The sequence below is a fragment of the Coregonus clupeaformis genome, chromosome 19 (genome assembly GCF_020615455.1).
Source record: "Coregonus clupeaformis isolate EN_2021a chromosome 19, ASM2061545v1, whole genome shotgun sequence".
Taxonomy (NCBI): domain Eukaryota; kingdom Metazoa; phylum Chordata; class Actinopteri; order Salmoniformes; family Salmonidae; genus Coregonus; species Coregonus clupeaformis.
This window is the reverse complement of record NC_059210.1, coordinates 57,166,814-57,227,761: the sequence shown is the minus strand read 5'-3', so window position 1 is coordinate 57,227,761 and position 60,948 is coordinate 57,166,814. Positions and strand designations below refer to the sequence as shown.

The window sequence follows — 60,948 nt, the reverse complement described above, 5'->3', positions numbered from 1 at the left end:
CATTGTTGAGAGGTTGGAGTCTGTTTGATTGAGTGTGTGGACAGGTGTATTTTATACAGGTAACGAGTTCAAACAGGTGCAGTTAATACAGGTAATGAGTGGAGAACAGGAGGGCTTCTTAAAGAAAAACTAACAGGTCTGTGAGAGCCGGAATTCTTACTGGTTGGTAGGTGATCAAATACTTATGTCATGCAAAAAAATGCAAATTAATTACTTAAAAATCATACAATGTGATTTTCTGGATTTTTGTTTTAGATTCCGTCTCTCACAGTTGAAGTGTACCTATGATAAAAATTACAGACCTCTACATGCTTTGTAAGTAGGAAAACCTGCAAAATCAGCAGTGTATCAAATACTTGTTCTCCCCACTGTATATACATTAAGAAAGAAAATGTATTAAAATGATGAATGATAAGTGCATTTGCATATTAAAGATGTAGTATAGCTGTGTATCTTTACCTGTAAGGGCTTAACAACAGTAAAGCTGTTCACAACGAACCAGAAGTTTGTAATATTGCAAAAATATGAATTTGATGATGATGTTTCCTATTCAGGTCTGCTGACACAGTCCATACATGAAACAAGTTTGATTTCTTTGTTTTAAACTAAAACACTCATAAAATCAATGATTGTGGATGTTTTTTGGACTAGCCTACTTGTTTCTAAGAGATTTTCAAACACCCTAATGTCAGAAACGTTATTTACTTGGACACATATAATCTTTATTGACATTAAACTGAATCAATGACTCACTACTGCTGCTCCTGTGTGTCTAACAGGCCTATTGTGCCGGAAATGAAGGTTCCACATGCCACTCGGGCAGAGTTCAATGTGACGTATTTAAAAGGGTTTTTACTGTCATTAGTGTGATCTATTGCCTGTTTGTTATACTTGGCTACCTTCATAACAGGGGAGTGGTTACATATACTGTAAGTTTCATTTAGTCAGAAATGGTTTTGTCGCATGCTGGTCACCTGTTTTGTAGGTAATGGAGAGCAACGGTCTACTTCAGCTTTGACCATATGTACAGTTTGTGCGTTTGCGAGGGCCAACAGTCCGGTGTTCTACTACGGTGACTGACATGGATACAACAGCTCTGATCTACAAGGTCCTCTGTGCCCATAATGGATCATTTGAGCTGGGAGAATTGCGTGCCAACATTAGCACGATAGAAGATGACCTGGAAAGTGTTTTAGGGAATCAGGAGATGTTTACCAGTGCTGTCTCTAAGGGAAACAAACTGATAGTTGCCCAGACAAAGATGAGGTTATGCAGAGCTAATGGATGTAGTGGCTGCAGCAATTTACACCTGTGCAAGTTCTACCTGTATGGAACATGTCCATCCAATGAGAGGTAAAACATTTTTACTTTACTGTTTGTTTTTACTCTGGCCTATGAACCGTCTCTGAATCTCTAACGTGCAGTTATTTACCCATCATATTACTTCTATTCATTCTACTATTTTATTTCTTCAATTTTCTAAATTCATGTGGTCTTACAGAATGTGACATAGGTAATGCACTACAGTATAAATGTCAATTGCTACAGGTTCGTGGCAGTTTGTAGATATGACATTTAAGAAATACAAAAACAAAACGTTTTAAAGAGCTAAATATGAAATCTCCTCTCGCTCTTCTTGTGATTTGCAGACAAGGATGCCGTCTCTGCCATGAGCTGACATCAGAGCACAACATTAGAGTCCTGAGAGAGCATGCAGTTTATTAGGCTACAGATGAAATAAGTTATGATGAACTTCACATGGTGGTGAAAGTGCAAGGTGATGCGCTTGATGCTCCTTTCCAATAAAAATCGGGCCTTATTCTGGTGACATAATCATCAATGCTTGGCTGCCGTTTGACAAATAAAAATTATCTTGCTCTTTTGTCCATAATAATCTCATCATGTAGACTATACCCACACTGTATCTGCGAGCTGTTGGCTAGAGCGCACATGCCAATACCAGAGTGGGCACATTCGCTATATAACGCAACATTTTTCATTCGGTACATAATCTTTATATGCACTACGTCATCACGCACAGCCTTTTATCCGCAACCAGTCAATTTGATGGAAACGCATCTCTGGTGGGGAAAATGTGCATATAGTTCAGATGGAAACCTAGCTAGTGAGGAAAATGTGGAATTGATATTTGGTTTACTTTATGAATTGACTGGAATTGAAATGGTATTGACCCCAACCCTGTTGCCAACTTTGATTTCATTTAACTAAATGTTTGTTTGTTTATTTACAGTGAGGAATGAGATCTGCCTGTTCTTTGTCAAGGGGGACTGCAAACAAGGAGGTACATTTAACGAGGGAGATATTGTGTGTGGCAGAGGGTCTGGAGGATAGCTTTCCCATGTTTGCTTTGGCAGAACACCTGCAATGGCTTTGCCACATTTTTACTCAGGCAGAAGCTATGGCAGCCGGCTGAATATGAGTTTATAACTTTCAAGGTTGTCAGTAGATACACAATACAAACCTTGTGAAACCACAATTCAGGGACAAATCAGGCTGGCACCCAGGTGCAACAATGATACTCAACAACATACAGTGGGGAAAAAAAGTATTTAGTCAGCCACCAATTGTGCAAGTTCTCCCACTTAAAAAGATGAGAGAGGCCTGTAATTTTCATCATAGGTACACGTCAACTATGATTTGTAAAATGTGATTTCCTGGAAAAAAAATTCTCATTTTGTCTGTCATAGTTGACGTGTACCTATGATGAAAATTACAGGCCTCTCTCATCTTTTTAAGTGGGAGAACTTGCACAATTGGTGGCTGACTAAATACTTTTTTTCCCCACTGTATCACATCTTACTGCAAACGTATGACTTTCAGAGAAATGCTGGAGAGTCCACTTTAACATGCCCTACAAGTGGGAAGTGAAGGATGGACAGACTTGGTCAGCACTGCCAGAAAACGAAGCGATCGAGAGAGACTTCTGTGACCCTTCTAAGATACACAGGTACAGTATGTTGTTATGTCATATTTAAAGATAGACTCAGCGATATGACGTATATGCACAAAGTGAACAGCATAGTGGGTCAATTTCCGCAATAACTAAGAGCATTGAAGCGCAAGACTCAACTTCCCGCTGTTTTGGTCCCGTGGCTACCACGCTGTAACAGCGTGAAGCGAACCCGTGCACATGCGCAGATATAGTGCTGTGTGTGACTGTCTTGCATCTCAATATCTGTGGTGCTGCTCGTGGCAACGTCATTTGGCTGAGTCTACCTTTAACTAGACAAAGTATGTCAAACTGTGAATAAGGTACAATATACCCATTTTTTTAACCATTGACATTCTCTTATTTCATCACAGTGATGGATCTGAGTGTGTGCATTTCGACTCCATGACCCGTGGATTCAGTGAAGTTCACCGTCTCTCCACAGTTTCCTCTGTGACCCAGCCCACATACATACTCACCACAGAGTGGGCGTGGTTCTGGGAGGACGAGTACGGCCAATGGGTCCAGTACGCATCCATCGTAAGTGGTGTGAAACACTCAAACAGGCTGATGAGTTACAAGGACCAACAAATTTGGTGTTGGAGAGAGTAAACTGTTATTTTTTTTCTATAAATCACAGAAAGAGATGCACAGATTGTCATCCATCACCAGTGAATACATTGAGAAAAGGTACCAGGAGGATCAAAGTGCTGTGGTAAAGTTCACTGCAGGCCAGCAGTCTTATGAGCTGAGTTTCAGAGGTAACACATCTCAAACTGTTGTGAAAAACAGCTCTCATGTGCAACTGTGACAGGTTAAAGGACATATTCATAGCCTGTTATACACTAAAAAGTATTAGTAAGTTCATGGTATGTAAGGATCTTAAAATATCTAAGGTTAAAAAGATAATGCATCCAGTACTAGTTCATAGAGATTGATAAAATGCATAAATGTGTTAAAATCCGTCAAGTGTAAAAGGGTAAATTATTGTAAGAGGAAGGTGTAAACGTTATATTGACAACTTTATTTTGTGGTGCCTAATTTAAGGGTAAAAGTGTTAATCTGTGATCTACTAAATGCTCTTAATCTATGAGCCTGAGATCGATTGCTCTGGTCTCCACCCAACTTTCTGGGGAAATCGCGGTCTTTTTTCTCATTACACTAAATTTGTCAGTGAGGAAACATAACTGCGTCACGTTCGTGATTATTTCTCCCCTTTTTCAGGTACGTTATTGATATAAAACGAGTTAATTTGAATGTAATAACTTGCTAACATGTCAAGAGAGTTTAAGGTATGTGTTAGTAACATCTTGAGTAAATTAGAGTTAAGTTGAAGTGCATGTGTGAGTGAAATCTGCTTGGTTGCAACGAAGATTAGCTTTGTACTGAGAGTAGCTGCCATTTTATGCTAATTGTGAATGAATATGTGCGTTGTTAATAATATATTTGGGGTTATTTGTATAATGTGTTTCGAATACTTTGTTGACATGGTTGGTAAATGTAGTTATGGGTTACTGAGCTAAAGCTACTTTGTGTTTGACAGTTATATTGAAACATTTGTATATGTTTTAGTGAATTACAGTTTATGCTGTTGTGACTTGAATAAGCTTTGTACCCTACAAAACTCTGGTTCCTGTAGATCTGTTGTTCTGTAAAATGTGGTATTTTTGTAAAAAGATTACACTAAATTTGTCAGTGAGGAAACATAACTGCGTCACGTTCGTGATTATTTCTCCCCTTTTTCAGGGGCGTAACATTTTGGAGGCTCCGCTGAGATTGCTGCTCAGATGTCCGGCTTCCACATCCTGGTCGCTGAATTCCGAGCCAGCTAAATCCCTACATAACAACCCAGGCAGGCTGCAGTGAGGAAAGTGTTGCTGTTCGAGGGGAGCTGGAAGTTGGGGGTTAAGTACGTGTCAACTGAGGCCGTTGAGAGACCATCAGAGACAGTAAGGACCATCTAATTCAGAGTCAACTCCTGCACAGTAAAGGTTCCTCCTGTCCTGTCAACATGACAACCGCCTTGGAAGAACTACAGGAAGAGGTAGTAGGAGAATTGCAAACCCTGACTAAAGACAAGTTACTAGACGTATGTGTTTTCCTTGACATATCAGGCGAACAGAGAAGAGTTATTCAAGACAAATCCCGCATATCATTGATGACTCACATTATGATGTTCCTTGAAAGAGAGGAAGTTGCAGAGTTAGAAGATGGCGGCATGTCGGAATTATTGTTACTTAAAGACAAAATGACAGAGATGATCAGTGGCATAGATAGCAAGACAGGGCAAACTGACCATGATATTGAAACAGCCAGAACACATCACAGAATAGAGGGACTGAGAACTGTAACCCCACAACAAGGGGGTGGGAACTGAGCAGAGTACTGCAGACCAAGCCAGTGATTCTCTGCGCCAGCCCCAACCCCTGCCCATCTTCAGAGGAGCATGCAGCTCTCACCCAGTGCACAGCCCGGCTCATACTGGCGCAAAGAGTTAAAAATTTCTGGTCAGATAGGTGAACCGGGCCAGAAAGATAAACTGACTTTTTCCAGCCTTGCCCATCAGATTGAGAATGGACTTAACAGAGGCTATCCTGAGGTAGAAATAGTAGACGCAGTAATCAGGGCTATTTCTCCAGGCTCACAGCTACGCAGCTACTTGGAAGGTAAACCCCAGCTAACTCTTCCCACACTTAGATGCATCCTGCGTTCTCACTTCCAAGAGAAGAGTGCAACAGAGCTTTACAAACAGCTAGCTTCAGAAGCACAGCATAGCAAGGAGACCCCTCAAAGCTTCCTGATGCGCGTCTTAGATTTGAGGCAGAAAGTACTATTTGCGTCCCAGGAGTCAGAATCAGGGCTTAAGTATGACCCTGCCCTAGTCCAGCGCATGTGTTTACACACAGTCCTTACAGGTCTCCAGAGTGACAGTATCAGGATAGACATGCAGCCTCTCCTGCTTGATAGCGAAACATCAGATGAGGTTTTGCTAGAGAAGCTTAACATTGCTTGTGCTAATGAGTTAGAAAGACGAAACAAAAAGCGTTTTAATGCCCCACAGCCTGCTACAACTGTAAGTGTAGTCCAGTTAGAAGATACGCCATCTGCAAAGTGTCCTGTGAAGGAAGCCAAAGCTAAGATACCCGCAGAACTATTAACAGAGTTAGCTGAACTTAAGACAGGTGTAGCTTCCTAAAAGGTCTCAGTGCCGAGATTGCTCAGATTAAGGAGACATTACAGCAGCCTATGTTTCAGTCATCGCCTTATGCCCATGCCCCACTTCCAGTTAGGAGGCCAGATAGGGAACCCCAGCCACCTGTTTCCCAGCAGCAGTATTACAGCAACTACAGTCAGCCCCAAGCACCTGACCCTGCGCAGTATCAATATGCACCTAACCTGTATACCAACCGCTCTGCTCAAGCTCCAAGGAGGTGTTTTGTCTGCCAGCAGGCCAGAACAGATGCACGCTGCACACACTGCTTCCGATGTGGGAGTGGAGAACATTTTCAAGCTGGATGTAAAATCCGGGGAGTCAGACCATCGAAAGAGGCCCCTTTAAACGGGGAAGGGTTACCGCTGAGGGACAAGTGTTAACCGTAGCTACCAAAAAGTCCCAGAAATGTGCAAATTGTGCCAGAGAAGAGTCATTTGAGAACCTGAAACAATGTTCATCATGTAAAGAGACACTGTACTGTTCCAAAGGATGTCAAAACCAACATTGGACTAAACATAAGGAAAAATGCACTCACCTGAAAATTGACTCTACCTGTGAAAAGCTTTCCTGTACAGCAGAAAATGCCCACTCTTTACCATCCCTAGCTCAAGGTTGCCACCCCCATAAGGTCACCTCGCTAGTCGGTAGACAGTGCCTTGTTGAGTGTCACCTGAATCGCCACCACCTCCAAGCTCTATGGGACACAGGCTCTCAGGTATCGGTCATTGATGAACGATGGAAAGCGGAATCTCTCCCAAACGCAAGGCTGAGGGATGTTTCAGAAATTCTGGACTCACCTGATGATCTAAGATTGACGGCAGCAAATGGGACTGAAATGCCGTACCTGGGATGGATTGAAACAACTTTTCGGCTAGCCTCTGAAACTGACCAAACGAAGGAACTGATCATCCCAGTGCTGGTAATGAAAGGCTGTCACCTATCTCATCCCATCATAGGTTTCAATGTTATTGAGCACATCCTGACAAGGACCGAAAAGACTAAACGGTACAGTACAGTGAAAAAAGCTTTCCCAAGCCTCAAAAGAAATAAGGTTAGGGCTTTTATACAGGCTGTTAGCGCAGAACAGACAGATGAATACGCAGTGAAAACCAAGAAAGAGAAGGTTGCTGTACCAAAACACAGTAGCATTCAGATTGAGTGCCGTGTAGCTTCCCAGCCTTTCAAAGACGACATGACAATGCTTTTCCAGCCAGACCTGAACCCGCAGTGGCCAGATGAACTTGAGTTCTTTGACACACTAGTCAGAGTTAAGAAAGGTGTCTTTCCAGTTGTCATGCTGGATGTCTCTAACCCCACTGACCACGACATTGCCCTGCTAGGACGCACCATAATCGGTACAGTACAAACCATTATGACTGTGTTACCTGCCCAAGTCTTTGAAAAAGCAGCCACAGTGAATCACACCAGTGTTCAAACCCCATGTACTGCTACTGAACAGTGGGATCCACCAGTAGGTTTAAGTCACCTAACCGAAGAACAGAGAGAGGTTGTTAGGAAAATGCTTAGAGAAGAGTGTCACTCCTTCTCCAGATCAGACAATGACATTGGCTGCATTGAACGATTGAAAATGACTATTTCTCTAAAGGACTCTGAACCAGTCAAGCGCACATACATGTCAGTGCCCAGGCCACTGTATCAGGAGATGAAGGGTTACCTTCATGACCTCATAGCCCAGGGTTGGGTTAGGAAGTCAAACTCTTCATATTCTTCACCTGTCGTGTGTGTTAGGAAGAAGGACGGGACCCTCCGGTTGTGTATAGATTACAGAGACCTGAACAGAAAGACACATCCCGACCGCCAGCCCATCCCTCGGGTCCAGGACATCATGGACAGTTTAGGTGGTAATTCCTGGTTCTCCCTTTTAGATCAGGGAAAAGCATATCACCAAGGGTTCATCTCTGAAGAAAGCAGATCACTGACAGCATTTGTGACCCCATGGGGACTCTATGAGTGGATACGTATGCCATTCGGCCTCATGAACGCTCCTGCAGCTTTTCAGCGTTGTATGGAGGAATGTTTGGAAGGGCTCCGGGACAACATCTGCATTCCTTATCTGGACGACACGCTAGTTTTCAGTAAAACTTTCGACAGCCATGTGAATGATGTGCAAAAGGTTTTGCAGCGTCTCAGAGAGTATGGCATCAAACTCAAGCCAAGTAAGTGTGATCTCTTTAAACCCCAGGTCCGTTATTTGGGCAGAATAGTGTCTGCAGACGGCAGCAAAGTTGACCCAGCCGATTTTGAAGCAGTAAGAGCATTGAAAGAGATCAGACCACAGACTGTGGGCCAGCTCAGAAAAAATGCTTGGTTTACTCACTTACTACAGACAGTACATCAAAGACTTTTCTAGGAGGGCCAGCTGTCTGTATGACCTCCTGAAAGCAGATTCAGAGAAATTACCTGACCACCCACGGAAAGCAAAAACAAAGAAAGTAAGTCATGTGGTGCCCTCAAACAAGCCAATCCTGTGGACTGACCAGCATCAACAGGCACTTGAACAGCTGATTGAGTGTCTGCTTCACCCACCAGTCTTAGGTTTCCCTGACTTCACTCAGCCATTTGTTGTACACACTGATGCGTCACACCAAGGCTTGGGAGCAGTTCTTTATCAAGAGCAAGATGGGAAGCTTAGGGTCATTGCTTATGGCTCTCGAACCTTAACAGCAGCTGAGAAGAACTATCACTACCACTCTGGCAAGCTAGAATTTCTAGCTCTAAAATGGGCAATCACTGATAAGTTCCATGATTATTTGTACTATGCTCCGACCTTCACTGTATACAGTGATAACAACCCGCTCAGCTACATTCTGTCTACTGCAAAACTGAACGCAACCACTTCCAGGTGGGTTGCAGAATTGGCTGATTTCCACTTTACAATAAAGTACAGGCCAGGCAGAGAGAACGGTGATGCAGATGCTTTGTCGAGGATGCCACTGGATGTAGAGTCACTGATGAGAGAGTGTTCTGAGGAGCTTCCACCAGACACCATTGCCGCCACGATACAAGCAGTAGAGGTACAGAAAGAGCCTTTTGTGCCTTGGTCAATTTCAGCTGCATCTATGTCAGTATCAGCTGAAGGTGAGACAACTACAGCAACAATCAGCTCGATCCCAAAAGAGGGGATAAGAGAGGCACAAGAGTCTGATCCGGTCATCCGTCCTGTGCTCGATTTCAAGCTGTCTGGTTCCAAACCGCCAGTTAAAGAGCAAAAGGAATTCAGTCCAAAGACAAAATGCCTATTCAGAGAATGGGACAAATTGACAATCGACAGTGATGGTATTCTTTACAGAATCACTACAGCCCGCAAGCAGTTAGTTCTACCAGAGCAGTACAAAGGTAAAGTGATGGAAGAGTTGCACAATAACATGGGACACCAAGGTACTGACCGCACTGTATCACTAGTACGTGACCGCTTCTTCTGGCCTTATATGCAATCTGACATCGAGCACTATGTGACTAAAACTTGTAGCTGTGTCAAGCAGAAAAAGCCAGGCCATGAAACAAGAGCTCCTCTGACAAACATTGTGACAACACAGCCATTTGAACTGGTATGTATAGATTTCCTCCATCTCGACAGATGCAAAGGGGGGATATGAGTACATCCTCGTGATTGTTGACCATTTTACACGTTTCACTCAAGCCTACGCCACCACATCAAAGTCAGGAAAAACTGCTGCAAATCTCATCTTCAATGACTTTGCCCTGAAGTTTGGGTTCCCCTCCCGCATCCACCATGACCAAGGGGGAGAATTCGAAAATCAGTTGTTCCATCAGTTAAAGAAACTCAGTGGCATGGCCGGGTCCAGAACAACACCCTACCACCCGATGGGGAACGGTCAAGTGGAACGAATGAACAGAACATTGTTGCAAATGCTAAAGACACTAACTGAGACACAAAAAGTCAAACTGGAAGGAGTCTCTAAACAAACTGGTTTATGCCTATAACTGCACCCGTTGCGAAGTGACTGGCTATTCACCATTTTATCTTCTGTTTGGGAGATCACCCAGGCTTCCAGTTGATATGTTCTTTGGATTGTGCACAGAGGCAGGTTCCAGTAACCAGCGAGACTACGTGGAGAACTGGAAACGAGGAATGGAAGAAGCATACGCCATTGCAAAAGAAAATGCTCAGAAAGCTGCTGAAAGAAGTAAGAAGTACTATGACACTAAAGTTAGGAGTTCAGTGCTACAGCCTGGCGAGCGAAGTTCTGATTAAAAACCTGACACCAAGAGGAGGACCAGGCAAACTCCGTAACTATTGGGAAGATCAAATTCACACAGTAGTGAGACAAATGGGTTCAGACCTGCCGATTTATGAGTTGAGACCAGAAAAGGGTAGGGGACGCTCCAGGGTCCTGCACAGAAACCTGCTCATGTCCTGTGACTACTTACCTTTTGAGAGACAACCAGAAATGACTAAAGATGACAAAAGTAAGAAGAAGAGACATCAGCCTGGATCACAGCCTCTAGATTCTGATGAAGACAGCGGGGATGAATATGACCTTCATCATGAGCCGCTACAGGTCCCCACATTTCCTACAGTACCTGAGAGGTATGCTGAACCAGCGAGAGAGTCGGAAAACAGGCCCCCACCAGTGAAACAAACAGTTGCGGTGCCAGTTCCTGATATGCTACCAGCACAGCCGCTTGTTGAAAATCAGCTGGAGGAGAAAACAACAGTTAAAGAACTACCTGCTGAGGAGATGAACTTGCCTGCTGAAAATGTGCCTGATGGTCGTCCACTAAGTGCCTTTCCTTCATTAACTGCTGCTGCTGAACCTGAGGAACCAGCTTACCAGCTGCCACAAAGAGAGAGACACCCTCCAAGACGTATCACCTATGATCAGCTTGGTATCCCTTCCTGCTACAGTATACAGCCACAGCCACAGTTGTTCCCTGTCTACCCTGCACCAGGACTGGTTCCATGGCTGCCATCACTACAGCGATATTACCTTCAGCCACCCTACATGTATGGACTTCAGCAAACTTGAGGCCACAGACAGAGTTGACATGTTTGACCATGGACTACTGACTGATTTCACAGACTTTCACGAGACAATTAGCAGACTATGCATAGAGATCATTAAAACTGATGGACTGTTGACAATAGTATGAGAAAAGACTGCTTATGGACTGTTTATACAGCTGGTCAACAGATATGGACTGTGAATATAACTTCTTGGTTCTATTTGAACTGTGAACTTTGACCTCTGCTCAAGGACTATCTTACAGAAGAGGATTTTCTACGTCCAGTGCTTATAGACTGTTTAAGAAGACAATGTTGGTAATGTTGGGACAACATTTATTTTGTCGGGGAGAGTGTGACAGGTTAAAGGACATATTCATAGCCTGTTATACACTAAAAAGTATTAGTAAGTTCATGGTATGTAAGGATCTTAAAATATCTAAGGTTAAAAAGATAATGCATCCAGTACTAGTTCATAGAGATTGATAAAATGCATAAATGTGTTAAAATCCGTCAAGTGTAAAAGGGTAAATTATTGTAAGAGGAAGGTGTAAACGTTATATTGACAACTTTATTTTGTGGTGCCTAATTTAAGGGTAAAAGTGTTAATCTGTGATCTACTAAATGCTCTTAATCTATGAGCCTGAGATCGATTGCTCTGGTCTCCACCCAACTTTCTGGGGAAATCGCGGTCTTTTTCTCATTACACTAAATTTGTCAGTGAGGAAACATAACTGCGTCACGTTCGTGATTATTTCTCCCCTTTTTCAGGTACGTTATTGATATAAAACGAGTTAATTTGAATGTAATAACTTGCTAACATGTCAAGAGAGTTTAAGGTATGTGTTAGTAACATCTTGAGTAAATTAGAGTTAAGTTGAAGTGCATGTGTGAGTGAAATCTGCTTGGTTGCAACGAAGATTAGCTTTGTACTGAGAGTAGCTGCCATTTTATGCTAATTGTGAATGAATATGTGCGTTGTTAATAATATATTTGGGGTTATTTGTATAATGTGTTTCGAATACTTTGTTGACATGGTAAATGTAGTTATGGGTTACTGAGCTAAAGCTACTTTGTGTTTGACAGTTATATTGAAACATTTGTATATGTTTTAGTGAATTACAGTTTATGCTGTTGTGACTTGAATAAGCTTTGTACCCTACAAAACTCTGGTTCCTGTAGATCTGTTGTTCTGTAAAATGTGGTATTTTTGTAAAAAGATTACACTAAATTTGTCAGTGAGGAAACATAACTGCGTCACGTTCGTGATTATTTCTCCCCTTTTTCAGGGGCGTAACACAACCTACGGTAATAATAATATATTTTAGTTACAAGCGCTCAGCACAAGTTACAGTTAGGGTAAAAAAGGCTACTCTTATACACCCCTCAAATTCTAGTATCAAAATCAGCGGCAGGTAGCCTAGATATTAGCGATGTGGAACAGTAGCTGTAAGGATGCTGGTTAAAATAGTTATTCTTGTAATTACAGACATGACGCAAAAAAACGAAACATATGGCACTATAAGGATGGTCAGACGACGTCCTGTCTTTGTTTCAACTGCAGACACACAAGCTGCAAGAAGCAGGTAATATATGAAAGGGAATGGACTGAGGATGGGTACTATGTTCTGTATCTAACCATTTATTTTATTACATTTCTATATTTACCTAATAGATTACTTATAATCATAACTATTTAGGATAGACCATAAAATGTGGTTTTGTATCTCAAACAATAGAGGGATTTATTTAGTTGAGTATGACTTGCATATTTAAGTTGAGAACTAATAGAGCTTTTCAATTGAGCTGCTTTTTTTTTGGTGTTGTATATGAAGCTTATTTTTCATATGTCATTTCAGGAGAAATGGACCACGCAACCGCTCTCAGAATTTCAGAGCTGTTCCTGGATTTTGGGACAAGTCTGCCATACCTGACATTGGATACAAGGTGACGTGTTTACATGGGATTCTACTGCTCTGGCTTGCAGGGAAGTCTACTGTTTAACATTGCCTTTCATTTGGTTTCAGCTGTGAGAACCATTTAATTTTCCCCTCCTGCAGACAGTCACTCTTCTGAGTTTTGACAGGGACTATCAGAAGGTCCAGGAACTTTTCAACAAGACCATGAGGGGCTTCCAAATCACCAGCATCGAGAGGGTCCAAAACAGGGACCTCTGGGAAGTCTTCCAGTGGTATGTTTACATCAACTCTCACTCACAATCCTAGCATGTTACTTCCAAAAATGCTTAGTAAACCCTGGCTTGAATGCGATTATAGGTAGGCAGTGTTAGGAATTGAAAACCTGGTCAAGGTGTGTAGAAATGCTAGATACAAAATATAAGGTGAACAGCTCCTATATTTAAAGATTTATTAGACAAAGAGAGACATAGACATGCATATGGAAAGACAGACACGTTCCTGTAAGAGGTCCGCAGGCAAATCTCTCCCCCTCCAGAGGGGAGGGCTGACCTAATTACTCTTGCTTTATCTGTTCGCTGTTTCACCCTTCCGTGCCAGGTGCCAAAGCATTAAATCAATGCGGAGACCTTGGGGTTGAATAGACTATACATTTGAAACGTCTTAATCGCTTAAAGACCCCCTTGGCTGATTTTATGGCTCAGGGGCCCAGATACCAGTTACTGAGAGCTGTTTAAGTTGACCTCTGGCCTTACATATGGTACCTAGAGGCAAATTCCAATAGGGAATAACCATCCGAAAATAGCATTCTTAACAGCAGCTAATGGTCATTTCTCAGGAAAAGAGATTTAATGAAGAAAAACAATGGAGGTAAAAACAGCAAGGAGCTACATCTCTTCCACGGAACGGATCCAAAACACATAGAAGCCATTTGCAGAGATAACTTCGACTGGAGGCTGTGTGGAACCAACGGAACTGTGTATGGCGAAGGTACCTCATGTTAACCATCTGTCAGAAGTGTAGTCAGATTTTAGAAGCAGTCATGATCTCATTATAGTCTGTCATTTTGTTTTACTGATGATCTTCTCTGTTTGTTTTAGGGAGTTACTTTGCCAGGGATGCCAAGTACTCACACAGCTACACCAGCCACTCAGGAGTGAGGTCAATGTTTGCTTGTCGGGTGCTTGTTGGAGACTACACACGGGGGAACTCGGACCTCCGTCGTCCCCCTCCAAAAGGCGAGGGAAGTCCGACTCTCTATGACAGCTGTGTGGACAATGTCCTGAACCCATCCCAATATGTAGTGTTTGAAAGGCACCAGGTGTACCCTGAGTTCCTAATCAAATACGATGATGGCGTCATGCACTGGTCCTCTTCGGCTCCAGCTCCACCCAAGACTGTCTCTATCCAATCCTCTTCCATTGTCCAATACCTAACATCCAAACGGATTCAAGCAGCAGCTGCTGCTACGCTGTCAAACTCTCGAGTTCCATCGACTTCCACTTTGAGTCCATCTCAAGCTGCCACCACTTCTTCTAATCCAACCGATTCTCTTCCCCGTTCAAGTCTCCCAAAACCTGCCAAAACCCCATTGGGATTGAGTCAATCTGCAGTCCTCATGAAGCCAGCCCCAAGTTCTCAATTGGTGGATACCACCCTAGGCCAAGCTAATTGGTCTTACACTCCCTCATTCAGCAACCTCTCTCATAAACTCATTACCCTAGCCAGTACCCCCTCTCGTACACCCACTACCCCAGTCAGTACCCCGTCTCGTACACCCTCTACCGCAGCCAGTACCCCCTCTCGTACACCCTCTACCCCAGCCAGTACCCCCTCTCGTACACCCACTACCCCAGCCAGCACCCCCTCTTATACACTCACTACCCCAGCCAGCACCCCCTCTTATACAATCACTACCCCAGCCAGTACCCCCTCTCATACACCCACTACCCCAGCCAGTACCCCCTCTCGTACACCCACTACCCCAGCCAGTACCCCCTCTCGTACACCCACTACCCCAGCCAGTACCCCCTCTTGTACACCCACTACCCCAGTCAGTACCCTGTCTCGTACACCCTCTACCCCAGCAAGTACCCCCTCTCATACACCCAGTACCCCAGCAAGTACCCCCTCTCGTACATTCACTACCCCAGCCAGTACCCCCTCTCGTACACCCACTACCCCAGCCAGTACTCCCTCTCCTACACCCACTACCCCAGCCAGTACCCCCTCTCGTACACCCACTACCCCAGCCAGTACTCCCTCTCGTACACCCACTACCCCAGCCAGTACCCCCTCTCCTACACCCACTACCCCAGCCAGTACCGCCTCTCGTACACCCACTAGGCCACCCAGCATCCCCTTTCGCACACTCACTAGGCCACCCAGCATCCCCTCTCGCACACTCACTAGGCCACCCAGCATCCCCTCTCGCACACTCACTAGGCCACCCAGCATCCCCTCTCGCACACTCACTAGGCCACCCAGCATCCCCTTTCGCACACTCACTAGGCCACCCAGCATCCCCTCTCGCACACTCACTAGGCTACCAAGCAACCCCTTTCTCACACTCACTAGGCTACCAAGCAACCCCTTTCTCACACTCACTACCACTGCCAGCACCACTTCTTGCACACTTTCCTGTTCAACTGACACACCCTCTCAGGGTCACGCCCTCTCAGGAAGAGCTACTACCACTCTCTCTGCCAGCAGTACCTCTCACCCACTATCCCGTTCTTCCTCATTGAGCACACCTTATCACACACTTTCTCACTCATCATACACCCCCACTTACACAGACTCTTCCACACTCTCGGGGTCTCCCCACTCCACATCTAACACTACTTCTGACACATCTTCTACTACTATCACATCATCTAGACTGCAGGAGTTAATTGAACGATTTGGTGGTCAAAGATCAACCTGGTGACAATTTGAAGTGTTTAGAAAGAAAGTGTTCAAATTCTGAATGACTAATATGCATTCTTGGTGTGTAAAATCCTTGCAACTCTTACAGCACACAATAATTATGTTCAACTAGAAAAAAGGAATATGATGAGCATGTTTCCTTTACTCTGGGACTTCTGGTCTGCTGACACCTTTTGTAAAGGAGTTAGATTTCCGTGTTTTATGTGTTTTCAACTAAATAAACTCAATGACCAATAGAAAGTCATTGACTGGTGACATTTGTTTGACTGCTGGTGAGGAGTAATGTAGCGGAATTGGGGTGCAATTCAGCAACATAACCCCTAGAGGGAAGCAAACCCCTTAAAATAAGTAGCACTAACTTACAATTTTATTTTAGGCAGTGGTGCATTCAGAAACTACTATGAATGTTTACACAGGCAGCCCAATTCTGATTATTTTGCCACTTATTGCTCTTTTGACCAATCAGATCAGAATTGGGATGCCTGTGTAAACACTGCCAAAGGGTACAGTAAGCAACCTTGGTCCTGTGGTGCATAAGGTATATATGAAGGTTATAGTTTTGTTCAATCACTGCACCACACTCATCACCTGTCACTGAGCTTGGTGTAGAAACTATCAGCCCAATCCACTGATTAGGTGATCCAAGTGGCACCACATTGGCTGGCTTGATTGAAAGCGTTATCTGGCTCCAGAGGTAGTTACAGTGAGGGAAAAAATTATTTGATCCCACTGAAAAAGAAATGATCAGTCTATAATTTTAATGGTAGGTTTATTTGAACAGTGAGAGACAGAATAACAACAACAAAAAATCAAGAAAAACGCATGTCAAAAATGTTATAAATGGATTTCATTTTAATGAGGGAAATAAGTATTTGACCCCCTCTCAATCAGAAAGATTTCTGGCTCCCAGGTTTCTTTTATACAGGTAACGAGCTGAGATTAGGAGCACACTCTTAAAGGGAGTGCTCCTAATATCAGTTTGTTACCTGTATAAAAGACACCTGTCCACAGAAGCAATCAATCAATCAGATTCCAAACTCTCCACCATGGCCAAGACCAAAGAGCTCTCCAAGGATGTCAAGGAGAAGATTGTAGACCTACACACGGCTGGAATGGGCTACAAGACCATCGGCAAGCAGCTTGGTGAGAAGGTGACAACAGTTGGTGCGATTATTCGCAAATGGAAGAAACACAAAAGAACTGTCAATCTCCCTCGGCCTGGGGCTCCATGCAAGATCTCACCTCGTGGAGTTGCAATGATCATGAGAACGGTGAGGAATCAGCCCAGAACTACACGGGAGGATCTTGTCAATGATCTCAAGGCAGCTGGGACCATAGTCTCCAAGGAAACAATTGGTAACACACTACGCCGTGAAGGACTGAAATCCTGCAGTGCCCACAAGGTCCCCCTGCTCAAGAAAGCACATATAAATCAAATCAAATCAAATCAAATTTTATTGGTCACATGCGCCGAATACAACAGGTGCAGACATTGCAGTGAAATGCTTACTTACAGCCCTTAACCAACAGTGCATTTATTTTAAACAAAAAAAGTAAGAATAAAACAACAACAAAAAAAGTGTTGAGAAAAAAAGAGCAGAAGTAAAATAAAGTGACAGTAGGGAGGCTATATATACAGTAAAATAAAGTGACAGTAGGGAGGCTATATATACAGGGGGGTACCGTTGCAGAGTCAATGTGCGGGGGCACCGGCTAGTTGAGGTAGTTGAGGTAATATGTACATGTGGGTAGAGTTAAAGTGACTATGCATAAATACTTAACAGAGTAGCAGCAGCGTAAAAGGATGGGGTGGGGGGGCAGTGCAAATAGTCTGGGTAGCCATGATTAGCTGTTCAGGAGTCTTATGGCTTGGGGGTAGAAGCTGTTGAGAAGTCTTTTGGACCTAGACTTGGCACTCCGGTACCGCTTGCCGTGCGGTAGCAGAGAGAACAGTCTATGACTAGGGTGGCTGGAGTCTTTGACAATTTTGAGGGCCTTCCTCTGACACCGCCTGGTATAGAGGTCCTGGATGGCAGGGAGCTTTGCCCCAGTGATGTACTGGGCCGTACGCACTACCCTCTGTAGTGCCTTGCGGTCAGAGTCCAAGCAGTTGCCATACCAGGCGGTGATGCAACCAGTCAGGATGCTCTCGATGGTGCAGCTGTAGAATTTTTTGAGGATCTGAGGACCCATGCCAAATCTTTTTAGTCTCCTGAGGGGGAATAGGCTTTGTCGTGCCCTCTTCACGACTGTCTTGGTGTGTTTGGACCATGATAGTTCGTTGGTGATGTGGACACCAAGGAACTTGAAGCTCTCAACCTGTTCCACTACAGCCCCGTCGATGAGAATGGGGGCGTGCTCAGTCCTCTTTTTTTTCCTGTAGTCCACAATCATCTCCTTTGTCTTGGTCACGTTGAGGGAGAGGTTGTTGTCCAAACACACCAAGACAGTCGTGAAGAGGGCACGACAAAGCCTATTCCCCCTCAGGAGACTAAAAAGATTTGGCATGGGTCCTCAGATCCTCAAAAAATTCTACAGCTGCACCATCGAGAGCATCCTGACTGGCGGCAGGTAGCTTAGTGGTTAAGAGCGTTGTGCCAGTAACCGAAAGGTCGCTGGTTCTAATCCCCGAGCCGACTAGGTGAAAAATCTGTCGTTGTGCCCTTGAGCAAGGCACTTAACCCTAATTGCTCCTGTAAGTCGCTCTGGATAAGAGCGTCTGCTAAATGACTAAAAATGTAAAAAAATGTAAAATGTAAAAATGTCCTGGCACCACACGGCCAGATCTCTGACCTCCTCCCTATAGGCTGTCTCATCGTTGTCGGTGATCATGCCTACCACTGTTGTGTCGTCGGCAAACTTAATGATGGTGTTGGAGTCGTGCCTGGCCATGCAGTCATGGGTGAACAGAGAGTACAGGAGGGGACTGAGCACGCACCCCTGAGGGGCCCCCGTGTTGAGGATCAGTGTGGCAGATGTGTTGTTACCTACCCTTACCACCTGGGGCGGCCCGTCAGGAAGTCCAGGATCCAGTTGCAGAGGGAGGTGTTTAGTCCCAGGATCCTTAGCTTAGTGATGAGCTTAGAGGGCACTATGGTGTTGAATGCTGAGCTGTAGTCAATGAATAGCATTCTCACGTAGGTGTTCCTCTTGTCCAGGTGGGAAAGGGCAGTGTGGAGTGCGATAGAGATTGCATCATCTGTGGATCTGTTGGGGCGGTATGCAAATTGGAGTGGGTCTAGGGTTTCTGGGATTATGCTGTTGATGTGAGCCATGACCAGTCTTTCAAAGCACTTCATGGCTACAGACGTCAGTGCTACGGGTCGGTAGTCATTTAGGCAGGTTATCTTAGAGTTCTTGGGCACGGGGACTATGGTGGTCTGCTTGAAACATGTTGGTATGACAGACTCAGTCAGGGACATGTTGAAAATGTCAGTGAAGACACTTGCCAGTTGGTCAGCACATGCTCGGAGTACACGTCCTGGTAATCCGTCTGGCCTGCGGCCTTGTGAATGTTGACCTGCTTAAAAGTCTTACTCACATCGGCTACGGAGAGCGTGATCACATAGTCATCCGGAACAGCTGGTGCTCTCATGCATGCTTCAGTGTTGCTTGCCTCAAAGCGAGCATAGAAGTGGTTTAGCTCGTCTGGTAGGCTTGTGTCACTGGGCAGCTCGCGGCTGTGCTTCCCTTTGTAGTCTGTAATAGTTTTCAAGCCATGCCACATCCGACGAGCGTCAGAGCCAGTGTAGTATGATTCAATCTTAGACCTGTATTGACTCTTTGCCTGTTTGATGGTTCGTCGGAGGTCATAGCGGGATTTCTTATAAGCGTCCGGGTTAGAGTCCCGTTCCTTGAAAGCGGCAGCTCTACCCTTTAGCTCAGTGCGGATGTTTCCTGTAATCCATGGCTTCTGGTTGGGGTATGTACGTACGGTCACTGTGGGGACGACATCATCGATGCACTTATTGATGAAGCCAGTGACTGATGTGGTGTACTCCTCAATGCTGTCTGAAGAATCCCGGAACATGTTCCAGTCTGTGCTAGCAAAACAGTCCTGTAGCTTAGCATCTGCGTCATCTGACCACTTTTTTATTAACCGAATCACTGGTGCTTCCTGCTTCAGTTTTTGTTTATAAGCAGGAATCAGGAGGATAGAGTTATGGTCAGATTTGCCAAATGGAGGGCGAGGGAGAGCTTTGTATGCGTCTCTGTGTGTGGAGTAAAGGTGGTCTAGAGTTTTTTTCCCTCTGGTTGCACATTTAACATGCTGGTAGAAATTAGGTAGAACGGATTTAAGTTTCCCTGCATTAAAGTCCCCGGCCACTAGGAGCGCTGCATCTGGATGAGCGTTTTCCTGTTGATTAATGGCCTTGTACAACTCATTCAGTGCAATCTTAATGCCAGCATTGGTTTGTGGTGGTAAATAGACAGCTATGAAAAATATAGATGAAAACTCTCTTGGTAAATAGTGTGGTCTACAGCCCGTCTGAAGTCATATACAGGCCCGTCTGAAGTTTGCCAATGAAGATCTGAATGATTCAGAGGAGAACTGGGTGAAAGTGTTGTGGTCAGATGAGACCAAAATCGAGCTATTTGGCATCAACTCAACTCGCCGTGTTTGGAGGAGGAGGAGGAATGCTGCCTATGACCCCAAGAACACCATCCCCACGTCAAACATCGAGGTGGAAACATTATGCTTTGTGGGTGTTTTACTGCTAAGGGTCAGGACAACTTCACCGCATCAAAGGGACGATGGAGGGGGCCATGTACTGTCAAATCTTGGGTGAGAACCTCCTTCCCTCAGCCAGGGCATTGAAAATGGGTCGTGGATGGGTATTCCAGCATGACAATGACCCAAAACACACGGCCAAGGCAACAAAGGAGTGGCTCAAGAAGAAGCACATTAAGGTCCTGGAGTGGCCTAGCCAGTCTCCAGACCTTAATCCCATAGAAAATCTGTGGAGGGAGCTGAATGTTCGAGTTGCCAAACGTCAGCCTCGAAACCTTAATGACTTGGAGAAGATCTGCAAAGAGGAGCGGGACAAAATCCCTCCTGAGATGTGTGCAAACCTGGTGGCCAACTACAAGAAACGTCTGACCTCTGTGATTGCCAACAAGGGTTTTGCCACCAAGTATTAAATCATGTTTTGCAGAGGGGTCAAATACTTATTTCCCTCATTAAAATGCAAATCAATTTATAACATTTTTGACATGCGTTTTTCTGGATTTTTTTGTTTGTTATTCTGTCTCTCACTGTTCAAATAAACCTACCATTAAAATTATAGACTGATCATGTCTTTGTCAGTGGGCAAACGTACAAAATCAGCAGGGGATCAAATACTTTTTTCCCTCACTGTATACTCTACGTGTATCTACAATTAGGTTGAGGGATTCTTCCATGTAATGATTTTAATATGTTCCAAATGTGTACATGTCCAGAGTAGACACAAGGTGCCATGCAAAGGCTGTGTTACAATAATATCAAATGCATTTTTTAAGTATGTAGATGTTCATTTATTTAATCACACTTACGCAGAACAAAACAATCCGTAATGATGCAGTTTTGATTCTTATGTGGTCAAACTATAAAATTAATACAATTAATTGAGCTACAAAGGACACATTTCAAAATAAAACCATGAATTAGCTTACAAAGGGGAAACGTTCCATTCTCCAATCATTCACAGTAAGGTTATTATATTGTCTCACAATTGTGTGGATATTTAATCTGAAAACCAAAATTATAAATACAATTTATTTATACATATAAAGGTAATTTCACCCTAAATTTCAAAACAAAAAATAGACTACCAATGCTTATAGATTATTAGATATCACATGAAATGCAGAATTTACCTTGCCCATACAGCGTTCCTTGTGTTCCACCAATCCTCCAGTCTATGTTCTGCAGGCATATAGCGTCCACGTGTTTAGAGTCTGTTCCATGGAAGAGCTGCTTCTTATTCTCCTTTCCTGTGTTTGTCTTTCTCATTACATCTCCTTGCCTTGGGAAAGGAACAGATTCAATTGTCAGTATCTTCATTGGCATGTCACCTCATAGCGTTTGCAAGTGTCTGCTCTTTTGCTACTAGAATCTAAGGACCATTTACCAGTTATCTGTTTGCAGATTAACGCGGACAATATGAACATATTTCTTGGGTAGATTACATTTCTTTTGGCATGAGGAGTTTGGATTCTTACCACGAAAAGACCTCCCACAGGATCCGATTCTGCACCCTCTCAATACTCTTCACACTGAAGCCAGTCATAGTTTGATGGAAAAGATCCAGAATATTATTGTGCTCATCTGAGGAACTCTGCAGAGCAACCCTCTAGAGAGAATGCATTTGGAAAGAACACCTAATTTTACCGATGCGAATGTAATAGATTTATAATGCACTGCCTTTACATTTCTGACCAGATGGAAGATCTTATGAGTTAAAAAAGTAAACAATTATAGTTTCAGGTACTGAAGAGTTATCCCTGTGACTGGGTAAAGCTTTGGAGATCAGCAGGCGGTTACCAGAGTCAATTTTGCTGCGGATGAGTAGAGAAATGAGTAGAGAAAGTTAGACAGCATTATAAGAAAGTAAAATCAGTACAGTATAATCTCAACCTCTCTCTACAAATTTATAGCAGTTGAGCACGGGGACAGAGGTTAGTGTAGGCTACTCCTTAACCCCAACATCCAACCGGATTCAAGCCACAGCTGCTGCTACCCCATCGAAGAGAGTTCCATCCACTTTGAATCCATCTAAAACTGCAGCCACCACTTCCTCAAATCCAACCAATTCTCATCCCACTTTGCGTTTAGTCCATCCGTCTCTCCCAAAACCTGCCCAGGCCCCATTGATATCCAGTCAATCTCCAGTCCTCATAATGCCAGACCCAAGTTCTCAATTGGTGGATACCAGCCTAGGCCCAGATTTCACTCCCTCATTTGCAAACCTCTCTCACACACTCACTACCCCAGCCAGTACCCCCTCTCGTACGCTCAATACCCCAGCCAGTACACCCTCTTATAGACTCCCTACCCCAGCCAGCACAGGCTCTCGTAGACTCGCTCCCCGAGCCAGCACCCCCTCTTATACACTCATTACCCCAGCCTGTACCCCCTCTCCCTCACTCACTACCCCAGCCATTACACCCTCTCCTACGCTCACTACCCCAGCCAGTACCCCCTCTTATACATTTCCTACCCCAGCCAGTACCCCCTCTTATAAACTCACTACCCTAGCCAGTACCCCCTCTCCTACACTCACTACCCCAGCCAGTACCCCCTCTTATACATTCACTACCACAGCCAGCACAGCCTCTCATAGACTCGCTCCCCCAGCCAGCACAGACTCTTGTAGACTCGCTTGCCGAGCCAGCACCCCCTCTTATACACTCATTACCCCAGCCAGTACACCCTCTCCTACACTCACTACCCCAGCCAGCACCCCCTCTCCTACACTCACTACCCCAGCCAGTACCCCCTCTCGTACGCTCACTACCCCAGCCAGTACCCCCTCTTATACATTCACTACCCCAGCCAGTACCCCCTCTTATACATTCACTACCCCAGCCAGCACAGTCTCTCGTAGACTCGCTCCCCCAGCCAGCACCGCCTCTCATAGACTGGCTCCCCAACCCCCCACCCCCTCTCCTATACACACTCCCTCAGCCAGCACCCCCTCTCGCACACTTTTCCTTCCAACTGGCACCCTATCTCGGCCTCACACCCTCTCAACGACCACTACTCCCACTCCCTCAGCCAGCAGTACCTCTCACCCTCTATCTCGTTCATCCTCATTGAGCACACCTTATCACACATCCTCATACTCGACTTTGTGTGTGTGAGTGCCATTGACGGTATTAACTGTAAAATACCATATTTGGAGGAGGATTTGTTTTTTGGGGGGAAGTATTACATTTGACAGATGTTGGAATCTGTCTCTTGGGTCACGCGCTTCCCCCTCCACGTCAAGCAATTCTTCTAGCACACTCTCCCCCTCAGCAAGCAACCGATCTCGGGTGTTCTCTCCCTCGACAGGTGCCTTCTCTCGTCCACTAACTACCACAACAAGCATCACTAGATCTCCTCCTGAGTCACTGTACAGTGTTCCAACAGCTCAAAGGAGGGACACCAAATAAAAAAACAAGTGCCTTCTCCAATGACTTGCCTTTGTCAGGATTGAGCAGTAAGTTGATGGAAAGTTTTGATCGCGAACTTCATTAATATATATATATATATATATATATATATATATATATATATATAAGAAAGAAAATGTATTAAAATGATGAATGATAAGTGCATTTGCATATTAAAGATGTAGTATAGCTGTGTATCTTTACCTGTAAGGGCTTAACAACAGTAAAGCTGTTCACAACGTACCCGAAGTTTGTAATATTGCAAAAAAATTAATTTGATGATGATGTTTCCTATTCAGGTCTGCTGACACAGTCCATACATGAAACAAGTTTGATTTCTTTGTTTTAAACTAAAACACTCATAAAATCATTGATTGTGGATGTTTTTTGGACTAGCCTACTTGTTTCTAAAAGATTTTCAAACACCCTAATGTCAGAAACGTTATTTACTTGGACAAATATAATCTTTATTGACATTAAACTGAATCAATGACTCATTACTGCTGCTCCTGTGTGTCTAACAGGCCTATTGTGCTGGAAATGAAGGTTCCACATGCCACTCGGGCAGAGTTCAATGTGACGTATTTAAAAGGGTGTTTACTGGCATTAGTGTGATCTACTGCCTGTTTGTTATACTTGGCTACCTTCATAACAGGGGAGTGGTTACATATACTGTAAGTTTCATTTAGTCAGAAATGGTTTTGTCGCATGCTGGTCACCTGTTTTGTAGGTAATGGAGAGCAAAGGTCTACTTCAGCTTTGACCATATGTACAGTTCGTGCGTTTGCGAGGGCCAACAGTCCGGTGTTCTACTACGGTGACTGACATGGATACAACAGCTCTGATCTACAAGGTCCTCTGTGCCCATAATGGATCATTTGAGCTGGGAGAATTGCGTGCCAACATTAGCACGATAGAAGATGACCTGGAAAGTGTTTTAGGGAATCAGGAGATGTTTACCAGTGCTGTCTCTAAGGGAAACAAACTGATAGTTGCCCAGACAAAGATGAGGTTATGCAGAGCTAATGGATGTAGTGGCTGCAGCAATTTACACCTGTGCAAGTTCTACCTGTATGGAACATGTCCATCCAATGAGAGGTAAAACATTTTTACTTTACTGTTTGTTTTTACTCTGGCCTATGAACCGTCTCTGAATCTCTAACTTGCAGTTATTTACCCATCATATTACTTCTATTCATTCTACTATTTTATTTCTTAAATTTTCTAAATTCATGTGGTCTTACAGAATGTGACATAGGTAATGCACTACAGTATAAATGTCAATTGCTACAGGTTCGTGGCAGTTTGTAGATATGACATTTAAGAAATACAAAAACAAAACGTTTTAAAGAGTGTCAAAGTCGCGTTAATTCAAATCTGGTATCAGGAACAAAAGAGGTCAACACGACTTCTAAGGTATACTAGTTATTTTAATTAATGCAAAAACCTTCAATGGTAAATATGATGTTTCGTATATACGGGCTCTCTGAGATGTCTCGCAGAACACCCCAGACAACTGACACATTGTTTCAGAAACAATACCCAAATACTCTGACAGAAAGTTTCCCACTTCTCTGCTGGCCAATTAGAGTAAAGACTTGAGCGTGGTTCAAACTCTCCCAGCCAATCCGTTAGCTCAGGGGCTGGTCTCATCTCCTCGGCGCCATTTGTTGCACACTTCAGCCAGGCACAAGTTTATCATAACAACCTATCATAGTGAGAAGAGCCAGCTCCCTTAGACATCATTCCTATGTCCAAGGAAGGCTCATAGATCACAAATAACTATTATAGTCTAGCATTTGAAGACATAATCCTTATCTTATTTTTACCCCCTAAAACAGCTCTTCACATCAATCACAGCCTTGCCAGGTGTCACAACCTACATTAGCCCAGTCAAGAATGCATTCTTTCTAAGTTAGTCATCCCATCAATTTAGGAGAATAATAAATCCCCAATAGTCCCCCTTTTCACACCTAATAAGGTGTGATTCAAAAAATAAGAAAACACAGATTGTCCTTCATTATAATACAATACAAACAAAAAATCACACTTTTATTAATAGGCCATAATGATACTAAAAAATTAAAACCCTCAGTCTATCTACACCCCACTTGCAAATTGTTACCAGTCATCAAAGAACTTCAAACCATCACATAAGGAAAGACAAACATTCACATGGTTAACTTGATTAATAAAGCATAAAACACAGGATTAATAGAACACAAAACATAAGACTATTAGAACATAAAACACAAACAGAGAAGTATATTTTGGCCCCCTTTAGACACCCTCTAGTGTCACTCCACCAAGCCTGGTAGGTCATATCCTCAATTCCTTAGGTCGGAGTCCAAGATTGGGCCATATCTCACCATCTTTTGGGAAATCACCTTCTCCATCTCCTTTCTCACCAAACCTCAGACACAGGAAATAAGACAACATCCACAAAGAACAAGTATACCCATAGAAGTTATAACTTCACCCAGAATAGTTACAACAATAGTTTTCCATTTATCAAATATGTTATCAAACCAACCGTTTATGGAGCTATCAATACCAGATCTCTCAGCCAGTTTGTTCGTCAGTGTAGTTACTCCCATGAAGCTCTTTTGTCACTGACCCGTCCGGTGCTATATTGTTTGAGGATGAAAATACAGCACATAGATCCAAACAGAACACAAACTCCGCCCCTCTCAGCCAAAAGCATATCTAAAGCTATTCTATTCTGCCTTGTCATTAAGATAGTTGCCGCTGTCTGCTCATCTAATCCCTTTATTGCATCACAAGTGTGGTTTATAAATCTTTGCTGGTTATAGTAAATATAATTTATCCAATCTACGTTTTTATTAATTGTTGACCACCAAAAAATACTTGATTCAAACTCAACTGCGATCTGATTCCTAGCTTTGAATTGTTCTGGAACCTCTCGAGGTACTCCTATCCCATCACAGGATCCTTTCATCAAAGGATCTCGGGAGGAGGTCCTACTTTCTACGTGACAACTCACCAGTCTCTGACACGTTTGATTGTTTGCGTATGTAGGTGAGTTCACAATCAGTTATCACCACACAACCATCAGATGTCAGCACGGGCCTGGTTTTAGTTCCTACAATCCTCTGGCTGCAACAAAGAGGAGAGATTAGTCATGTTCTCTTTCAGTTGTGACATTCTCTGTGTAGGAGCAGAGCTAAGATGCCCTACTCTGTATCCTATCTTACTAGTCCTAGAATAACAATTATAATCCCCTGAGACTTCAAACGTAGGCAACCTAGGTCGGAATGACTTTGTTATCGGGGGATACTGATAGTTAAAGTTACTACAAGACTCTTTCACCACATTCCCAGGTGGCTTGTATGGAGGATAAACCAGTTTTTTCGTACTTCAGACTTTCAGACAGTACCTACCCTTCTATGGGTCGCACTGCCATTTCTGGTAATTCCCTACCCTCACAACACTACACCTATCCCCAAACTGTGTATGGAGATTTACATATCCCCCACGCTCTCAATATGAGCAACTACATAGTCCCAGGATGTACACGGCGACACACATACAATGATGTCCTCCCCTAAAGTCCCTAATCTTCCCCTTTCCCTACGTCTAGCTGTCCTATGCCTTCATAGACTGTGCTCAGGTATTATTTTATCAACTTGTTTTAGGTTAACTACTACTTTTGGCTGATCAGAAGGGTTTGAGTGTGTTAGGAATATGGCCCCCACAATCAGACAGCTACCTACCGTCAGGAAACCTGTGAATCCCCACCCTTGCCCTGAGAACATGTCAGACGCCAACCCATTACTTCACCTTCTACCAAACTCACACAGGGATGATCAGACAGGGTAAGGGAATCTTCGTTAAGGAGCCAACCCCCGAGCCCTAATGGTGATCGGATCTTTCTCCTAACTCTGTGTTTGTTCATCAGGTGTAACTGGGTTTACCTTTTTGCAGTGTGTGACGTGCACCCAGATGGATCTAATAGGACTTGATAGGGCCCTTCCCAACAGGCCTGCTTCCAGTGTTTCTTCTTTTAGGGACTGGATCCACACCCAGTCTCCTGGTGAGATAGAGTGGGTCACCTTCTCCTTTAGTTCACCTGTGGGGCACAAAACCTCTGACATACGGGTGTGGTTAATAAACTATCTTCACACATACATGTTCAGCTCTCAATTTCTATTGTTGTTTTTTCTTTTTAAGTATTTTTATTTAATCCTATCAATATTATTTAATCCTATCACTCCCCCTTTTTGACACATGATTTGCCCATGTGTCAATATTACCACCTTTCTAAACCATCCTTATGTAATTTATCATCCTATTGCCATGCCTTTCATTTTTGGGATTATCTTTTGCTTCTTTATTGCTCCTCCCACTTCCTTTGTCTTTTATGGCAGCTAAATTCAACTTTCATCCAGTTCAGAATCAATTAGTAATCCAATCAATCAATCTCTTATCTTGTAAAAACACTTATGTTTAGTTCAAACTCTGTTCAACCCAGGCTCTCCCGGGCTTGACCTGAAGACTAATTGTTGGACATGACAAGTCTATTTTTTAAGTCACCTAAGTCTTCTGTCTAGCAACAAAGAATAAAAATCTCTATGTTCATGATTAACCCAGTTATATCTAATAGCCCACCAAAAAACCTCATCATCTTTAAATCACTACCAATGTCACATCCCTCGTTACTCTCTACCATTTGGATAACATCCCTGATGTATGTATGCCTCCTTAGAGTTCCAAATTACTTTACCATGGGCTACCATTGCCTTCTCATAGATAAGATCACTTAATTTACCCGTATGCAGTACATAATGGAGTACGCAAACTTTACAGCACTTTATCATTACCAATAAGCTCATCATTTGTTTTTTGTTTTAACGGTTTTGGCGCTCCAAATATAGCAGTTTTCCTGGATGAGTTTAACATTCGCCCCTCCTGTGTTATAGTGTGTCCTAGGTAAATGACCTCGCTCTACCAAAGTTGAAGTTTCTTTTTGCTCACTTTGTGTCCCTGTTCTGCCAGGAAGGTTAACAATTGGATTGTATCCCTCTTACATCCCTCCTGAGTGGGATTAGCCAATAGAACATCATCTACATAAACTAACATTTGCTTTCTTCCCTAGGTTCAAACTTTCCCAAATTCTTAGTTATAGCCTGGGCTAAGATTGTAAGATTTTCCGAGTAGCCTTGAGGCATCCTAGCCTAAGTCCATTTCCTTCCCTGAAAAGTAAAGCCAAACCACCCCTGACTATCCGGATGAACTTGGATACTAAAGAAAGCATTAGCTAAATCTATCAATGTAAAATAGGAGTTCTCTGGTTTCAATTGGTTCAGCAATGTATTTCAGCAATGATATTTCTATGAACCCCCTGCAAGTCCATGACCATCCTCCAGTCGGCGCTAGGTGCCTCCTTTCTAACAGGAAATACTGGAGAGTTGCATTGTACCACATCTCCAGGAATTATCACCCCTCCCTTAAGTAAATGCTCAAATGTAGGTGTTATCCCTTTTATTGCTTCTGGTTTCATAGTATATTGCTTTTGGTATGGTCTATTATCGAATCGAGGAATCACTTGTACTGGAGCTACCCCCTTAATTAGTCCTACATCTGCTGTCCTTGTGACCATAATTTGAACGGAATTGCTGCTAACTCAGCCTCCTGTTCCTGAGTTAAGAAAATCTCTTCCTGTCATCCGTTAAAACGTATCTCCAGATGGACACTGGGCTGGGTTTTTGCTCTCCAATTTAACACTCCCAGTGGAGTGGCCATACTGATCCCCATTTGGTGTATTCTGCCAGTCAGTAATGTTTTTCCCCTGTTTTATCCATTTACCTAGTGATAACCATTCCTCTGAATGTTCTTCCACTAGGGCAACATGGGGGCTCCACCTTTCACTGTACAGCCTCTGACTCTGTGAACCCATTTTAAACCAATTTGAAAAAACAACAATCACAAATAGCCAGGCCTCACTCAATTTGATAGCTCACTTTTATGACCTAAATACTGCCTAACTGAGATGAGCTAATCTCTTTCTCCTAGTTATAATCTAAAGATGGTAGTACACACAAAACATGATAGATATTCCCAGTCTTAACCCATCAATAATTGTTTGTATCATTCTAATTCCTCCTAACTAATCCATTAAACCACTCAAAATTCCTCGAGTATACAATGATTATTTAATTGATTACCCTAACTCTGCTACATGTGATCTCATCTCAAATGATCCATTTATCAATTATTTATTCAACCCCCTAGGAAAACCTGTCTTCCCTTCTATTGTTCCTGTCCTCCCTGTAAATGTCATATTTGAGTTTTTAGCCAATACAATCACGGTTACATCAAATGTTCCCTCACTTAATGGTATTTTCTTCCTAATATAACTTCCCTAAATGAGATTAAATCCCCTGCCTTCCTCTACTATCCTTATATCATTACTGGATCAATGATAATAACTGTAATAACTATCAATAATACTTGTAATAACTATTTCACATTAAATTGTGTCTTTTTTCTGATAATGTTATAATTGTAGCCTATTCCATCACTTTAATTTAAAATATAAGTTTATGTAACAAATCCATAACCCACCACAGGCTGGCGCTATTCCCCAGCACAACAGCCAATGCATACTTTCATCCTAACCAAAATAAATTATCGTTTTAAAATCGTCCAATTATTCTGTACTTTTCCCGCTAACCCATTTCAGTTCGCTATTCAATTTATTTAACTGTTCTCTTCTGATTAGGCCCTAATTAATAAAACAAATACTTGCTATCGTTTATCAGCATACGTTTAATGATGTTCCTACCATCTGAACTATACTGTCTCTCACCCTCCCCTTGCTCCTTCGGGGAGAGCGCATGGTAACCTTATAACATATTTTCATAGACTTTTCTAGAATACTTCTATTTAAGCTATCTAATTCAATCTTTCACATTTCTCAATCCACATAGTAATCTAGGTATATAGCCCCACAGCGAAAGCTTTGTCTACTGTCCCTACCTGTGTTCGAACCAGGGACATCGCCAGTCATTCCACACCATCTGTGATGCTCTCAAAGTAACTACTCCCAGCTCATAGAGCAAGTGACGTCACCAAATGAAAATCCCAGTAGCTTTCACCTCAGCAAAAAACTCTCTCTCCTTTTGATTCCCTATTGTATGATTTAGTTTTTCTATTTAACCCATAAACACGCTACAAATAGTCCATTCAACATTACCAAACCAAATACTCCATCGTACCCATTCAATCAACACATCAGCCGTGGAATTTACACTCATAAATGCAGATTGTTACTCCATGCCTTGAAATGATAAATAGATTTCCACCAATAGTACTATTAATGATCTCATCTTACCCTCTGACACAAAATGAAGTTCCCTCACTGTACTATGTTAGCTCTACCATGATAATTAGTTCGATTTAACCCTCTATTTGTTTTGTACTATATTATACATTACGTCTAAAACAACATTACTTATGGTCAGTTTATTCCGCCATCATATTATCCAACAACGCCACAATCTTAAAATCATATGGGGCGGCTGGCAGTTTAGTGACCAATAGCGCCGCGCCAACAACCGAGAGGTCGCCGGTTCCAATCCCCGAGCCGACCAGGCGAAAAATCTGCCGATGTGCTCTCGAGCAAGGCACTCAACCCCAATTGCTCCCATAAATCGCTCTAGACAAGAGCGTCTGCCAAATTACCAAAAACGCAAATGTAAATATTCTCTACTTTCTCACCCAACGCACGTCTACGCTCGGTGAGCAAGTTTAGAACACTCTCTCGTCAGATACCCACATGCGTTCCCAGCCAACTGCCAGTCTTTTCTGGCTCCAAAAGCCACACTTTCGCTCTCTCCAGCCCCTCCCTCGCAACTCTACCTTTTTGAGGAGCTGTGAGGAGCTGCTTCTCGTCCCAGCGCGCCTCCAATATTCCGCCGTTACTCAAAGTACTCCAGTCCATTTATTTAAATCAAATAATTCCCACCTAATTAGTTAAAGTTGGTGCACGTTTATAAACCGAATTATTTCGGTCTAATTGTTTAACCAGTATTTTGCATGGTCAAACATCAAACGTCAAATCAAATACTAAACCGAATTGCTTCGACACAACTATTCAAAAGCAGTATTATGCTATGTCAAACACCAAATGTTATATTTCAAATATATCAATTCAAACGTTCTAATTCAGTCACACTCATTCATCACTTTTCATTTCATGTTTTCGATTGTTACTGACGGGTTATATGGTTTGAGTAACCACAAATCCAACATTTATTCCCAAATTATACCGTTTGGACAACCACAGACGTCTTATGATTCCCAATTTATTTTCTATCAAGGTATACAGGTTTATCATTCACACTTTCATGCATACGACAACACTCGCACTGTTTAACTTTTTATAGTACCTCCTATGGGTGTCTTTTGTTAACGTTTGCGCAATTTAAACCTTATTTCCTATTTGTAATTCTCATTATTTACTGTTTTAAAATATTATTTGTATTCACAGCCAAAAATGGTACACAGTTAAGCGTAGTATACAGTTATCACACAGCAAAAATAGTGCACAGTTATCGCCCTCACTCACAATACACAGTCATAATCCTATCATACAGTCAAATATGTCACACAGTCATCAATTACACCCATGTTCCACACACAATCTATTTGGGCACACAGCCTCTTCTACTATCTTTAAAAAATAATCAGCTGAACCTAGCCATATCCTCGAAGTTATGGACCTTGCCAGTCGCTAGTATTTATCTAAAATTGTCCGAACCTAGCCGTATCTCAGTTACGGACCTTGCCGGTGTAATTCTCCGAACCTTAGTCGTACTGTCGTAGTTACGAACCTTGCCGATGGCATTTACTTAAATCAATTATTCCCTATATCTAAAATTTCCCGAACCTTAGCCGTATCCTCGTAGTTACGGACCTTGCCGGTGTAATTCTTCGAACCTAGTCGTACTGTCGTAGTTACGAACCTTGCCGATAGCAATTACTTAAACCAATTATTCCCTATATCTTCCGAACCTTAGCCGTATGTTGCAATTACGGACCTTGCCGGTAGATGTCAGCATTGTCTCCTGAACCTAGCCGTCTCTTAGCGGACCTTGCCGGTAGAATCAACACTCTCTGGTACCATGGTTTTTTAAACATCACATTTAGCAAAGGTTTGCATGTCACAATATTGTGCTTGTCTACTCATAATAGTTTCATAATTTAGTTCACTTACATCAGACAGGTGTTTCACAAAATTAATTTTGATAAAGCCAATGTGCAGATCTTTGGTTATTTAACAACAGGTATCTGCTTACCTTTTTAGAAGCCCGGGCAGTTTGTGAAACACACGGTTCGATTAAAGAGTTGACCAAATGGGCCGGACAGTATCCAGCGAAGTCCCTTCTACCAGACCGCGTCGGGGTCACCAATTGTCAAAGTCGCGTTAATTCAAATCTGGTATCAGGAACAAAAGAGGTCAACACGACTTCTAAGGTATACTAGTTATTTTAATTAATGCAAAAACCTTCAATGGTAAATATGATGTTTCGTATATACGGGCTCTCTGAGATGTCTCGCAGAACACCCCAGACAACTGACACATTGTTTCAGAAACAATACCCAAATACTCTGACAGAAAGTTTCCCACTTCTCTGCTGGCCAATTAGAGTAAAGACTTGAGCGTGGTTCAAACTCTCCCAGCCAATCCGTTAGCTCAGGGGCTGGTCTCATCTCCTCGGCGCCATTTGTTGCACACTTCAGCCAGGCTCAAGTTTATCATAACAACCTATCATAGTGAGAAGAGCCAGCTCCCTTAGACATCATTCCTATGTCCAAGGAAGGCTCATAGATCACAAATAACTATTATAGTCTAGCATTTGAAGACACAATCCTTATCTTATTTTTACCCCCTAAAACAGCTCTTCACATCAATCACAGCCTTGCCAGGTGTCACAACCTACATTAGCCCAGTCAAGAATGCATTCTTTCTAAGTTAGTCATCCCATCAATTTAGGAGAATAATAAATCCCCAATAAGAGCTAAATATGAAATCTCCTCTCGCTCTTCTTGTGATTTGCAGACAAGGATGCCGTCTCTGCCATGACCTGACATCAGAACACAACATCAGAGTCCTGAGAGAGCATCACCTGGAGGAACTGGACAGGAAGGAGCTGTGTACATTACTGTTGCAGAATGACAACGCCCTTATACCCCCAGTATGTGCCTCATAGGCCTATATACAGTGCAATCGGAAAGTATTTAGACCCCTTTACTTTTTGCACATTTTACGTTACAGCCTTATTCTAAAATTGATTATATAATTTTTCTCCCTCATCAATTTACACACAATACCCCATAATGACAAAGCAAAAACTATTATTTTTTTTAAATGTTTGCCAATTTATTACAAACATAAAACAGAAATGCATTATTTACGTAAGTATTCCGACCCGTAGCTATGAGACAATGTATGTGTACTAAACTGAGCATGCAGATATCTGTAGTAAGTTAAAAAAAATATATTTGAATTGGGACTGATGCACTTAAACAGAGTTTGCACTTATCCAATGTCCTTATCAAGCCCTTATCAGGAGTGGTCTGTATTTATCTCCAGGTTTGCTTCACATACAACAAAGGTAGTGGAGAGTACGGCTACTGTCCTGACAAGGAGAGCTGCAGAAGACTCCACGTCTGTGAGCGCTACATCACAGGAACCTGTGCTGCGGACGTGGACTGTGGCAGGTCTCACGACTTCTACGAACCCCACCCGCTCAACACCCTGCAGCAGAGGGGAGTACCTAATGAACTGGTGCCATCCATGTTGTCCACCTACCGCAACATCCAGGCAATCAGGGATACAAATTATGCTAGTGACAACCCACGTTGGTAAGAGACCTTGTAGAGTAGCCTACACTAACCTCGGTCCCCGTGATCAACTGCTATTGGATATAAGTTTGTAGAGAGAGCTGCCTGGTGGATGAGATTATACTGTACTGATTTTACTTTCTTATAATGCTGTCTAACTATCTCTACTCCTCCGCAGCAAAATTGACTCTGGTAACCGCCTGCTGATCTCCAAAGCTTTACCCAGTCACTGGGATAAATCTTCAGTACCTGAAACTGGATTCAAGGTTCATAATAATTGTTTACTTTTTTAACTCATAAGATCTTCCATCTGGTCAGAAATGTAAAGACAGTGCATTATAAATCTATTAATTCGCATTGGAAAAATGAGGTGTTCTGTCCAAATGCATTCTCTCTAGAGGGTTGCTCTGCAGAGTTCCTCAGCTGAGTACAAGAATATTCTGGATCTTTTCCATCAAACTATGACTGGCTTCAGTGTGAAGAGTATTGAGAGGGTGCAGAATCGGATCCTGTGGGAGGTCTTTTCGTGGTAAGAATCCAAACTCCTCATGCAAAAGAAATGTAATCTAATCAAGAAATATGTTCATATTGTCTGCGTTAATCAAAGCAGTTACAACATAACATATGCAAACAGATGTAACATGTTAACTGGTCCTTAGATTCTAGTAGCAAAAGAGCAGACACTTGCAAACGCTATGAGGTGACATGCCAATGAAGATACTGACAAATGAATCTGTTCCTTTCCCAAGGCAAGGAGATGTAATGAGAAAGACAAACACAGGGAAGGAGAATGAGAAGCAGCTCTTCCATGGAACAGACTCTAAACACGTGGACGCTATATGCCTGCAGAACATAGACTGGAGGATTGGTGGAACACAAGGAACGCTGTATGGGCAAGGTAAATTCTGCATTTCATGTGATATCTAATAGATTTTTAAGTTTATATTAGAATTTGTTATTTTATGTGGAAATGGCATTGGACGAGATCTTTTTTGCTATGCTCTTTCATGTTACATTGTGGAAATACAGTGGAAAAGTTGACAAAACAAATGTCTTTGTAATGTCTCACAGTCACTGTGACTGTCATTGTGATTGTTCTAATTCTAACCCATCTCTTTCCAGGAAGCTACTTCTCCAAGGATGCCAAGTTCTCCCACAGCTACACCAGCCAGTCAGGAGTCAGGTCCATGTTTGTTTGTCGTGTGCTGGTGGGAAATTACATGCAAGGACACTCCAGCTACCTCTGCCCACCCTCAAACGACAGAAGTCCCACAATCTTCTATGACAGCTGTGTGGATGATATCTACAACCCCTCTGTATTTGTGGTGATCGGGAAGCACCAGGTGTACCCAGAGTACCTTATTCAGTACAGGGAAGGGTCCAAGCCTGGGACCTATGTTCCACCACCTAATATTGTCCAAAACCAGAGCCACCACGACATAAACTGGCAACCTATTCCAGTCATGCTACACTCACAAGCCACCCCTGTGCTGCCCAACAATGCAAGGTTCAGATCTCCTTCCCCAACAGGACCGGCCTTTGCCCAGCCCACACTCAGTACCCAGACACTATTTTCTCACTACTCAAACCCACCCAGGCCCCCCTCCATTCCCTCTGTTTCAAACCCTTCAAGGCAGAGAACCCCCAGACCTACCTTAACGCATTCTTCTGCACAGTTTATTCCCTGAACTCCTTGACACATCCATCGTTTCAGCCAGGTCTGTTGACTTACGTCCCTAACCCACCACCCTGGGTCGGCTCTATGACCTCCATACCACACGCACCTCCGTCAAGGACAAGAAGATCACAGTTGTCTAAAATGAAGGCAAAAAGTAAATCTATGGCATCACTAGATAATCTATAAGCATTGGTAGTCTATTTTTTATTTTGAAATTTAGGGTGAAATTACCTTTATATGTATCAATAAATTGTATTTATAATTTTGGTTTTCAGATTAAATATCCACACAATTGTGAGACAATATAATAACCTTACTGTGAATGATTGGAGAATGGAACGTTTCCCCTTTGTAAGCTAATTCATGGTTTTATTTTGAAATTGAAATGTCCTTTGTAGCTCAATTAATTGTATTAATTTTATAGTTTGACCACATAAGAATCAAAACTGCATCATTAAGGATTGTTTTGTTCTGCGTAAGTGTGATTAAATAAATTAACATCTACATACTTAAAATGCATTTGATATTATTGTAACACAGCCTTTGCATGGCACCTTGTGTCTACTCTGGACATGTACACATTTGGAACATATTAAAATCATTACATGGAAGAATCCCTCAACCTAATTGTAGATACACGTAGAGTATAACTACCTCTGGAGCCAGATAACGCTTTTGTTACGAGAATTTATATCCCAATGTTTAAAAAATGAACTTATTACTCAGTCTGTATCCCAGAGGTTGTAAATCTCTAATAATCAGACCAAGCAGCCCAGCATACAATCATCAGGCTTTATTCATGAGAACGTTCTGAAACGAAATGGTCGTACAATATTTGTATATGCACACGTCAGAGGAAAAATCCCACCCCTCTTTAGGCGGGCTGTAGTTTTCCACTGGAAAACTGCTCTCCTGACCATCAGGTCACACACACACACACACACACACACACACACAAGCCTAACGGTTTCTCTCCTCCCTAAATTGGGAGGCCTCTTTATCTTGGTTTCTCCTTGTCCTTTGTTATCTGGTCTAACTCCTACTCGCATTGCTAAATGGTAACACAATGTCATACTCTTAACTTGCCCTACGCTCACACACTCTAACACATTTCACACAGTCTCAGGGTGTAATAATTAGCCATACATTATTAGTTTAACTGAGGGTGTGACATTTTAGTCATATCTCACTCACACATTTCTTTATCAGCTTTCAATCAAGCCAGCCACTGTGGTGCCACTTGGATCACCTAATCAGTGGATTGGGCTGATAGTTTCTACACCAAGCTCAGTGACAGGTGATGAGTGTGGTGCCGTGATTGAACAAAACTATAGCCTTCATATATACCTTATGCGCCACAGGACCAAGGTTGCTTACTGTACCCTTTGGCAGTGTTTACACAGGCATCCCAATTCTGATCTGATTGGTCAAAAGAGCAATAAGTGGCAAAATAATCAGAATTGGGCTGCCTGTGTAAACAGTCATAGTAGTTTCTGAATGCACCACTGCCTAAAATAAATGTGTAATGTTAGTGCTACTTATTTTAAGGGGTTTGCTTCCCTCTAGGGGTTATGTTGCTGAATTGCACCCCAAGTCCGCTGCATTACTCCTCACCAGTAGTCAAACAAACATCACCAGTCAATGACTTTCAATTGGTCATTGAGTTTATTTAGTTGAAAATACATAAAACACAGAAATCTAACTCCCAGAGTAAAGGAAACATGCTCATCATATTCCTTTTTTCTAGTTGAACATAATTATTGTGTGCTGTAAGAGTTGCAAGGATTTTACACACCAACAATGCATATTAGTCATTCAGAATTTGAACACTTTCTTTCTAAACACTTCAAATTGTCACCAGGTTGATCTTTGACCACCAAATCGTTCAATTAACTCCTGCAGTCTAGATGATGTGATAGTAGTAGAAGATGTGTCAGAAGTAGTGTTAGATGTGGAGTGGGGAGACCCCGAGAGTGTGGAAGAGTATGTGTAAGTGGGGGTGTATGATGAGTGAGAAAGTGTGTGATAAGGTGTGCTCAATGAGGAAGAACGGGATAGTGGGTGAGAGGTACTGCAGTCTTGATTATGTCATTGTGAGTGTTTATTAGGTTAAATACAGAACATGGTGCCCATCCTCTTAGTTCATCCTTATCCATATATTACCTGCTTCTGGCAGCTTGAGTGTCTGCAGTTGAAACAAAGACAGGATGTCGTATGACCATCCTTATAGTGCCTTATCTTTCGTTTTTTTGCATCATGTCTGTAATTACAAGACTAACTATTTTAACAAGCATCCTTACAGCTTCTGTTCCACATCGCTAATATCTAGGCTACCTGCCGCTGATTTTAGTACTAGAATTTGAGGAGTGTATAAGAGTAGCCTTTTTGACCCTAACTGTAACTTGTGCTGAGCGCTTGTAACTAAAATATATTATTATTATTACAGTAGGTTGCACATGAGAGCTGTTTTTCACAACAGTTTGAGATGTGTTACCTCTGAAACTCAGCTCATAAGACTGCTGGCCTGCAGTGAACTTCACCACAGCACTTTGATCCTCCTGGTACCTTTTCTCAAGGTCTTCACTGGTGATGGATGACAATCTGTGCATCTCTTTCTGTGATTTATAGAAAAAAAAATAACAGTTTACTCTCTCCAACACCAAATTTGTTGGTCCTTGTAACTCAGCCTGTTTGAGTGTTTCACACCACTTACGATGGATGTGTACTGGACCCATTGGCCGTACTCGTCCTCCCAGAACCACGCCCACTCTGTGGTGAGTACGTACAGTGGGGGGAAAAAGTATTTAGTCAGCCACCAATTGTGCAATTTTCATCATAGGTCACATCAACTAAAAAAAATCCAGAAAATCACATTGTAGGATTTTTAATGAATATATTTGCAAATTATGGTGGAAAATAAGTATTTGGTCAATAACAAAAGTTTCTCAATACTTTGTTATATACCCTTTGTTGGCAATGACACGGGTCAAATGTTTTCTGTAAGTCTTCACAAGGTTTTCACACACTGTTGCTGGTATTTTGGCCCATTCCTCCATGCAGATCTCCTCTAGAGCAGTGATGTTTTGGGGCTGTCGCTGGGCAACACGGACTTTCAACTCCCTCCAAAGATTTTCTATGGGGTTGAGATCTGGAGACTGGCTAGGCCACTCCAGGACCTTGAAATGCTTCTTACGAAGCCACTCCTTCGTTGCCCGGGCGGTGTGTTTGGGATCATTGTCATGCTGAAAGACCCAGCCACGTTTCATCTTCAATGCCCTTGCTGATGGAAGGAGGTTTTCACTCAAAATCTCACGATACATGGCCCCATTCATTCTTTCCTTTACACGGATCAGTCGTCCTGGTCCCTTTGCAGAAAAACAGCCCCAAAGCATGATGTTTCCACCCCCATGCTTCACAGTAGGTATGGTGTTCTTTGGATGCAACTCAGCATTCTTTGTCCTCCAAACACGACGAGTTGAGTTTTTACCAAAAAGTTATATTTTGGTTTCATCTGACCATATGACATTCTCCCAATCCTCTTCTGGATCATCCAAATGCACTCTAGCAAACTTCAGACGGCCCTGGACATGTACTGGCTTAAGCAGGGAGACACGTCTGGCACTGCAGGATTTGAGTCCCTGGCGGCGTAGTGTGTTACTGATGGTAGGCTTTGTTACTTTGGTCCCAGCTCTCTGCAGGTCATTCACTAGGTCCCCCCGTGTGGTTCTGGGATTTTTGCTCACCGTTCTTGTGATCATTTTGACCCCACGGGGTGAGATCTTGCGTGGAGCCCCAGATCGAGGGAGATTATCAGTGGTCTTGTATGTCTTCCGTTTCCTAATAATTGCTCCCACAGTTGATTTCTTCAAACCAAGCTGCTTACATTATACATTTACATTTTTGTCATTTAGCAGACGCTCTTATCCAGAGCGACTTACAGGAGCAATTAGGGTTAAGTGCCTTGCTCAAGGGCACATCGACAGATTTTTCACCTAGTCGGCTCGGGGATTAGAACCAGCGACCTTTCGGTTACTGGCACAACGCTCTTAACCACTAAGCTACCTGCCGCCCTGAAAGCTTACCTATTGCAGATTGAGTCTTCCCAGCCTGGTGCAGGTCTACAATTTTGTTTCTGGTGTCCTTTGACAGCTCGTTGGTCTTGGCCATAGTGGAGTTTGGAGTGTGACTGTTTGAGGTTGTGGACAGGTGTCTTTTATACTGATAACAAGTTCAAACAGGTGCCATTAATACAGGTAACGAGTGGAGGACAGAGGAGCCTCTTAAAGAAGAAGTTACAGGTCTGTGAGAGCCAGAAATCTTGCTTGTTTGTAGGTGACCAAATACTTATTTTCCACCATAATTTGCAAATAAATTCATTAAAAATCCTACAATGTGATTTTCTGGATTTTTGTACCTATGATGAAAATTACAGGCCTCTCATCTTTTTAAGTGGGAGAACTTGCACAATTGGTGGCTGACTAAATACTTTTTTTCCCCACTGTATGTGGGCTGGGTCACAGAGGAAAATGAGGAGAGACGGTGAACTTCACTGAATCCGCGGGTCATGGAGTCGAAAGGCAAACGCTCAGATCCCTCACTGTGAAGGCATAACAAAATGTTAATGGTAAAAAAAAAATATATTGTGCCTTATTCACAGTTTGACATACTTTTTCTAGTTAAAGGTAGACTCAGCCAAATGACGTTACCACGAGCAGCACCGCAGTAATTGAGATGCAAGACAGTCACACACATCACTATATCTGCGCATGTGCACGGGTTCGCTTCACTCTGTTACAGCGTGGTAGCCACGGGACCAAACCAGCGAGAGGTTGAGTCTTGCGCTTCAACACTCTTAGTTGTTGTGGAAATTGACCCACTATGCTGTTCACTTTGTGCATCTACGTCATATCGCTGAGTCTATCTTTAAATATGACATAACAACATACTGTACCTGTGTATCTTAGAAGGGTCACATAAGTCTCTCTAGATCGCTTCGTTTTCTGGCAGGGCCGACCAAGTCTGACCATTCTTCACTTCACAATTGTAGGGCCTTTTATAGTGGATTCTCCAGCATTAATCTGAACAGACTTTAGGTTTATAAAACAGACGTTATAAAAATGTAACAGTCTGTCATGAGAGACTCTTGTTAGCCAGAAGGACAACATCATATCTTGCCATGGCCTCAATTCACAAAGTCGATGCTAGGCTTCTAGTGTTGCTTTGAAAGGTTTATCAAATAAAGTACAACATAGTCCATTATTGTGGATGTACATGTTTGTATGTTGTCCTATGAGGAGGATCTTGTATTGTGTATCTACTGACAACCTTTAGATCTAGATAAACTCATATCAAGCCAGCTATCCTGGATTCTGTCTGAGTAAAAACAGGGCAAAAGGGGTGTATACCCCTGATCTCAGGTGTTCTGCCAAAGCAAACGTGGGAAAGTTAAACATCCCAGCAACACTCTCCCTCTTTAACTTTACCTCTTTGTTTGCAGTGCCCCTTGACAAAGAACAGCCAGTGTCACGATCGTTGACAGATGAAGCGGACCAAGGCGCAGCTTGATAAGCATACATTCTTTATTTGTGTACACAACACAAACCAAAACAATAAACAAACAATACGTGAAGTCCTAGGTTACAACACAAACCTTTCGGAACAAGATCCCACAAAACTAACATGCCAAAAGGCTGCCTAAGTATGGTCCCCAATCAGAGACAACGAGCTACAGCTGTCTCTGATTGGGAACCACCCTGGCCAACATAGATATAAACGATCTAGAACAAAAGCATAGAAAATGTAACAGAAACTCCACACCCTGGCTCAACATTTAAGAGTCCCCCGAGCCAGGGCGTGACAGCCAGATCTCATTCCTCACGGTTAACAAACAAACAAACAACTTGAGGTGTCATTAAAAAAATGCACCCCCCTCCCCAATGTTATATTTTCACACGACCCTCCCCTTGAACTGCAAAAAAAGTTAACACCCTCTCCTCTTATAGAATTAACTCAAAATAATGTTTACGAACACAAATAACAATAACTGTAGCGACCCTGTGTTTATAAACATGCATATCAACTTTGCCACTTCAGCATGCTTCTGTGGCACGGTCGATGGCTACGGGCCAGAAGGTTGAGGGTTCGCCGACCACCACGGACGAGCTAACCCTCCCTGCCCGTTTCATTAGACCTACACTACGATCAGAACCAGCTGCAGACAATGATCAGCTAGATGTAAATCTGATTTTCCAAATGTTTATGATATACAGTGCTGCTTGAAAGTATGTGAACCCCTTGTGCAATTACAGATTTTTTCCGTTTTTACCATGAAATCTTTATTTAATCAGAACCAGTCTTTATTTACCAATACCATATGTTGGTGTAGAGGAAATCATGCGTGTAGTAGAAAAACAAAATTAAAAAGGAATTAGTGCAGGTGCAAAAATAAGTGAACACCAAGTTGCATTGGTTAAATCAAGTAGATAAGTAGAAACAGGTGGGTAAATAATTAGCTACCAAATGAACCAATCAAAGTAGAGATTGTTAGGAAATAGTTTGGGTGGGACTCTGATAAATAGAGATAAGAAACCTAGTCAGTTTGGTGTTACCCATCCAGGTGAATGCAAAGCACACCATGCAGAGAGGAAAGGATATCTCAGAGGACATCAGCCTGGGGAAGGCTATAAAATCATCTCAAAAAGATTTGAGCTCCATCAGTCCACTGTGAGGCAAATATTTTACAAATGGAGAGCATTTAACATGACAGCAACTCGGCCTAGAAGTGGACGCCCTTCCAAAATATCCCCAAGAACAATAATAAATCAGATAAAAGCCAACCCAAACATAACATCTAGAGATTTGCAGACCTCCCTTGCTGCATCTCAGGTAACTGCATGCTTCAACAATAAGAAGAACACTGAATCGAAATGCCATTCATGGGAGGGTTGCTAGGAAGAAGCCTCTGCTGTCAAAAAAGAACCAAACTGCCCGTCTTAACTTTGCCAGAGACCACCTGGACAAACCTGAGGGTTTCTGGAAGTCCATTCTCTGGACCAATGAGTCCACAATTGACCTTTTTGGTCACAATCAACACCGCTATGTTTGGTGAAAACCCAACACTGCCTACCACCAAAATAACCTTATCCCAACAGCCAAGCATGGTGGTGGGAATGTCAAGATCTGGGGCTGCTTTTCCTCCTCTGGACCTGGACGACTCCACATCATTAAGGGAACCATGAATTCTGAGCTATACCAGGAGATTCTTGAACAGAACTTCAGGCCATCAGTCAAGGTGCTAAAGCTGGGCCAAAAATGGGTCTTCCAACAAGACAACGACCCAAAGCATTCAAGCAAATCTGCCAAAGAATGGCTCAGGAGAAAGAAGATTTGTGTTTTGGATTAGCCAAGTCAAAGTCCTGACCCAAATCCAATCGAGATGCTGTGGCAGGACCTGAAGCGGGCAGTTCATGCCAGACACCCCTCAAACTTCATTCAATTGGCTGAGTTCTATAAGGAGGAGTGGGCAAAAATCCCTCAAAACAGATGTCAGAGACTGATTACTGGCTATAGGAGACATTTAGTCCAAGTTATTGCTGCTAATGGAGGTGCCACAAGCTATTGACTGAAGGGGGTCACTTTTTTTTGCACACATCAAATCTGAGTTTTTGTTAAATAAACAATGAAAATATATCATATTCTTTTGTTTCTGTCATTTACTTGGAATGTCTTTTATTACGAATTGGGGTTTAAAAAAAATTATGTATGCACTAACTTTAAGTCGCTCTGGATAAGAGCGTCTGCTAAATTACTTAAATGTGTCACGCCCTGGCTCTGGGGACACTTGTATGTTGAGCCAGGGTGTGAGTTTCATTTGTTTCTATTAGTTGTATTTCTAGGTTGGCCAGAGTGGTTCCCAATCAGAGGCAACGAGTGTCAGCTGTTGCTGGTTGTCTCTGATTGGGAACCATATTTATACAGGCTGTTTTCCCACAGTAGTTGTGGGATCTTGTTCCAGTGTGGTTTGTGTTAAACCGTAGACGTCACGTTATCGTTTGTTGTTTTTGTTCGTGAGATCACAATAAAGAGTATGTTTGCTTTCAACGCTGCGCCTTGGTCCTCCTCTGTTCCCGACGATCGTGACAGAAGATCCCACCAGAACTGGACCAAGCAGCGGGTCGAGGAGCCATCGCCAGGGAAATCCCTAGCGGATATCCAGCGCCTCCTCGACTGGGTCAAGCCGGGTGAGGAAGAGAGGGGCTTGATGTGGAGGCAGAAGGGCGAAAGGCTGGCGAGAAGCATGGAGACCTGGTCCACGGGTAGGAGTGAAGCCCATACATTTTTTAGGGGGGGGCTAACGCCGTGGACGACGGGGCAGCAGGAGACCGCGACAGAGCGGCCCAGCGGGTTGGCAGAGGAGGCCGCCAGGTTACGGGGGCCACTGGTCGAAGAGGGGAGGGAAGGTGTAGAGGCACGGCGAGAGGTACTGGGGTGTGTTACCAGTCCGGTCCGGCCCGTTCCAGATCCCTGCATAGGGCCAGTGGTGTGTGTCCCCAGTACGGTCCGGCCTGTTCCTGCTCCCCGCACCAGGCCAATGATGCGCGTCTCCAGCCCGGTCCGGCCCGCTCCTGCTCCCCGCACCAAGCCTATGGTGCGCGTCGCCAGCCCGGCCCGGCCTGCTCCAGCACCCCGCACCAAGCCAATGGTGCGCGTCGCCAGGCCGGCCCGTCTTGTTCTTGCTCCCCGCACCAGGCCAATGGTGCGCGTCGCCAGCCCGGTCCGGCCCGTTCCTGCTCTCCGCACCAAGCCAATGGTGCGCGTCGCCAGCCCGGCCCGGCCTGTTCCTGCTCCCCGCACCAGGCCAATGGTGCGCGTCGCCAGCCCGGTCCGGCCCATTCCTGCTCCCCGCACCAAGCCAATGGTGCGCGTCGCCAGCCCGGTCCGGCCCGCTCCTGCTCCCCACACCAAGCCAGTGGTGTGCGTCGTCAGTCCGGCACGTCCCGTGTCTGTTCCCGGTCAGATGCTTCACGCCGGAGCTAGAGCAATCCGCTCCACCAGTGTGCAGTTCAGCTCCGGTCAGCGGGGCCAGACCGGACCAGGGGTACTTTGGGGGGTTGGAGAGGGAGCGGGGATCAGGCCCGGAGCCGGATCCGCCGCCTAGGCGGAGTGCCCACCCGGTCCCTCCCCTGTGGTATTTAGTTGGCGCGGTCGGAGTCCGCGCCTTTAGGGGGGGGTACTGTCACGCCCTGGCTCTGGGGACACTTGTATGTTGAGCCAGGGTGTGAGTTTCATTTGTTTCTATTAGTTGTATTTCTAGGTTCGCCAGAGTGGTTCCCAATCAGAGGCAACGAGTGTCAGCTGTTGCTGGTTGTCTCTGATTGGGAACCATATTTATACAGGCTGTTTTCCCACAGTAATTGTGGGATCTTGTTCCAGTGTGGTTTGTGTTAAACCGTAGACGTCACGTTATCGTTTGTTGTTTTTGTTCGTGAGATCACAATAAAGAGTATGTTTGCTTTCAACGCTGCGCCTTGGTCCTCCTCTGTTCCCGACGATCGTGACAAAATGTAAATGTAGATAAGGATTTTATATGTTTATTTTAATATTTTATAGCAAAATAATGACCAGCCCTGTAGGGTTCACTTACTTTCGAGCAGCACTGTAATTATATATGCAACAAATATTCCACCAACATGTTTTCGTGCCAATGCACCACAACCAATAAGCAAAGCACACCGACTGGGCACAAACTGGTTGAATCAACGTTGTTTCAATGTAATTTGTCAACGTATTGTGACATGGAATCTATGTTTAAAATACATTGGATTTCCAAAAAGTCATCAAAACTGTTGTTTTGAGGGTGAAATTTCAACCACAGGATTATGTCATCATGGTAACCAATGTTCAACATAAACTATGTTCAATTTGTACCTTTGAAACAACATTAGATCGTCAATGTTTTATCCACTATAAGAAAAAACAATAGACTCGGCAGCACCTCCTACTAGAGAATTAATATATCTACTATTTGGTTTCTCATCCAGGGTTTTAACCAAGCCCAGCCCTGCTTAGCTTTGATCTTTGACACTGACTACTACCAATGTGCTATCGTGAGAATGATTATTGAGCATACTACACTTAAAAATTAAATAGATTCACTATCGAAGTCATTACATTTACATTTTAGTCATTTAGCAGATGCTCTTATCCAGAGCAACTTACAGTTAGTGAGTGCATACATTATTTTTTTTATTTTTCATACTGGCCCCCCGTGGGAATCGAACCCACAACCCTGGCATTGCAAACGCCATGCTCTACCAACTGAGCTACATCCCTGCCGGCCATTCCCTCCCCTACCCTGGACGACGCTGGGCCAATTGTGCGCCGCCCCATGGGTCATTTCACAAAGAAGATTTAACAGAGCAAATTAAATGTAACCATACTTTATGAATCATACAGTTGAAGTCGGAAGTTTACATACACCTTAGCCAAATACATTTAAACTCAGTTTTTCACAATTCCTGACATTTAATCCTAGTAAAAATTCCCTGTTTTAGGTCAGTTAGGATCACCACTGTATTTTAAGAATGTGAAATGTCAGAATAATAGTAGAGAGAATTATTTATTTCAGCTTTTATTTCTTTCATCACATTCCCAGTGGATCAGAAGTTTACATACACTCAATTAGTATTTGGTAGTATTGCCTTTAAATTGTTTAACTTGGGTCAAACGTTTCGGGTAGCCTTCCAGAACATTTTTTTATTTTTAAGTTGTATTTTTTAGTGATCCAATTGACATTTTAGTCATTTAGCAGACGCTCTTATCCAGAGCGACTTACAATTAGTGAGTGCATACATTTTTCATACTGGCCCCCCGTGGGAAACAAACCCACAACCCTTCCTGAGCGGTATGATGGCTGTGTGGTCCCATCGCATGACTGTAAGTCGCTTTGGATAAAAGCGTCTGCTAAATGGCATATTATTATTATTATTATTATGGTGTTTATACTTGCGTACTATTGTTTGTACAGATGAACGTGGTACCTTCAGGCGTTTGGAAATTGCTCCCAATGATGAACCAGACTTGTGGAGGTCTACCTTTTTTTTCTGAGGTCTTGGCTGATTTCTTTTGATTTTCCCATGATGTCAAGCAAAGAGGCACTGAGTTTGAAGGTAGGCCTTGAAATACACTGCTCAAAAAAATAAAGGGAACACTTAAACAACACAATGTAACTCCAAGTCAATCACACTTCTGTGAAATCAAACTGTCCACTTAGGAAGCAACACTGATTAACAATAAATGTCACATGCTGTTGTGCAAATGGAATAGACAACAGGTGGAAATTATAGGCAATTAGCAAGACACCCCCAATAAAGAAGTGGTTCTGCAGGTGGTGACCACAGACCACTTCTCAGTTCCTATGCTTCCTGGCTGATGTTTTGGTCACTTTTGAATGCTGGCGGTGCTTTCACTCTAGTGGTAGCATGAGACGGAGTCTACAACCCACACAAGTGGCTCAGGTAGTGCAGCTCATCCAGGATGGCACATCAATGCGAGCTGTGGCAAGAAGGTTTGTTGTGTCTGTCAGCGTAGTGTCCAGAGCATGGAGGCGCTACCAGGAGACAGGCCAGTACATCAGGAGACGTGGAGGAGGCCGTGGGAGGGCAACAACCCAGCAGCAGGACCGCTACCTCCGCCTTTGTGCAAGGAGGAGCAGGAGGAGCACTGCCATAGCCCTGCAAAATGACCTCCAGCAGGCCACAAATGTGCATGTGTCTGCTCAAATGGTCAGAAACAGACTCCATGAGGGTGGTATGAGGGCCCGACGTCCACAGGTGGGGGTTGTGCTTACAGCCCAACACCTTGCAGGACGTTTGGCATTTGCCAGAGAACACCAAGATTGGCAAATTCGCCACTGGCGCCCTGTGCTCTTCACAGATGAAAGCAGGTTCACACTGAGCACATGTGACAGACGTGACAGAGTCTGGAGACGCCGTGGAGAACGTTCTGCTGCCTGCAACATCCTCCAGCATGACCGGTTTGGCGGTGGGTCAGTCATGGTGTGGGGTGGCATTTCTTTGGGGGCCGCACAGCCCTCCATGTGCTCGCCAGAGGTAGCCTGACTGCCATTAGGTACCGAGATGAGATCCTCAGACCCCTTGTGAGACCATATGCTGGTGCGGTTGGCCCTGGGTTCCTCCTAATGCAAGACAATGCTAGACCTCATGTGGCTGGAGTGTGTCAGCAGTTCCTGCAAGAGGAAGGCATTGATGCTATGGACTGGCCCGCCCGTTCCCCAGACCTGAATCCAATTGAGCACATCTGGGACATCATGTCTTGCTCCATCCACCAACGCCACGTTGCACCACAGACTGTCCAGGAGTTGGCGGATGCTTTAGTCCAGGTCTGGGAGGAGATCCCTCAGGAGACCATCCGCCACCTCATCAGGAGCATGCCCAGGCGTTGTAGGGAGGTCATACAGGCACGTGGAGGCCACACACACTACTGAGCCTCATTTTGACTTGTTTTAAGGACATTACATCAAAGTTGGATCAGCCTGTAGTGTGGTTTTCCACTTTAATTTTGAGGGTGACTCCAAATCCAGACCTCCATGGGTTGATACATTTGATTTCCATTGATAATTTTTGTGTGATTTTGTTGTCAGCACATTCAACTATGTAAAGAAAAAAGTATTTAATAAGATTATTTCATTCATTCAGATCTAGGATGTGTTGTTTAAGTGTTCCCTTTATTTTTTTGAGCAGTGTACATCCACAGGTATATCTCCAACTGACTCAAATGATGTCAATTAGCCTATCAGAAGCTTCTAAAGCCATGACATCATTTTCTGGAATTTTCCAAGCTGTTTAAAGGCACAGTCAACTTAGTGTATGTAAACTTCTGACCCACTGGAATTGTGATACAGTGAATTATAAGTGAAATAATCTGTCTGTAAACAATTGTTGGAAAAATTACTTGTGGTATGCACAAAGTAGATGTTCTAACCGACATGCCAAAACTATAGTTTGTTAACAAGAAATGTGTGGAGTGGTTGGAAAACGAGTTTTAATGACTCCAACCTAAGTGTATGTAAACTTCCGACTTCAACTGTATATCATTAATGATACTATTTAGGCTATAGCATTTGCGAAGTCATTCAATTCAAACAGGATTCAACTAAAAATATACAATAAATATAGCGCTACGGTTTTAAGCTTTGGTTGATTTCAAAGTTAATAGTTCATATGTTGTTCACATCTCCATCTCAACCAAAAATCTAAGTTAAATAAACATTTAAAGTTTGATTTGATTTAGTCCAATTCTTTAACTTAGATTTTTGGTTGAGATGGAGATGTGAATCCAACATATAAATTATTAATTTGTAGACAAACCGAAATTAAAGCCAGACCAAGTAAGTGGTACAGATGGAAGTATCCAAGCAGAAGATACATCTCCTTCAAATGTTGATATTTGGTTGCGTTGACAACCAAACACAATTAAATATCACTTTTGCAATAGAGTAAATAGCTATGTTAAAAAAAAAAACGACAATTAGAGATCACTGAATTGCTCTGTTTTGTTTTGTACAGTATGTATAAACAAGTATATGTCAACATATATTTTCATATTTGCGCTTTTAATATAAAGTTTATAATAAATATGTTAACTTACAGTGAGAGTATCAGAACAACTCTGGAGGGTGGCATTCACAGCTAAACTATTACAACATTTCTGTCTCATTCTGCCACTCACATGACAATTACTAGAAAATAGGAAGTCTGTTTCACAATCATCACATTTCAGAGGAGCGAAATAAAGAAATGGACAATTTTGAGGCCATTTGGGAACCTACTACTCACAGTGAGACACTTTCTGCATACGTGAGATTAATACAAATATATAAATTTTTAAATACCAGATTGAAACAAACCTTCCATAGTTGGCTAGACTGTAGAAGAAAAAAAATAGATTGTGAAACTAATAATGACGAGGCTGTGTGAAAAGGCCTATCCCATAAGAGTGATTTCTCTCAAATGGTTGAGAATATGTGGGATTCATTCAACAATTCAGAATAACCTAGGTCACACTTTACATTTTGTTGCACCGAAATGTGAACAGGAATTGCTCAACTGAATTGCTTTGTAAATGAACCCATCTCTTATAGCAAAAGTTTGATTTGATTTGAGTTAGTCCTATTCTTTAACTTTGATTTTTGGTTGAGATGGAGACATGAATCCAACATATCAATTATAAATTTGTAGACAAACTGGAATTTAAGACACTAAGTCATTGGCACAGATGGAACTATCCAAGCAGAAGATACATCTCCTTCAAATGTTGATATTTGGTTGCGTTGACAACAAAACACAGTTCAATATCACTTTTTCAATAGAGTAAATAGCCTTGTCGACAAGTTAACAAATTATATGTTGGATTCACGTCTCCAACTCAACCAAAAATACAAGTTAAAGAAGAGCCAGTGGCACATATTAAACTATCCAAGCTGTATCTCCTTTAAATGTTGATATTTGGTTGCATTGTTAACCAAACAAAATTATATATTACTTTTTGAATAAGGTAAATAGCCTAAAGAGTAACACATCCATGGCCACATTGAGGTTACTTTAACTATAATGTCCTCTCATGTAATAATAGAAAGAGTGCATGTGCAAGATAATATAGCATGCAAAGGTTGCAGGTCTGTGGAGAGCTTCACAATTGTTCTAATAAAAAATCTCAAACAGCATTGACCACATGCCCTATGCATAGTGTACGTACTTTTAATGTAATCTCAACTACAATCCAGGGCCCGTATCCTTAAAGATTCTGAGAATCCTCTCAGAGAGCTCCTAACTTAACCTAAAAATTCCTTGCCAGGAGTTTTAGCTTAGAAGTGATTCCAGAACATTTTCAGTGAACTCTGAGCCAGGAATGGATGAAAAATCCTATCTTAGTGAGGAGGTGTGGTTGACCCCGTTGCTAGGTATGAGTCATCATTTCAAAAGCCGTGATTGGTTGATCCTACAAGTTTGATGAAAATGAACTTTTGGTGATAATGAGCAAAGGATGTACCCTCAAATCAATAAACATAATTATACACTCTAATCTTATGCAGACTATAATTGTAAATAATATTTCACATTCAAGAAAATATCTGGAAAATGAATAGTAAGCTGTAGGGGTTATAGCCTAACATTAGAATCTAAAATATGTGAAAACTTAAGCTCATTACACCCTGTTCAAATAATGATTTGTGTCTCATTTGCTCATATTAATACCCTAGCTGGCATATTTTGTACTTTCACTTCCATATGGACCCCATTGAAAACAAGATGGCCTATCTCAAGGGGCTGTCCTTAATGAAGTAGAAATTGCAACGTTACAACTCAGTGTGAACTTAACGAGGGTAACACAGCTCAGCTTTTAACAATGTCTGTGATTACTTTCTTCTCCGGTGTAATAGCGTTGTGGCGTCGAGTTGGTGAAGTAATTGCATCTCTAAGGAGATCCACCACAAACATGATTCCTGCACGATCCAATCTGTAGCGTCTCAATAATTCCCTGTCATCCAGTGTTTGCAGGACATCTCTCCTGCCTCCTCTGTTGGCCATTTTGTGCAGCTGCTTAGGGTAACTCCTAAGCCACTAAAAGTCCTCTTCCCTGCTCTTAGCAGATCTCGCCTTAGGAGCCCTTTTAAGCGCTAGGACTCTTGAGGAATAGCTTTTATATTAACTGGGATTTTCGTGTCACTTTTAGGGGAAATTCTAAGAAAACGTCATGCCTCTGAGAATTTTCTTAGAATTTGGCCGCTAGGAGCCACTTTTTGCACAAAAATTCTTTAGAGATACGGGCCCAGATCATTTGGTTGTGCTATAAGATAAAGTGCAGTGATAACTCAATTAGTTGTTGTATAAATAAACAAAATATCTGACATTGTTTTCCCATTTGAAATTTGCTGTGCTTTTAAATTGTTGAAGCGCAGTGATAACACATTTATGTCACAACTAAACCAAAAATCGGACATTGTTTTTTCATTAGAATTTGGTTGTGCTTTTAGATGGTTGAAAGCGCAATGATAACACATCGGTAATTCAACTAACTTTTGGCTGTCTTTTTGACTGGTTGTAATCTCATCAATCAACATCTCAACCAAATATTATACAATTTTCTACATTTAAATGATGTGATGTTCCCTGTGTTTACCACTTTCAACCTGGTCTCATAGACTAGACGTAACATAGTAAATGTAAATCCGTATGATTGTTGCATTTGGTAGAGTTACATAAGACAGATGGTTACTTAAAGTGGCAATATGTAACTTTTTGAGCGACCCGACCAAATTCACATAGAAATATGAGTTATAGATCTATCATTCTACTTGAACGCAAATCTAAGAAGCAGTAGATCTGTTCTATGTGCGCTATTTCTATGCTTCCCATTCTTAAGTTTTGTTTTTGCATCTTTTACTTTCGGTTTTGTACACCAGCTTCAAACAGCTGAAACAACAATATATTTGGTTAAGGAAAATATACTTCACAGCGGTTTAGATGGTACAATGATTCTCTACACTATACTATCTTATTTTGTCACATAAACTGAAATTAGGCCAACTATTAGAGTTTTAGCAACCAGGAAATAGCAGAGCGATTTCTGCATAGTGTAACTTTAAGGCAAAAACAAAAGTTGGGTGGTCACTTGAAAACAATAATGGAATTATTCATTGCAAGGTGGTATTGTAGGCTAGTCTAGGTAGGATCATTGCATTGCCCCACAACAAGATCAATAGGGGAACGTTTTGAACTGGGTGTCTCGAGTCTTCACTGCTTTTTTTCATGCGCAATGACGCACCATGGCCTTTCTGCTTTTTTTGAAAATTGGTGCAGCTTTGAATGAATTCATGATTGCTGTGACTGTAAGTTAGCATATTGCAGATCTGGACAAACGATCCACCCTACCACTATTGTCACTATGAATGGTGGATAGAGGGCAGGATAGACTATAATGACCTGTGTAGTATAGTTAGCGCGCGTAAAGGCGTAGTGCATAAGGGAAGTACCAAAACACTTTGATATAGGGAAGGCCGAAGCGCATGCAAGCAGATGAGAACATTTGTCTAGGTTGCAAGAAATTATGTAGTAAAACCTTCAAAAGGTCGAATGTAAACCCGGGGGGGGGAAGCACTACCATCCCGTTTCCGAATCAAAAACCACACAAAAGCGATAAAAAAGTTAGACAACCCTCCCCTATTTTGGACCCCCTCCAAAGTGGTCATGGAGGGCATAAAATACATGTTAGATTAACAATTAATTGAAATTAATTTGGACACAAAACTGTACAGCATAGATATTTATGCTTACCTTCCACTACTATTATTGCAGTCCCCTAATAGATCAAATGTACACAGGTGTAAATAATTTCAACCATCATCAAATCCTGGAGGTTTGCAGCATCTAACTTTCGTTTTATTAATAATAGGTTTGTTTCCGTCGGTCGGAGGCCGAGCAGTTGCCATTCCAGGCAGTGATGCAACCAGTCAGGATGCTCTCGATGGGGCAGCTGTATAACTTTTTGAGGATCTGAGGACCCATGCCAAGTCTCCTTAGAGGGAATAGGCTTTGTCATGCCCTCTTCACAACTGTCTTGCTGTGTTTGGACCATGATAGTTTGTTGGTGATGTGGACACCAAGGAACTTGAAGCTCTCAACCTGCTCCACTACAGCCCCGTCGATGAGAATGGGGGCGTGCTCGGTCCTCTTCTTTTTCCTGTAGTCCACAATCATCTCCTTTGTCTTGATCACGTTGAGGGAGAGGTTGTTATCCTGGCACCACACGGCCAGGTCTCTGACCTCTCTGACCTCCTCCCTATAGGCTGTCTCATCGTTGTCAGTGATCAGGCCTACCACTGTCGGCAAACTCCTCCAGGGAGTTGAGTGCAGACTAGAGTTTTTAAAATGAACCTCTGACTCCTTCGCGTCTCTATGCAGTCCATGCTTCAAAAATGTACATTCTTAAACCCTTACCCTGTACCTATGTTTGTCCTCTGTTGTTGCATGCCTTTCTTTGTTTGAAGAAATCCATGCTTTTTAATAAAACGTTAATCAAATACAACCACAGTTTCCTCTTTGCAATTGCTCTAAGATGTCAACTCAGCGTGAATGTCCATGTGCCAATTGAATCTCAATGAGGTTGCATTTGATTAACATTTTATAAAAAAAGTATGGATTTCAGCAAACAAAGAAAGGCAGGCAACAGAGGACAAACATAGGTATACTGTAAGGGTTTAAGAATGTACTTTTTGAAAGTATCGACTGCATAGCGACTGAAAGGAGTCAGAGGTTCATTTAAATATGCTTTTTGTGCATATGGAACATTTCTGGGATCTTTTATTTCAGCTCATGAAACATGGGACCAACACTTTACATGTCGCGTTTATATTTTTGTTCAGTATAATTATGCAGGTCTGAGTTAAATTTGGGAAAGGTACAGCATGTGTATGCAGCATGAAATCCCCGCTAGAATACGACTATCAAAGTGTTTACTTCCCCCTGGGGTTATGTTGTTGAATTGCACCCTAATTCTGCTGCATTACTGTAAACTCACCACTAAGTGGTAGCACATACACACTTTCAGCAGCAGTGGCACAGTGCAGATGGTTTTAAAGGTCCAATGCAGCCGTTTTTATCTCAATATCAAATCATTTCTGGGTAACAATTAAGTACCTTACTGTGATTGTTTTCAATTAAAATGGTCAAATAGAAGAAAAAAAAAGCTTATTGGTAAAGAGAAGTTTCTCAAGTAATAATTTTGCTAGGATTGTCTGGGAGTGGTGTGATTGGGGAGGGAAAAACTTAAAATTCGCTGTTATTGGCAGTGAAGTTTGGAACTCTTTCTTATTGCTCTATTACCCAATTGGCCAAAACTCCATCCCACCAAAACAGGCTGAAATTTCAGACAGTCTTTTTAAACAGCTCTAACACTAAATGTGCATTATCATCTTTTTCCCAATTGCACGGTTTTATACCAACTTCATAGTGTGGAAATATATAAAACATAGTAAAATCAAATTTCTGACTGCACTGGGCCTTTAATGAAGCTCCCAGTTCCCAGACCTTGGTGCTGGTGCCAGCTGGTTGATGTGAGTTGGCAGAAACGGGGCACTTCAAAACGCACTGGAGTGCAAGCTAAATAATGAAGTTATCACAGGGGGAATTGGATAAAACATTAAATGATGCCCAAAAGAGTTTGAACACCCTCAGTGTGTGCAAATTAAGCAATACAACATGTTCACATTATTAATGTGACTGTAGATTTAAGCTAAACGCAAGCCACTGGTCACTGCTTGGTCACAATATCTTTCAGACCAGTGTTTTGTTGCAAAATGGTGTACAGTGCTATTTGGTTCATAAGCCAAAGATACTACAGACCAATTTGTATTTCTTCCTGAGTGTAGACTGTTTTAAATACCTGGGTTTTTAGTTTATGTGATAACATACACATAGCCACGGGAAGCAGGGGTGCTGCAGCACCCCCTGATAAATCTAAAAATATGCAGTGCATTCGGAAAGTATTCAGACCCCTTGACTTTTTCCACATTTTGTTACGTTACAGCCTTATTTTAAAATTGATTAAATTGTTCCCAATATACACACACACAACACCCCATAATGACAAAGCAAAAACAGGTTTTTAGAAATCTAGCAAATGTATTCAAAATAAAAATATCACATTTACGTAAGTAGTCAGACCCTTTACTCAGTACTTTGTTGAAGCACCTTTGGCAGTGATTACAGCCTCGAGTCTTCTTAGGTATGACGCTACAAGCTTGGCACACCTGTATTTGGGGAGTTTCTTCCATTCTTCTCTGCAGATCCTCTCAAGCTCTGTCAGGTTGGATGGGGAGCGTCGCTGCACAGCTATTCTCAGGTCTCTCCAGAGATATTAGATCGGGTTTAAGTCCGGGCTCTGGCTGGGCCACTCAAGGACATTCAGAGACTTGTCCCGAAGCCACTCCTGCATTGTCTTGGCTGTGTGCTTAGGGTCGTTGTCCTGTTGGAAAGTGAACCTTCGCCCCAGTCTGAAATCTGGATCTCTGTACTTTGCTCCGTTCATCTTTCCCTCGATCCTGGCTAGTCTCACAGTCCCTGCCGCTGAAAAACATCCCTACAGAATGATGCTGCCACCACCATGCATGGTGCCAGGTTTCCTCCAGATGTGACGCTTGGCATTCAGGCCAAAGAGTTCAATCTTGGTTTCATCAGACCAGAGAATCTTGTTTCTCATGGTCTGATAGTCTTTAGGTGCCTTTTGGCAAACTCCAAGCGGGCTGTCATGTGCCTTTTACTGAGGAGTGGCTTCTATCAGGCCACTCTGCCATAAAAGGCCTGATTGGTGGAGTGCTGCAGAGATGGTTGTCATTCTGGAACGTTCTTCCATCTCCACAGAGGAACTGCTAAGCTCTGTCAGAGTGACCATCAGGTTCTTGGTCACCTCCCTGACTGACCAAGGCCCTTCTCCCCCGATTGCTCAGTTTGGCCGAGCGGCCAGCTCTAGGAAGTGTCTTGGTGGTTCCAAACTTCTTCCATTTAAGAATGATGGAGGCCACTGTGTTTTGGGGGACCTTCAATGCTGCAGACGTTTTTTGTTACCCTTCCCCAGATCTGTGTCTCGCAACAATCCTGTCTCGGCGCTCTACGTATAATTTCTTCGACCTTATGGCTTGGTTTTTGCTCTGACATGCACTGTCAACTGTGAGACCTTATATAGACAGGAGTGTGATTTTACAAATCATGTCCAATCAATAGAATTTACCACAGGTGGACTCCAATCAAGTTGTAGAAACATCAAGGATGATCAATGGAAACAGGTTTCACCTGAGCTCAATTTCGAGTCTCATAGGAAAGGGTCTGAATATTTATGTAAATGAGGTATTATTTTTATTATTTTTATACATCTGAAAACATTTCTAAAAACCTGTTTTCTCTTTGTCATTATAGGGTATTGTGTGTAGCTTGATGAAAATTAATAAATAATTTTATCAATTTTAGAATAAGGTTGTAACATAACAAAATTTGGGAAAGGTCAAGGGGTCTGAATACTTTCCAAATCAAGGGATCAGTTCAGGGTAGAAATACAGAAGAGCTCTATGATTTAAAAAAAAGACTCAAAGTTTTTAGAAAACAAAGAGGATTTATTTTGTTCTCATTTTAAAAAGTGTGCTATGGAAAACCACAACCAGATTAAACCCAACAACGTGCAATGCTACTCCGAGGAACATATCGGAATCTAGACACTGGAATTATAGTTCCTGGGCTAGGAATCTGGGATATGGCTCTCTCTCCAGACACAGAGACAGGTAATAGATTCAGGAATTGGGATAGAGCCAGAACTCTGAGTAACCAATGGACAGTGTAAATATCAATGGTTCAGGACATGACATACTATATTACTCAAGGTCCCGGCCAGCCACATAGAACCAACCCACATTTGGCTTTTTAAAGAGACAGAGACCAAAGCACAGAAAATATCAGGTTTAACACAGAAACTGCATTGAAAAGGCATCAGGCCTGGCTCCTATCATCATCATAATCTTCACAGTGATAAGTAGCTTACAGAGTGGATGGAGCCAGAGCTGCATTGACCCCCCCCATCTCTGTCCAATCAGACGATAGCATCAAAGGCATTTAGAATGTTCATTTTGTTCTGTTCTCATTGTAAAAAGGCAAAAAATATTAAACATTTCAGAGAAAACGCATAAAACGTAGTGTTCAAATCTGTCTGAACCATTTGGTATAAGTAAATTCCTTTGTTCAGCCCACTCGGAACAGAGCTTAATTCGTATTTTACAAAAATGACATTATCATCAATATTAAAGGACGAATCACAAATTTGGTTTGTGTGTATCACGTCAGAGGTTACCTCTCCCCAGATCCATCAAAGACTGCCAGAGGATATTGCTCACACAGTTAGCATGTTAGCGGCTAAAGGGTCAGTCTATGTATTTCCTATGGGAGAGAGCGCACATAACCCTTATAGACTAGACCCGTGGCAGTTCTACTACATCTGTTAATAGACTATATAAAGTACATAAGTCACCATTTATCCACAACCCGCATACCAGTACACAGAAACAAGAGGCAGTCCTGCAGTTCATAACCATTCCTTTGTAGAAATGAACCTCCCCTTCACAGGCACACACACACACTAAAACAGACCAAGGACACAGATACCCATTCTGTGTGTATTACACTTAAACATTAAAAAAACATTTTATCCCTTTTGTATCTTCTTTTTTTTCAATTAAAAAACATTTCATCACTTGACAGTACAGTACAATACAGGTACACACAGACAACGCGCTCTAACATGGAGAACACCCCCTCCCCCCCGTACGTACACAGACATACCCACACACAGACACACAAGTGACATTCCTCTCAGTGTGTGTGTGGATCAATGTGTATCTAGTGGCTTGGGGGGTGGGAGTGAGACTGTGTGTGGATCAGAGCCAGAGGTCTTCTAGGAGAATGAGTTTTTAATACTGTCAGTGTGTTAGTGTAATAAAGGTGACGTAAGTACGACTCAGCAAAAGACAGGGAACCAATTGGGGGACCCCTCGTTTCCCTACAAAGTTTATAAATAATCTTACCACCTGCATAGTGCAGCTCAATGTCCTATTGAGATTGGCAACCACACAAAGATCAGTGTCCGCAATAAGCCTGTATGTGACTGGTGCTGCTTCCTCTGTAGCCACCATCTGATTGGTCAGTCTCAGATGAGGGGGACTAACACAGACTGGGTGGAGCCTAGCTTAACATGGGAGGAGTCTAGCTCAGTGTGGGAGGAGCATGCGTTCCAGGGCACACTGCAGTTGCTCCCAGTTCTTCCAGATGACCGCCAGTAGGGACAAACCCACGCAGGTGAGTGCCAGGTGCACGCGGCTCCGCAGGAGGGGCGCGGTGAACTTGGCCGCCGTGGAAACGCACACCAGGATCACCGTGACGATGGCCAGCATAATGTTGATGCATTTTCCCAGCAGCACCTTGGCGTCTGTGTTCTCCACTTGTACCGTCTGCTGCTGCTGCTGCTGGAGCTCCAGCTTAGAGACACGCGTCTGACACGACTCCAGAGCCTCCTGTAAACACAGAAACACACACGCATTCAGTTAACATTTGACACACAGGCTTAGATAAAGTTACTGACTATATACAGCTTAGATAGATGTGTAGGGGGCATGTTTGTAGAGGGCATGTTTGTTGATCTGTGTTTGTGTGTGTGTGTGTGTGTGTGTGTGTGTTTGTACATACCTGGATGTCCCTAGCTCTCTCGTAGGCCTGGTAGGCCACCTTCTCCTCGATGCTGGCCAGCTCCTGCTTCAGGTTACTGGTCTCATGCTGGTGCAACTCTGTCAGGTCATTTAACTGGTCCTCTAACCGCTCAAACCTAGTAGGGAGAGAGGGAGGGGGGAGAGAGAGCGTGAAGGGGAGAGAGAATGATAAGTCTTATTACTGAATACACAGCTTCATTTCCAAAGCAAACGTGTGTCCATCTCTTCCTTCACCAATGTCAAATCAAATCAAATTTTATTGGCCACATGCGCCAAATACAACAGGTGCAGACATTACAGTGAAATGCTTACTTACAGCCCTTAACCAACAGTGCATTTATTTGTAATAAAAAAGTAAAATAAAACAACAACAACAAAAAAGTGTTGAGAAAAAAAGAGCAGAAGTCAAATAAAATAACAGTAGGGAGGCTATATATACAGGGGGGTACCGGTGCAGAGTCAATGTGCGGGGGCACCAGCTAGTTGAGGTAGTTGAAGTAATATGTACATGTGGATAGAGTTAAAGTGACTATGCATAAATAATTAACAGAGTAGCAGCAGCGTAAAAAGATGGGGTGGGGGGGCAGTGCAAATAGTCCGGGTAGCCATGGTTAGCTGTTCAGGAGTCTTATGGCTTGGGGGTAGAAGCTGTTGTGAAGTCTTTTGGACCTAGACTTAGCAATGTGTGTGTGTATTCTCTGTGTTTTTGTTGTGTGTGAAGCATTATCTAGATAAGCGTGTTGATAAATCAGCCCTAAGTTGACAGTATCAACAGTCAACAATTTTATTTAGGTATTCTCTGAAACAAGATTATGGTTTAAGGTGGGAAATAGTGAAGTATGCCTAGAAAAGCATAAAGTGAAACAGCTAGAAAGATATTGGTCCTCTTCAGCTGTTAGTGGTCGGTATGGAGGATGTTGGTGGTATGTCTGTACGGAGGATGTTGG

At 42.8% G+C, this 60,948-nt stretch overlaps 3 protein-coding genes and 1 long non-coding RNA gene across 5 annotated transcripts in view; 2 read left to right on the top strand and 2 right to left on the bottom strand.

Moving 5' to 3' along the window:
- The first annotated feature begins 2,137 nt into the window (after positions 1 to 2,137).
- LOC123481375 (mucin-2-like) lies at positions 2,138 to 15,996 on the top strand. The gene is made up of 9 exons (XM_045205111.1): positions 2,138 to 2,302; positions 2,842 to 2,968; positions 3,325 to 3,490; positions 3,591 to 3,711; positions 12,641 to 12,737; positions 13,011 to 13,098; positions 13,212 to 13,342; positions 13,906 to 14,057; positions 14,168 to 15,996. The coding sequence occupies exons 1-9, from the start codon at positions 2,230 to 2,232 to the stop codon at positions 15,994 to 15,996; spliced, it is 2,784 nt and encodes a 927-aa protein (XP_045061046.1). The 5' UTR covers positions 2,138 to 2,229.
- A 5,631-nt stretch (positions 15,997 to 21,627) lies between these two features.
- LOC121579019 lies at positions 21,628 to 22,660 on the bottom strand. The gene is made up of 3 exons (XR_006002848.2): positions 22,200 to 22,660; positions 21,855 to 22,003; positions 21,628 to 21,726 (listed from the first exon to the last, which is right to left on the bottom strand). It is a non-coding gene; the product is annotated as an uncharacterized LOC121579019 (long non-coding RNA).
- A 1,265-nt stretch (positions 22,661 to 23,925) lies between these two features.
- Positions 23,926 to 37,196, top strand: LOC121580029 (protein mono-ADP-ribosyltransferase PARP12-like). The gene is made up of 8 exons (XM_045205043.1): positions 23,926 to 24,181; positions 24,865 to 25,232; positions 34,219 to 34,354; positions 34,753 to 35,024; positions 35,182 to 35,269; positions 35,402 to 35,532; positions 35,753 to 35,901; positions 36,126 to 37,196. Exons 2-8 carry the CDS (start codon positions 24,961 to 24,963, stop codon positions 36,689 to 36,691), a joined length of 1,614 nt encoding a protein of 537 aa, XP_045060978.1. The 5' UTR covers positions 23,926 to 24,181; positions 24,865 to 24,960; the 3' UTR covers positions 36,692 to 37,196.
- A 20,565-nt stretch (positions 37,197 to 57,761) lies between these two features.
- LOC121579016 (transmembrane and coiled-coil domain protein 3) overlaps positions 57,762 to 60,948 on the bottom strand; it is a 43,378-nt gene continuing 40,191 nt past the window's right edge. For both annotated transcript variants that reach the window (XM_041893307.2, XM_041893306.2), the window contains exons 5-6: positions 59,982 to 60,117; positions 57,762 to 59,809 (exon numbers count right to left, since the gene is read on the bottom strand). In XM_041893307.2, the coding sequence (XP_041749241.2) occupies positions 59,507 to 59,809; positions 59,982 to 60,117 (439 nt within the window). In that variant the 3' untranslated portion in view covers positions 57,762 to 59,506. The remainder of the gene's footprint in view (positions 59,810 to 59,981; positions 60,118 to 60,948) is intronic.

Coding starts and splice junctions, on each gene's coding strand:
- LOC121580029 (XM_045205043.1), top strand. CDS start 24,961: ATGGATACAACAGCTCTGATCTACAAGGTCCTCTGTGCCCATAATGGA. Junction 35,025..35,181: donor GCTAGTGACAACCCACGTTG/GTAAGAGACCTT, acceptor ACTCCTCCGCAG/CAAAATTGACTCTGGTAACC. Junction 35,270..35,401: donor TACCTGAAACTGGATTCAAG/GTTCATAATAAT, acceptor CATTCTCTCTAG/AGGGTTGCTCTGCAGAGTTC.
- LOC123481375 (XM_045205111.1), top strand. CDS start 2,230: ATGTTTGTTTGTTTATTTACAGTGAGGAATGAGATCTGCCTGTTCTTT. Junction 3,712..12,640: donor TTATGAGCTGAGTTTCAGAG/GTAACACATCTC, acceptor TTGTAATTACAG/ACATGACGCAAAAAAACGAA. Junction 13,343..13,905: donor CTCTGGGAAGTCTTCCAGTG/GTATGTTTACAT, acceptor GTCATTTCTCAG/GAAAAGAGATTTAATGAAGA.